Raw genomic sequence first — 72,089 nt, forward strand, 5'->3', positions numbered from 1 at the left:
GAATCTTCAAACATCTGATGGGTGATTTGTGCCTCACCTCCAGTGCCACTAGAGACCCTATTGTCTTTAATCTCCCATATTTCTCCAAGTCTAGTAGCTTAGCAAACACCAGAACAAGGGACCTAAAACTTCACCAGCAAATAAATGGAATGTGATCAAGAGAAACATTTATTGCATACTGCCCCTCCCTTCTCTGCAATACTCGGCTTCTGCAGGTTAAGCACTAAACTGAATTATCATCATTCAAATAGAACCTGGATGGCTGGATGGGTGCCTTCAGATTTACTCTGGGTCTAACTGACCTACCCTTCCTTGATAAAGGGGATACACCCTTACACTGTGCCTCCTCTCTTTTTCAGGGTTAGGCCAGTCAAACCCAAGATGAAGTTGTGAACACACATCCAATCATCCAGGTCCATTTGAAGGAAGATAATGTATCACACTGATTAATTTGTATGGGGAGTCTATTCCAGAGGTGGTGGAGGTACAGTATAAAGAACCTATTTCTTTACCATGTTTTGTTTATTTGCTTAAGCAGATTTAGGTCGGAGGTTCTATTTGTGAGACTATTTGATTTACGGAGATACAAGGGATCCATGTCCACTCGGACCCTAATGGCATAGAATGAAAGATATAGATGTACCTCAGGGGCCAGCCAAATACTGAATAAAGGCACAGTACATCAAGTCTTTTCTGTTAGCTTATCTTTTTGATTCACAAACAAACAAGTCAGTAACAAGAAAAAGAAAACTCCACGAATTGACCAAAACGAAAAGGAGAATCATGCAGCAAACTAGCAACACCGGTATATTAACGTAAACCAAGTTTATTTAAAACAAGACACGTTTTCATCCCTCTTAATAGAAAGACTTCATCAGAAAAACAAATAAAAAAGCCAGTTAGGGCTTTTTAAAAGTTCCGCTCCTGTACAGTCAAACCTTTGAGCCAATCAATTAGTCACATTTAATAAAGTAAGGCTGAAAATTTAAAGAGCCAACAACGTACAAATCATAATAAAATATCCATGTAAATATACACCAATTAAGTAAAAACTAATAAGTAAGTAAGTCCATAAAAAATAAAAAAATAACGCAGCTCTAAACAGATAAACACTAATCCAGTAGTTTAAATCGCACACAAGTATTAAGCCCTACTACGGGCATGCTTAAACACACATTGTATTATAAAATAAGCCAGTAAAGCTAATTTGTATAAACAAACTAATTTATATAAAAGCTATAGAAGAGACAGGTGGTAAAGATGGAAAACAACTGTCTATCAAGTCATATAATATAAATGTATAAACCCTTAGTGGTACCATTTAATAAGCTTTAACTCTTATTGTCTTAAACAACTCTTTAATTTCAAAAGACAAGTAATATTACAATTGTCATTAAGACCAGGATAACAAAAAGCGTTTAACAATTGCCATTCAAGTTCACAACATTCTAATAATATAGAAGTAGGTCCTCCTCTAATGTCAAACATCAGTTGGTCAATGGCTAAAAAGTGACAGGAGTTATCAGGGTTAATATTAATATGCTTAGCTAGAGCATTATCGCTCTTATTTTTAGTGACCGCATAAATATGTTCATAAATCCTATTGTGGAATTTGCGGTTAGTTTTCCCCACATGGAACACATTTCAGGTTTTACACTTAGCTAAGTAGATAATGCCCTTAGAATTACAGTCTAATTTGTGCATAATATGAAGTTTTCTACTTCCAATTGCAAAAAAACTACTATTTTTAACATATTTACACATTCTACAGGATCCACAGGCAAAAGACCCACAAATTCTATTGTTCAGTCTAGGTTTTTTACATTCAAGAAGACTTTTTAAATTTGCACCCCTCCTATAAACTATTATTGGTGACGGTCCAATTCTCTCCATCAATAAGTTGTCTTTGTGCATTAAGCACCAGTTCTTGAATAAAGACCGTTTAATTTGGTCACTGTCATTATTGAAGGTTGTAATAAAACAAGACCTATAATGTTGATTTGTTTGACCAAAGTTAACCAGTGGTTCTTTAATGTCCATCAGAACGGTGTTAGTTAGACCATTAGTAAGATGTGTAACGTCAAGCGTGCCAACTGTAGGGTTTAACACCTCGTTATTAGTGGAAGAAAAAAGTAGAATAGGATTGAATAAACCTAACTTACGTTTATTTGTAACCTCAACAATAAGCTCTTGAACAAGTTGAGTAGGGTAACCTCTATTCAAAAACATATTCTCTAACAGTTGGCATTCAGCCAGGAAGTCTGTTTCAACAGAACACATCCTGGCTGCTCTGACAAGTTGTCCCTTGACAATAGAACGTTTCTGTTTAAAATGGTGTGCACTAGAGAAATGTAAAAAAGAGTTGCAGTAAGTTGGTTTCCTGTAAATAGTGGAACACAACTTGTTGCAAGCAGGCACTTTAAATAGTTTTACATCCAAGTAATCAATACTAAATGAATCAAATTTGTGTGTAAACCGAAGAAATGAAGTTATAGCATTAAAGTATTCTAAGATCCTGTCAGCCACAAGTCTGTCACCCTTAAGGATGATAAAAATGTCATCCAAAAATCTTGTGTAAAACACAAGAAGATTGGAAATATCAGGTCTATCAAAAATAAATTGTTTTTCCCAATAGGCGACAAACAAGTTAGCTAAACTGGCCCCACATGGGGAGCCCATGGCTACCCCATGTTGCTGCAAAAAATGTTGGCCATTAAATGTAAAAAAATTATTAGTCAAAATGATGTTGATAAGTTCAGAGACCACATCTATATCATTAGTTGAAGCTTTTAAATTTCTCAACATTAAAGACACCTATTCTACTGCTTCAGTATGTGGAATAGAAGTATAGAGGTCGACTACATCAATAGTCAAAAAATTAAAGTCGTGGTCAATGGACAAATTATTGAGACTATCCAAGAAAGACCAAGAGTCTTTGCAAACTTGTGGAATTTTTCTTATATATTTTTGGAGTATAAAGTCAACCACTTTGGCACAAGGGTATGTTAAAGACGCACGACCATCTATGAGAGGTCTCATAGGGGGATTCAGGGTGTCTTTATGAATTTTCGGAATGCCGAACATGATAGATAACTTTGGAAAAGGAATATTAATAAAATTATAAGTGTCTAAATCAATTTTGGCTTCAATAAATAAGTTTCTGAAGTAGTTTTTGACTCTGGACAAAGCTATATTGTATTCATTCAATGATACCTCAGAATAAGCTGAGTTGTTTAACACTACTTCCATCCTACTGTTGTAGTCTGTAGTGTCAAAAATAACTAAACCACCTCCTTTATTTGGTTTAATACACCATACCATAGAAGATCTAATCAAGTTTAAAGCTTGAGTTTGTTCAGGAGAAATATTGCATGATCCAGAATAACTCATAAACTTACGAGTATATGCAATACGTCTAAAATCAAGTTCACAAACCCCTTCAAACACACGCAATAAAGGGTGTAACGGGGGGTTAAAGGTACTTAATGGTTTAAATGTAACATGAGGTGGATCATGGTTACCTAAAAGGAAAGAAAGGTTTAGTTTCCTCACAAAGCATTTCAAGTCCATCAATGTTTTAGCAATGTTCATATTTCTGCTAGGTACAAAGGTGTTACCCTTTGCCAATAGTTCCACCAGGTCAGGTTCTATAGTGATGGATGAAAAGTTGTAAATGTTAAAATCACCACTAGTGTTTCTCAATACAGTTAATTTTATGGGGGCACAATCCAAGGAAGAAGATGAAACGTCACTCATCTCTTCCTCCTGTTGTTCCAGCCTCTGTTCCTCTGATTCCGGGAACGTTGTGGTTTTGATGGGTTCTTGGAAGAAGCCCCTTGGTAAAAAACCTGTTCTTGTGGATGGTTATTAGTAACTTTGGTGGAATGGTGCATGTTAGCATTGTTGTTACTATTATTGTTGATGGATTGTAGTCTTTCGCTACGTCTTAATGATTCAGGTTCTTGAACAATATTAGCATCCGAACCTGTATTAACATCCCCCGTGCAGTCTGAAGTGTTAGTTGGATTCAGATAGTTAGACCCATTTATGTAGTTTTTGTTGTGCCAAACTTGAGCTACATGGGGTTTGGGGTAAGCTACCCCATTAGAATAGGCTACAAGGTCTCTATTTAATTTCTTTATTTTGTTTGATTTTAATTTCTCTAAAAGCAGATCAATACTAGTGAAAACTCTTTCATAATCAAATTTGTATCTAGCAAAATCAACATTGGACTTGATGTCCTTGTCAAGTTCATTTACTTCAACAATGATGTTATCTATCTGGATGGAATAATGTTTTATCATCAGTTCCATCAACAAGAAGCCAGAATGATTAAACAAGTCTACCAATTCTTTATGAAATAAAGAGTCAGAGAGTAACCCTGTCGGGTATTGATAGTAACGTAGACCCTTCGGTACCAACTTCTCAGTTAAACATTGCTTGAAGTAAACCACTTCAAGCTGAAGTTTTTTCAGTTTAAGCAATTTAAAGTCAAAAAGCTTTAGTTTATCTGTAATACCTTGTGTACTCACAGATGTAGGTGTAGACACTGAAACCGGTCATTCCCCATTCAAGCTGAAACCTGTGGCTAGATTACTTGTGTTATTCAACCATGTCGACAATGGAGGAATGCCAATAAGTCCAGTGCCATTCAAATGACTATCCGAGTCAATAACAACAATTCTGGATTCAGGCTCACAGTGATTTTGTCCTGGGGGAACAGATGGAAAACTAGAACACGGTCCCATCTGTTCACACCCCACCAAGTTAAGGTTGTGTCCATTCTGTAAGTTCTGTAAATTAAGATTAGTGGGACGTACACTGCCAAGAGTTGCTTCAATTAATCTCTTATCAACCGTGTCTAAACGGTTGGTTAAAGTATCCATACGTTGAGTTAAAAGACCCAGGTCAGTCAAAGTAGAAGAGTCCGGTTGTCTACCCAAACCAAAAAGGTTCGGGCTCGCTGGGCTGCTAGGAACTCCCGTCACCATGATTCACAAACAAACAAGTCAGTAACAAGAAAAAGAAAACTCCACGAATTGACCAAAACGAAAAGGAGAATCAAGCAGCAAACTAGCAACACCGGTATATTAACGTAAACCAAGTTTATTTAAAACAAGACACGTTTTTATCCCTCTTAATAGAAAGACTTCATCAGAAAAACAAATAAAAAAGATAGTTAGGGCTTTTTAAAAGTTCTGCTCCTGTACAGTCAAACCTATGAGCCAATCAACTAGTCACATTTAATAAAGTAAGGCTCAAAATATAATATTAACCCTGATCACTCCTTTCACTTTTTAGCCATTAACAAACTGATGTTTGACATTAGAGGAGGACCTACTTCTATATTATTAGAATGTCGTGAACTTGAATGGCAATTGTTGTTAAACGCTTTTTGTTATCCTGGGCTTAACAACAATTGTAATATTACTTGTCTTTTGAAATTAAAGAGTTGTTTAAGACAAAAAGAGTTAAAGCTTATTAAATGGTACCACTAAGGGTTTATAAATTTATATTATATGACTTGATCGACAGTTGTTTTCCATCTTTACCACCTGTCTCTTCTATAGCTTTTATATAAATTAGTTTGTTTATACAAATTAGCTTTATTGGCTTATTTTATAATACAATGTGTGTTTAAGCATGCCCGTAGTAGGGCTTAATACTTGTGTGCGATTTAAACTACTGGATTAGTGTTTATCTGTTTAGAGTTGCGTTATTTTTTATTTTTTATTTTTTATGGACTTACTTATTAGTTTTTACTTAATTGGTGTATATTTACATGGATATTTTATTATGATTTGCACGTTGTTGGCTCTTTAAATTTTGAGCCTTACTTTATTAAATGTGACTAGTTGATTGGCTCAAAGGTTTGACTGTACAGGAGTGGAACTTTTAAAAAGCCCTAACTGGCTTTTTTATTTGTTTTTCTGATGAAGTCTTTCTATTAAGGGGGACGAAAACGTGTCTTGTTTTAAATAAACTTGGTTTACGTTAATATACCGGTGTTGCTAGTTTGCTGCTTGATTCTCCTTTTCGTTTTGGTCAATTTGTGGAGCTTATCTTTTTGTTAAGACAGTGATCTTTTTAGTTGGGAAACTCATTTTTTGTTTTGTTTCATTTTTTTTTTTTTGTTCTTGTTTTTTTTTCAAATGTTTAACAAGTCTAGTGAGGTACATTCCAAATGGGGCATTGTATTCAATAGTTGACCTAACCAACATTGAGTATAAGGGGACAATGACTTCCTTAGTTCTGGGTGACATTCATTTGTTGATTAATCATACTTCACTGCATCCCTACCCTCCTCTATCCTACTTGTTATCCAACATTAATCTCCACTATTTCTATCCACCTTTTTTTCTCTTTTTACTCTCTTATTTAAAGGTGATAAGACCTTCCCCCCCTTAAGGTTGCGATCTTAATTATTTACCTAATTTCTGTCTTATGAAGCTATACTCCTGTCATACATTTATTATTGTCGCATACTGTTATTTTTCATGCCCTAAGACTACTGTGTTAGGACACTTCTCTCAAAAGTTACTACTATCCACTTTGTGGTTCCTTTGCCTTTCATTCTCAAAAATGTACAAATTTTCAAACTGCTCAACTTTTTTTATTTGAAATCTATGTATAATTGACATACTATTGATTTATTGTAAAAACTGTATTTGGATATACTGTTGATTTCATTGTAAAACTGTATTAAGAGCTTTTCTCCCTGGACCTCTATTCAAAATGGGTTCATTTTTGGCCCAATGGACTTTCCTGGAAAACAAACGGCAAATACAATAAAATAAAAAATACTTGGTAGAAGAACTTCTTGACTACTGCCATTACATGATGCTTAAAGGAGATGGAATGATCAACCCGAGTTCCAAGTTATTTAACCACATTCTCATTTTAAAATGGAGTATTGCCTCTGTTGTATGCTGGGGGAGGGGTTGTCTAGCAAATGAGACAGTATTGCACTTTTAGCATTTAGCCTGTGCCTATTTTAAATGCAACAAGTGTTTATTTATTTAATTTTTTTCATTTTATTTTACATTTTTTGACTGGGCTAGTCTAACTGGATATATGCCCATTTTCAGTAGAGGCCCGGGGAGAAAAGCTCCAAATTTTTAATACATAGTAAAAAAAAATAAGTCTACATAAAAGTTAAGACAGTCAAATCAGTAAACAGAAAAAAACTAAAAAAGATAAAATATATACTTTTTTTTTTTTTTGATGAGCAGAAGAACGATATTTTAAAGGTAGCTTAGAATAAAAGAAGGATAAAGCAAGAAAGAGGTGGAGTAAAGATAGGAAAGGTATCAGAGATATAATAGGATGAGTAGAGGATTAGATTATTTTCATAGGGCTAAAAAAGTTACTTTTATGAAGGGGAGGCAAAGCATACACATAAGAAGTGAGGAAAGAAAAGAAGCTTTTGAGTACTTGTTCAAAGGGTAAGTTCCCTGTCTTAAAGAGTAGCTGTGGAACTTTAGAAAACATTTATTGGGTTATTGGGTAGAGAAAGGGGAGAGGGAAAGGGTGATAGGAGACAGAAGAGCAAGCTAGTCAGGGTTAATACAGGGGCAGAGCCATTTTATATTAAGGTACAATTTGAGATTCTTCTTGAAAATAGGAAGAGAAGTCAGGGATGTGATATCAGCGGGTAATTTGTTCCAGTGTTTCCCAACTGAGTTGGAGAATAAGCCATCTCCTGCAGAGTTATTAGATGTAGTAATGTTGATCAGAAATTTGTTAGAGGAGCGTAGATGTTTCAGGTTATAATAAGGGGTAATGAGGCTGGTGAGTATTGGAGTTTTGGTGGGTTGGTACAGGGTTTTGTGAGCTATTAGCAGTTGTTGAAGTTTAATCTGATTAGGAAGTTTGAGCCAGCCAAGTTGTCTTAGATTAATGCAGTGGTGGGTTCTAAAAGGAGATCCGGTAGCAAATCTAGCAATGTTGTTGTAGGATATAACTAGTTTATTAAGTTTTTTTTTGATAGGTTGTTATAAATAGGACATGCATAGTGTAAAGTAGAGATTAGATGGGTCTTAGCTAGGGTAATTCTAGTAGCTGGGGTAAGAAATGGTTTAATTCTATACAGGGTTCCTTTTTTTTTTGTTCACACTTTTTATAGTAGAGTTAATGTGATTCTCAAAACTGAGTTTATTATCTATTGTAATTCCTAGTAGTTTTGTGGTGGTTTCAGGGGAAATACTAGTATTGTTGTTTGAAGTGATCGAGAAATGTAGGGGGATTTGGTTATGTGTTGGGGAGCAGAGTAGAAGTTTTGTTTTCTTAGGGTTGAGTAGGAGGCAGCATCAGGAAAACCAATGTTCAACTGTGTTAAAGGCTTTTTGTGTAAGAGACTGAAGTTCAGCATGAGAGGTAGCTGTGCAGATAATAGTGGAGTCATCTGCATATTGAATACAGTTAGAAAAAGGGATAGCTGATTGAAGGTCATTGATAAAGATGGAAAAAAGAAGTGGACCTAAGATGGAGCCTTGTGGAACACCTAGGGAAATAGGAAGGTGGTCAGATATTGAGTTTTTCCAGACTACTGCTTGTTGACGGTTTTCAAGGTAAGATTGAAACCAAGTTAAGCTGTTAGGATCCAGTGATAGAGAATTGAGAATGTGGAGGAGCATTTTGTGATTTACCATGTCAAAGGCTTTAGATAGGTCAATGAATAGTGCAGAAGAAAGATTGTTAATGTTAATGGTGTTTGTGAAGGAGAGCAGAGCAGTGGTGGTGCTGTGGGAAGGTCTGAAGCCATGTTGACAGCTAGCAAGTAGGTTGTTTTGGAGAAGATGATTTAGGAGTTGTTTATGGATACATTTTTCTAAGATTTTGGCAATAGGGGATAATAAAGCAATGGGACGATAGTTAGATAGATCAATAGAATTTCCCCCTTTGTGTAGTGGGATGATGTGGAATATTTTCCAGATATCAGGGACAGTTCCTTCATTGATGGATCTATTTATCAAAATAGAGATCAGATAAGCTACAGCTTTGGCTCCTATTTGTAGAAACTCAGCAGGGAGTTTGTCTTCAGAGGGTGAGGAGGGTTTTAGTTTTTGAAGTAGTGAAGAAATATATGATGTAGGGATGGGATGGAAGTGAAATGAGGGTGGTGTATTAACAGAGAAGGAATGTAGATTTGAGGTGTCAGGAGATTGGTGGCTAGCCAGGTTTTGTATAGTATTTGTGAAGTAGGAGTTAAATGTATTAGCTATTTGTATAGGGTTATCAGCGTTAGAGTCCTGTGGGTTGGGTGTGATTGATTGGCCTAGGGATAATAGATTATTAATGGTGGTCCAAAATTTTTTAGGTTCCTTATTGGATATTTGTTGTAGACAAAGGTAGTAGTTCTGTTTATCAGATAGTATGGCTTTTTTTGTTGTGAATGAATTTATGAATGTAAGTTCTTGTTATAAAGCCTGGGCATTAGAGGATGACCTTAAAATTTCTCTCAGTTTGCAGTCATCTGGAAACTTAGCCAGATGTCTTGGTTCATGGTCTGAATATCAGAAAAGTAAATATTGAACAAAAAAAGTTCCTTGTTCTGAGCCCCAGGCAACACCACTGGTGACTTTCAGTTTCATACTCTGAAATAAGCCACCTGTTACCTGTTCTGTGTGATGTGAGTTGTTTTAGTCAGATGGCTATCTATATTGTCATATAGGGAGCCATTTGCAGTGCTTTAAGCTTACTAACTATGGTGGTATGGGGTATGGTGTCAAAAAAAAGAAAATAAGCCAGCAACTGGTGGAAATTACGGTATGGTAGTTTATTAAGCTACCAAAGATGCATATAACTCACAAACATACCGGTTTCGGCCCAAATTCAATATGGCCTTCTTCAGTGTGTAAATTTAGAGTTCACTATGCAGTTCTTTAAATACACATCAGAAAACTCTGATTGGTTGAATGTAAAAATAAAGTAACGAGCTCATAAATATTAATCAATTGCAAACATACATACAAAAATCAAATACAGAAATATGTTAATCAAATAAAGCATATCAAAATGTCATGTCAAAACAGAATAATTATATATGTAATGTATGCAATATGATATAATATAGTATGTTAGATCAGATATATTTATAAATATTCATTCAAACCTGGACTAAATAGTGCACCAAGTTTGGTAATCCATTTCTTTTCTTTCATGTCAAGTTTTCTATGCCAACCACATTTGTTGGTTCTATCACCAATAATTTTATCAATAACTGTGAAATGAAATTTGGCATTATTATGTACAAGTGTGTGTTTGTATAATGCGTTGGATGATTTTTTACATCTAATGTCACTCAAATGTTCGGACACCCTTAGTTTAACTGATCGAGAGGTTTGCCCAACATAAAATGAGTGACAGGTACAGCTGGCCATATAGATGGCCCAATCAGTATTGCAATTGGCAAAGAATTGAATATCAAAGACTTTGCTACTGTTTCTGCTTGTGAATTCTTTGGTTTTTATCATATGTTTACAATTCACACAGTGACCACAAGGAAAAGAGCCAATGAGTTTATCCCCCAAAATAGTTGTTTGATAAGCCTGTGTTAAGGAGGATTCAAAGTGATGCTTGTAATGATTAAAATACCCTGCCAAGTTCTTTCCTTTACGAAAGGAAAATGAACATTTGTTGGGAATGATAGTCTTAATTTTAGCATCTGCATCTAATATGTTCCAATTGTCCCTTATAATCTGAATAAAGTTCTTAGTGTTTCTCCCGTATGTGGTTGTAAAACGCACTGTGTTGGTCTTGACTGGTTTCTTTTTATATTTCAAAAGGTCTGATCTGTTTAAACCTGAGGCGTGCCTATATGCCATTGTAACATATCCTGATTCATAACCCCTATCCTGAAATCTATTACACAAATCCTGAGCATGGTGACCAAAACTCATATTGTCAGAACAATTACGTCTGATTCTAATAAATTGAGACTTGGGAATATTTCTGGCGATATGTTTTGGATGAAAGCTGGAGGCATGGAGTATAGTGTTGTATTGGGGGAATTTTCTAAATACTTCTGTTTTTAAAGTATTATCCATGTTTCTTGTGATCAAAACATCCAAAAATGTTATAGATTTTTGATCATGTGTAATGGTAAATTGTATCCCCCACTTATTATCATTCAAATAATCCATAAATTCTTGAAGAGATGAAACATCTGATCTCCATACCATCCAGCAATCATCCAAATATCTTCGCCAGATGTCAATGTCAGGTAAAAACCAATTATGAGTGTCATCATATATCATAATTTCTTCCATATAAGCCATGAATAGATCAGCATAAATAGGGGCAAATGAAGCCCCATTGCTGTTCCTCTGATCTGCAGGAAGCATTCATCATTATAGAAAAGACATTTTTGGTCAACACATGCTCAGTTAGGTTCAATAATAGAGTATTAAATCCTGGTTGGTACATGTTTGATCGTTGAAGCCAAAATTCAATTGCATCTAGTCCAGCCCAATGTGGAATGTTGGTGTATAAGGAACATACATCTAATGTGCAAAGTATCCAATCTGGATCTAACTGCATGTCATTGATAATGCCCAAGAATTCAGTAGTGTCCTGTATTCTTGACCTTACCAGTTTTAATAAAGGCTTCAAATGCATGGTTAGAAAATCAGATAATGGCTCAGTCAATGAACCGATTCCCGATACAATGGGCCTCCCAGGTGGATGCAAGAGGTCTTTGTGTATTTTTGGTAGAAAATAGATGTATGATTTAATGGGGTCAGAGATAGTTAAATGGTTTAATGTTTTCATTGATATAATATCATTATCATAAGCAAAATGTAAGAAATCATCTATTTCTTTTTTAAATACAGGAGTAGGGTCCAGTGGCATTTTTGTATAATATCGCACATCATCTAATTGTTTATGTGCTTCCATATCATACTGAATCCAATCTAACACCACCACTGCCCCTCCCTTGTCTGCATTGATAATGACCAGATCCTTATTCTTTACTAGTTGTTCCAAACAAGACCTTTCAGCATCAGTAATGTTATTAGCCATTGGTAAACAGTGATTGTACTGCAAATGTAATTCATGAAGTACACTATGTAAAAATAAGTTCACAGTTGGATGCATAGGTGGTGTAAACAGTGAAGCATGATATTTAAATGATTCTGTCTGTGACTGTTCAACATCTTTGCTATCCTGAAAAATAATTTCAAATTGATTAGTCTACAAAATGAAAATAAATCTTGTGTGAAATTGTCCTCAGACACAAAAGCCTGGAATGAAAGATAACCCTTTATTTAACAATGAAATTTGGCCATCTGTGAGTACAGTATTTGAAATATTGTATACATTATTTATTTGTTGGTCAGTATTTCCATCAGATTTTGTAAGCTTGTAATTTTTCTTGTGCTTCCTCCCTCCCTCCTCCCTCCATGTGCCCTAAAGGGGATATATAGTTTTCCTTTTGGGAGTGGGGAATCAATGGTGGACTGTGTCTCCGTGATCTGTGCCTGATGAGTTGTCATAGTCGGTTGATTCATTGTTACTTCCTCGCCCTTAAGTATGGAACGCGGATGTTTCCTTTTGGATTAGGTGTATATTTATTTTGTTTTGTCCCTCCTGAAATCTGACGTGTCTTACATTTTGAAAGGCTGGCCCTTCTCATAGTCAGAAGTGTCACGTAGAAATTTTTTGACCTTTCTTTCCTTCAAAATGTTATCAAAATTTAATAGTTCAATGCTAAGTTTTGATAGTAAATCTGGAAAGAAGGGTTCCTGTTGGTAACTATTGCATTCCTCAATACTTTTTAACACTTGACTGGTTTCTTTATCAATAATTCTAGTATAATAATCTGATAGTGAGCTTACAAACTTCATGGAGCATTCCTGCTGAATGGAAGACCATTCACTAGTGAGACTATCATCTGGGTCTGCCACCAGTGGTTGAATTTTGACCCTGAGACCCCTTGGGCAAATGCCTTTAGTCAAATAAGCTTTTAGTAGTTTATGATGCCAAACACAGGATCTTAGGTTTTTCATGTTTTTATTAAGATCAGCAAATTGTTTTTCACATTTTTGTTTTGGGTTTAAAGAGTTAGTATTGTCAGGGTTCACCAAATTCTTGCCAATACCAAATGGTGCAAGATCATCCTTATCTGCTGATAAATCTGAAAGTATTTTATTAAGATCCATAATAATTCCTCTGATTCAAGAATATATGTATATATATAACCACGTCCTGTATATATTTCTAGTGATGATATGACAATAATGGCAATATATTAATAGTGCTGATTGCACTTATAACCACGTCATATACAGAACAATAATGGTGTTTAAATTATAACATAAAAATGAAAGGAATTATATTAAATGTTTGGCACACAAATCCCAAGCTTGAAAAAATGTTTAAATTATTTGTTTAATGGTCACAAAGGTTAAGAAATTTGTTAAGCCCATATATGTGTCCTATAATATAATTGAATGTAAAAATATTATAGTTGTTCTGTTCTGGAATGCACATGAAAATACGTGTCAACCGAAAATGACAACTACTAGATTAGCAATTCAAAATATGTTTGGATGAAGCAATGTAATATATGACTTTAGTAATCTTAAGGAGCCACAATACATGAAAGTAGAAGGCCCTAATTTCAATTTTACCTGAACAAGTATTCCAAAATTATGTATGCTCCAAATAGATCTACAATAAGGGCATCCACTTCAGATGGAAATACATAGACCTAATATACAAGAAGGTTACTTATTGTTCGTTCAATATAGACAGTATTTATTTCAAAAATTATTGCCAATACTTTAAAGGATGTACCAATGCTGAATTATGATACTACAGTTATGTAAAAAATAACTAAATAATCTATACTAAATAAATTCCTGTTGTTTGTTAAATATAACAATCAAAAACATAAGTATGTCACTTGTCAGTATTGTGATACACTCATACCAACCTTTAACTTCAAAAGGTCCTTTATATGGCTGAATTCCAAAAGATTCAAGCCCATTTAATTGACCATGAATACACAGATTATATTAGAAAGAAACTATTCTGTGTTTAATGATATGGCACAATATGTTGTTTCATCTCAATACTGAGATAACAGGAATATAAGGATAGATTATAATAAATGCTTATTTTGTTTAAACATGAACCATAATTCCAAAAAAGGAAAAAAGTCCGTATCAACACCTAAATATTTTGAAACAATATACTCCTTTATATATTATGAGACTCCTTCCTGTATTAACTATTTCTTTTGATGTCACCCAAAGAGAAAAATATAATATGCTTAATAACTGTTATGAACTGTTCATGTTACAAACAATGTAATGTCTGTTAACAGTCCAAAATCCAAAATCTAATATAAATCACAATTCCCTAAAGTTTTGCATAGACATTCACTGTTGTATAAGACACAACTCGATCTATTAAGATTTATCCAGAGTAAACATGAACTGTTACACATATGTTAAGGACAAAAAACAGTCACAAAATAAGTCAAATCAACATTCGTCGCTTTATAGAAGTGAAAATGAATGTGCGTGAGATATTGAGAGTACTCGTCGCAATAAGTATCTTGCTGAGAACGTTACAGTCTCAATTCACAATGCGACCGTGACCCCAAGCAAAAACAGTCATGAATAAAAGATTTGAATCATTCATTTCTTTTATATAAACCAATTTCGCACCATAGATAGAATGTCTGATGCAAAAAAGTTCCGACTCAGCACTTGATGTGTGCAGGCCCCTTGATAAATGGCCAACAAGTAATAACACTCCGTATCACATCACAACACCCATCACTTTGAAAAAATAAAAATTAAATGTACTTGAACATATTGAAAGTATTTGTCATGGCTCCTCGTCGCAATTCTTTATCCTGCTAAGATGGTAACAGTCTCAATGTTGAGTGCGACAACTGCCCCAAACACTAAGGTTTATAAAAAAAGATATATCTGATACAAAAAAGTTCCGACTCAGCACATGATGTGTGCGGGCCCCTTGATAAATGGCCAACAAATGATAACACTCCGTATCACAGCACTACGTCCCTCACTTTGAAGAAAATAAAAATTAAATGTACTTGAACATGTTAAAAGTATTTGTAATGGCTCCTCGTCGCAATTCTTTATCCTACTAAGATGGTAACAGTCTCAATGTTGAGTGCGACAACTGCCCCAAACACTAATGTTTGTGAAAAGAGAATTATGTCGTTCTTTTTCTTTTCTTTATATATGCCAATTGCGCACCATAAATAGAGATGATTGATGAAAAAAAGTTTCGACTCACCATCTAATATATGCAAACCCCTCAGAGAATGGCCAACAAGAAATAATAAACCATATTACCATGTCGCATTTGGCAGTCTTTGTGGAATTAACTGCAAATTGTACATCACCAGCTTCATAGAGTTAGAATTGTTAGTTATTGTTGTCATCCGGATTCAGAAACCAGTATTCAAGCGTGTATGGCATAATGTATCCATAGATCTAACAATTAGAGCTTACAAGGTGGAGCGTTTAATATTTTGCACCAACCGAAAGACGAAATACGCTGACACAGTCCACCATCATTCCCCCAGCAGGAAATGAATATTCGTGTAGCAGAAAAAATGTCCCCTGCGCGTAAGGAGTTGCACGGCAACAGGAAGTATCAAATAAAGAAAATAAGCCAGCAACTGGTGGAAATTACGGTATGGTAGTTTATTAAGCTACCAAAGATGCATATAACTCACAAACATACCGGTTTCGGCCCAAATTCAATATGGCCTTCTTCAGTGTGTAAATTTAGAGTTCACTATGCAGTTCTTTAAATACACATCAGAAAACTCTGATTGGTTGAATGTAAAAATAAAGTAACGAGCTCATAAATATTAATCAATTGCAAACATACATACAAAAATCAAATACAGAAATATGTTAATCAAATAAAGCATATCAAAATGTCATGTCAAAACAGAATAATTATATATGTAATGTATGCAATATGATATAATATAGTATGTTAGATCAGATATATTTATAAATATTCATTCAAACCTGGACTAAATAGTGCACCAAGTTTGGTAATCCATTTCTTTTCTTTCATGTCAAGTTTTCTATGCCAAGCATTATTATGTACAAGTGTGTGTTTGTATAATGCGTTGGATGATTTTTTACATCTAATGTCACTCAAATGTTCGGACACCCTTAGTTTAACTGACTTTGCTACTGTATATTCAATTCTTTGCCAATTGCAATACTGATTGGGCCATCTATATGGCCAGCTGTACCTGTCACTCATTTTATGTTGGGCAAACCTCTCGATCAGTTAAACTAAGGGTGTCCGAACATTTGAGTGACATTAGATGTAAAAAATCATCCAACGCATTATACAAACACACACTTGTACATAATAATGCCAAATTTCATTTCACAGTTATTGATAAAATTATTGGTGATAGAACCAACAAATGTGGTTGGCATAGAAAACTTGACATGAAAGAAAAGAAATGGATTACCAAACTTGGTGCACTATTTAGTCCAGGTTTGAATGAATATTTATAAATATATCTGATCTAACATACTATATTATATCATATTGCATACATTACATATATAATTATTCTGTTTTGACATGACATTTTGATATGCTTTATTTGATTAACATATTTCTGTAATTGATTTTTGTATGTATGTTTGCAATTGATTAATATTTATGAGCTTGTTACTTTATTTTTACATTCAACCAATCAGAGTTTTCTGATGTGTATTTAAAGAACTGCATAGTGAACTCTAAATTTACACACTGAAGAAGGCCATATTGAATTTGGGCCGAAACCGGTATGTTTGTGAGTTATATGCATCTTTGGTAGCTTAATAAACTACCATACCGTAATTTCCACCAGTTGCTGGCTTATTTTCTTTATTTGATACTTCCTGTTGCCGTGCAACTCCTTACGCGCAGGGGACATTTTTTCTGCTACACGAATATTCACTTCCTGCTGGGGGAATGATGGTGGACTGTGTCGGCGTATTTCGTCTTTCGGTTGGTGCAAAATATTAAACGCTCCACCTTGTAAGCTCTAATTGTTAGATCTATGGATACATTATGCCATACAAGCTTGAATACTGGTTTCTGAATCCGGATGACAACAATAACTAACAATTCTAACTCTATGAAGCTGGTGATGTACAATTTGCAGTTAATTCCACAAAGACTGCCAAATGCGACATGGTAATATGGTTTATTATTTCTTGTTGGCCATTCTCTGAGGGGTTTGCATATATCAGATGGTGAGTCGAAACCTTTTTTTCATCAATCATCTCTATTTATGGTGCGCAATTGGCATATATAAAGAAAAGAAAAAGAACGACAGAATTCTCTTTTCACAAACATTAGTGTTTGGGGCAGTTGTCGCATTCAACATTGAGACTGTTACCATCTTAGTAGGATAAAGAATTGCGACGAGGAGCCATTACAAATACTTTCAATATGTTCAAGTACATTTAATTTTTATTTTTTTCAAAGTGATGGGTGTTGTGATGTGATACGGAGTGTTATTACTTGTTGGCCATTTATCAAGGGGCCTGCACACATCAAGTGCTGAGTCGGAACTTTTTTGCATCAGATATATCCTTTTTTTACAAACATTAGTGTTTGGGGCAGTTGTCGCACTCAACATTGAGACTGTTACCATCTTAGCAGGATAAAGAATTGCGACGAGGAGCTATGATAAATACTTTCAAAATGTTCAAGTACACAATTTTTTTCAAAGTGATGGGTGTTGTGATGTGATACGGAGTGTTATTACTTGTTGGCCATTTATCTAGGGGCCTGCACACATCAAGTGCTGAGTCGGAACTTTTTTGCATCAGACATTCTATCTATGGTGCGAAATTGGTTTATATAAAAGAAATGAATGATTCAAATCTTTTATTTATGACTGTTCTTGCTTGGGTCACGGTCGCATTGTGAATTGAGACTGTAACGTTCTCAGCAAGATACTTAATTGCGACGATTACTCCTAATATCTCATGCACATTCATTTTCACTTCTATAAAGCGATGAATGTTGATTTGACTGATTTTGTGACTGTTTTTTGTCCTTAACATATATGTAACAGTTCATGTTTACTTTGGATAATTCTTAATAGATTGGGTTGTGTCTTATACAACAGTGAATGTCTATGCAAAACTTTAGGGAATTGTCATTTATATTAGATTTTGGATTTTGGACTGTTAACAGACATTACATTGTTTGTAACATGAACAGTTCATAACAGTTATTAAGCATATTATAGTTTTCTCTTTGGGTGTCATCAAAAGAAATAGTTAGTACAGGAAGGAGTTTCATAATATATAAAGGAGTATATTGTTTCAAAATATTTAGATGTTGATACGGATTTTTTTCCTTTTTTGGAATTATGATTCATGTTTAAATAAATAAGCATTTATTATAATCTATCCTTATACTCCTGTCATCTCAGTATTGAGATGAAACAACATATTGTGCCATATCATTAAACACAGAATAGTTTCTTTCTAATATAATCTGTTTATTCATGGTCAATTAAATGGGCTTGAATCTTTTGGATTTCAGCCATATAAAGGACCGTCTGAAGTTTAGGTTGGTATGAGTGCATCACAATACTGACAATTGACATACTTATGTTTTTTGATTGTTATATTTAACAAACAACAGGAATCTATTTAGTATAGATTATTTAGTTATAATATTTTTTTACATAATTGTAGTATCATAATTCAGCATTGGTACATCCTTCAAAGTATTGGTAATAATTTTTGAAATAAATACTGCCTATATTGAATGAACAATAAGTAACCTTCTTGTATATTAGGTCTATGTATTTCCATCTGAAGTGGATGCCCTTATTGTAGATCCATTTGGAGCATACATAATTTTGGAATACTTGTCCAGATAAAATTGAAATTAGGGCTTTCTACTTTCATGTATTGTGGCTCCTTAAGATTACTAAAGTCATATATTACATTGCTTCATCCAAACATATTTTGAATTGCTAATCTAGTAGTTGTCATTTTCGGTTGACACGTATTTTCATGTGCATTCCAGAACAGAACAACTATAATATTTTTACATTTAGTTATATTATAGGACACATATATGGGCTTAACAAATTTCTTAACCTTTGTGACCATTAAACAAATAATTTAAACATTTTTTCAAGCTTGGGATTTGTGTGCCAAACATTTAATATAATTCCTTTCATTTTTATGTTATAATTTAAACACCATTATTGTTCTGTATATGACGTGGTTATAAGTGCAATCAGCACTATTAATATATTGCCATTATTGTCATATCATCACTAGAAATATATACAGGACGTGGTTATATATATACATATATTCTTGAATCAGAGGAATTATTATGGATCTTAATAAAATACTTTCAGATTTATCAGCAGATAAGGATGATCTTGCACCATTTGGTATTGGCAAGAATTTGGTGAACCCTGACAATACTAACTCTTTAAACCCAAAACAAAAATGTGAAAAACAATTTGCTGATCTTAATAAAAACATGAAAAACCTAAGATCCTGTGTTTGGCATCATAAACTACTAAAAGCTTATTTGACTAAAGGCATTTGCCCAAGGGGTCTCAGGGTCAAAATTCAACCACTGGTGGCAGACCCAGATGATAGTCTCACTAGTGAATGGTCTTCCATTCAGCAGGAATGCTCCATGAAGTTTGTAAGCTCACTATCAGATTATTATACTAGAATTATTGATAAAGAAACCAGTCAAGTGTTAAAAAGTATTGAGGAATGCAATAGTTACCAACAGGAACCCTTCTTTCCAGATTTACTATCAAAACTTAGCATTGAACTATTAAATTTTGATAACATTTTGAAGGAAAGAAAGGTCAAAAAATTTCTACGTGACACTTCTGACTATGAGAAGGGCCAACCTTTCAAAAATGTAAGACACGTCAGATTTCAGGAGGGACAAAACAAAAATAAATATACACCTAATCCAAAAAGGAAACGTCCACGTTCCATACTTAAGGGACGAGGAAGTAACAATGAATCAACCGACTATGACAACTCATCAGGCACAGATACGGAGACACAGTCCACCATTGATTCCCCCACTCCCAAAAGGAAAAACTATATATCCCCTTTAGGGCACATGGAGGGAGGAGGGGAGGGAGGAAGCACAAGAAAAATTACAAGCTTACAAAATCTGATGGAAATACTGACCAACAAATAAATAATGTATACAATATTTCAAATACTGTACTCACAGATGGCCAAATTTCATTGTTAAATAAAGGGTTATCTTTCATTCCAGGCTTTTTTGTGTCTGAGGACAATTTCACACAAGATTTATTTTCATTTTGTAGACTAATCAATTTGAAATTATTTTTTCAGGATAGCAAAGATGTTGAACAGTCACAGACAGAATCATTTAAATATCATGCTTCACTGTTTACACCACCTATGCATCCAACTGTGAACTTATTTTTACATAGTGTACTTCATGAATTACATTTGCAGTACAATCACTGTTTACCAATGGCTAATAACATTACTGATGCTGAAAGGTCTTGTTTGGAACAACTAGTAAAGAATAAGGATCTGGTCATTATCAATGCAGACAAGGGAGGGGCAGTGGTGGTGTTAGATTGGATTCAGTATGATATGGAAGCACATAAACAATTAGATGATGTGCGATATTATACAAAAATGCCACTGGACCCTACTCCTGTATTTAAAAAAGAAATAGATGATTTCTTACATTTTGCTTATGATAATGATATTATATCAATGAAAACATTAAACCATTTAACTATCTCTGACCCCATTAAATCATACATCTATTTTCTACCAAAAATACACAAAGACCTCTTGCATCCACCTGGGAGGCCCATTGTATCCCGAATCGGTTCATTGACTGAGCCATTATCTGATTTTCTAACCATGCATTTGAAGCCTTTATTAAAACTGGTAAGGTCAAGAATACAGGACACTACTGAATTCTTGGGCATTATCAATGACATGCAGTTAGATCCAGATTGGATACTTTGCACATTAGATGTATGTTCCTTATACACCAACATTCCACATTGGGCTGGACTAGATGCAATTGAATTTTGGCTTCAACGATCAAACATGTACCAACCAGGATTTAATACTCTATTATTGAACCTAACTGAGCATGTGTTGACCAAAAATGTCTTTTTCTATAATGATGAATGCTTCCTGCAGATCAGAGGAACAGCAATGGGGGCTTCATTTGCCCCTATTTATGCTGATCTATTCATGGCTTATATGGAAGAAATTATGATATATGATGACACTCATAACTGGTTTTTACCTGACATTGACATCTGGCGAAGATATTTGGATGATTGCTGGATGGTATGGAGATCAGATGTTTCATCTCTTCAAGAATTTATGGATTATTTGAATGATAATAAGTGGGGGATACAATTTACCATTACACATGATCAAAAATCTATAACATTTTTGGATGTTTTGATCACAAGAAACATGGATAATACTTTAAAAACAGAAGTATTTAGAAAATTCCCCCAATACAACACTATACTCCATGCCTCCAGCTTTCATCCAAAACATATCGCCAGAAATATTCCCAAGTCTCAATTTATTAGAATCAGACGTAATTGTTCTGACAATATGAGTTTTGGTCACCATGCTCAGGATTTGTGTAATAGATTTCAGGATAGGGGTTATGAATCAGGATATGTTACAATGGCATATAGGCACGCCTCAGGTTTAAACAGATCAGACCTTTTGAAATATTAAAAGAAACCAGTCAAGACCAACACAGTGCGTTTTACAACCACATACGGGAGAAACACTAAGAACTTTATTCAGATTATAAGGGACAATTGGAACATATTAGATGCAGATGCTAAAATTAAGACTATCATTCCCAACAAATGTTCATTTTCCTTTCAAAGGAAAGAACTTGGCAGGGTATTTTAATCATTACAAGCATCACTTTGAATCCTCCTTAACACAGGCTTATCAAACAACTATTTTGGGGGATAAACTCATTGGCTCTTTTCTTTGTGGTCACTGTGTGAATTGTAAACATATGATAAAAACCAAAGAATTCACAAGCAGAAACAGTAGCAAAGTCTTTGATATTCAATTCTTTGCCAATTGCAATACTGATTGGGCCATCTATATGGCCAGCTGTACCTGTCACTCATTTTATGTTGGGCAAACCTCTCGATCAGTTAAACTAAGGGTGTCCGAACATTTGAGTGACATTAGATGTAAAAAATCATCCAACGCATTATACAAACACACACTTGTACATAATAATGCCAAATTTCATTTCACAGTTATTGATAAAATTATTGGTGATAGAACCAACAAATGTGGTTGGCATAGAAAACTTGACATGAAAGAAAAGAAATGGATTACCAAACTTGGTGCACTATTTAGTCCAGGTTTGAATGAATATTTATAAATATATCTGATCTAACATACTATATTATATCATATTGCATACATTACATATATAATTATTCTGTTTTGACATGACATTTTGATATGCTTTATTTGATTAACATATTTCTGTATTTGATTTTTGTATGTATGTTTGCTATTGATTAATATTAATGAGCTTGTTACTTCATTTTTACATTCAACCAATCAGAGTTTTCTGATGTGTATTTAAAGAACTGCATAGTGAACTCTAAATTTACACACTGAAGAAGGCCATATTGAATTTGGGCCGAAACCGGTATGTTTGTGAGTTATATGCATCTTTGGTAGCTTAATAAACTACCATACCGTAATTTCCACCAGTTGCTGGCTTATTTTCTTTATTTGATACTTCCTGTTGCCGTGCAACTCCTTACGCGCAGGGGACATTTTTTCTGCTACACGTATGGTGTCAAAAGCCATGGCCAGGTCCAAGAACACCTTGTGGACAGCATGACTGTATCATGTACATGAAGTTAACCAGATTAATTAGCAGAATCTACCTGTGTCAAAGCCAAACTGTTATGGATTAAGATGATATTTTTAATATTACTATTCATTAGATCAGTTCCACAGCTTTGCACATCTGACTTGTCAGGCTGGCGGGCCTATAATTCCTGGGATCAATGGTGGGCTCTCCCTTATGGAGTAGCATTGCCACTACTTTTTGACATACCTCAGGAACAAAGCCTGTAGCTAAACTGAGGTTAAATAGTTTAAGGAGAGTCCTGCTGGGGGTGTGTAGTACTGTTTATTAAACAGATCGGTATATTATCAGCTCCCATTGTCAATTTTATTTTTGGTTTTGAATAACGCTTTCAATATGTGCTCTTTAGTGGTCATAGTAAGTATGAGAGTTTCAAGGATAAGCGGGCTTTGGATAATATCTCTGGGGTAAAATTTACAAAATGTACAATGAAATAGCTTCCTAGCATGCTGGCTATGGGTCATAGTAAGTGGTGCTATTTTGAATAAGTTCAGGGCAATGCTTGATGTTGTTTCTTAGTTTCCTAATGTAGCTAAAAAGGATTTGTAGTTGTCATTGGTGTCAGATCCTAACTTAAGTTCATGGGCTGCTGTCATACACTAAGTAGTATTTTTCAATGTTTTATTAAGATTTCTGTTACTATCCTTGATCTGTGGGTCTTTTTATCTTTTTCTTTCTTTTATTGCAGAGTTTATTTATGTTAATGGACCACCAGGGTGGCTTGTTTCTAAATTTTTCATTATGGAAATCTGAGTTCCATACTTTTAGAGAACTCCTTTGTTTAGCTGCCTGCCATGGGAACACCTGAAGTGGTGTGAACTTTGAAATATGATCATGGAATTCGATGAGGTTAGTACATTAGTTCTTGGACTCTGAGATATTTGCTTCAGTGGATTTACGGATTTTGAAGGCAAAATGTTTCTAGTTCGTGATATTACTTAACCAGAGACAGAGAAACCATGGGAAACATCTTAAGATGATGCTACATTTGTAAGGACCAGGACAATAATATTAAGCCTCTTAGTGGGGCTGTTAACAATGAAGTCCAGGGAGTTTTTGTTTATTAAAACTTCAAACTTTGGGACATATCCCACATTAGAGGTACAGGTACTATGAGATGATGGAGTTCTTGTTAATAAAGTGGTAATTAAGCACATTCAGGAACCTTACATCATTTTCTTGGGCCTTAGAGGGTGTCCTATAATAGGATGTAAACTGATAGTGTGTCTTCTGTAATGAGATTTAGAATTCAATGAGTTCAGTTTCTGGGTCTTTGGGAATCTGTCTGGAGGTGTTATGTTCCCTAACATATGGATACATCACCACAGTTAACATTAGGTCTGGAGGCATGATAGGCACAGAACATAGGTTTGGAGACTGTGCTTTCTATACATCAAGTTTCAGTAATTACACAGATAATGGATGTCTTCTAAATGCAGTAATTCCTCAAGGTCAGACAGTTTGTTGTTGAGACTTCTATCAAAGACCAGAGCCACGTTAATGTGATCCTGTTTAGTGCTTGATATACTAGTTATATCGGAAATGTTCCCTAGCTGGACTCTGCCTAAAAGCTCTGTTGGGGCAGTGAAGGCTTTAGCCAGTATGCATAAGCCTTTGAAAAAGAGATGAAAATCTTCTTTTGCAAAGCAAGTAAGATTGTCAAGCATATCATCCATGCTAACATATACCAGATCCCCCAGGAATGACACTAAATATTTATCCATTTTTTGAAGCCACTTAACTTTTCTTTATAGTGAGGCAGGTTGGGAGGGTGGCCTAATGGTTAAGTTGTTTGTCTTACAAACACAAGGTGCAGGGTTTGAGTCTCACAAGGGATAATTGGCTAGGCTTAAAATGGCTCGCAAGGGCAGTTAGCTTAGTACTAATCTATGAACCTATGAATATTTCTTGGAGAAGAAAGAGCTCCAGTCAAGACCAGATTTTCCCTGTTTTGTGACATGCATAGTGTTCTGAAACATCTTTTTGTGTATCCCTCAGGTTTTGCATTCCAGGTAGCTCCTCCCACTAGAACTATGGCAATGTCATATTCATACTCATTAGGGCCCTTGACATATCTAAGATCCTAGCACCTGTAAGACAACTCTCTATTATCTTGAGTTTCTCCAGTCTAGTGAATATAGAATCAGTGAGTCAGCTTTAATAACTGATTACTAAAACCTATTTGTGTATAGACCGCACCCAAGTACTAGGTTTGAGATGATTTAACTCTTGGTGATGCTTTATTGAAAGTAGGCAAAGTATAAAAAAGGTGCTGTTTTGTTGGATTTTTGCTGAGTGCAAATCCTTATGGGTCTAGGAGGGTTTTTCAATTATTTTTACTGCCTCATTGTAAAGACATTCTAACATGGATTGGTGAAGTGTGTGGTAGATGTATGTTCTGCTCACAGTCTTATGTTTTTTTCTTAAAAGTGAGGCCTCCATATATGCCAGTATATCTGCATCTGTGAGAAACACAGTTCATTGCGTTGAGCAGCAGTTCATGGTTTGTCAACACAAGCTGGCAATAAATGAAAAACAAGTAGGCTGATCTTTCATTTCAGTCCAGATACTTGAAGAAAGAACTGATTTTCACAAAGTTGCTGTAGTTAAATGAGATAGTTGTAGGGATATACTGTGGAGGAATATAATTGTGGATCTACATGAGGGTTATACAGAGTTACTATATGAGTGTGTTACAAAGATTAAAACATAGATCTCTTTAGCCTAGCATTGCAAAAATCTATGGAGGAGTTTTCAGATAGGCCATTTGGCACAGGGTCTATATCACTTCATTGAATGCTTGATTGAGTGAAATTGCTATTCGTCAAACCCTATTCAGTGAAAGCTCAATTAAGCGGACAATCATTTCATCGAAAAATTTCCCACGGAAAGGATGTGGTTGGCCATAGGTCCATAGGTTGGTACTAGGCTATCAGCCCTAGGGCCTATACAAGCCTAGCCATTACAATTCCCTGGCTATTTCTTCCCACATTATTTACTTTCCTGGACCCCTGTCTAGCAGGGCGACTGACGTGATCCCTGGGGTGAATTTCCTTTCTCCCATCCAATCATCAAGGTTCCTCTTGAAGAGGTCCAAAGAGGCACTCTGCTTGGCATGTATGGGCAATCTATTCCAGAGTCTGGGGAGTCTCTGGGTCAGGAACCTATCCCTCCAGCATGTTTTGTTTATTGTGATGACAAGGTTTAGATCCCTGGAGCATGTAGCTCTGAGGGATTTGGATTTCTTTAAGTGTAGCATGTCCAAGAGCTCTGGGTTTGACATGGCCTTGTATGTTAAGCAGAGATCGCCTCTGAGTAGCCGATATGCGACAGACTATAGCTGGAGTTTTTTAAGGCGGCCAGCGTAGGGCATCTGCTTTAGGCCTGTGATTCTTTTAGTGAGGTATTTCTGAGGCCTTTCCAGTTGTTGCAGATGTCTTGAGAGGTACATACCAAATGGGGTGTTGTATTCTATAATGGGTCTAATGAGGGATGAGTACAGTGGGACAATGACCTCCTTTTTTCTGGATGAAAAGCCCTTCGTGATGAGGTGTGCCACATAGAAGGATTTCCTGACTGTTGTGGCGATGTGGTTATCGAAGATGAGACCACTATCCACCTGTGTCCCTAAGTCTCTTATCACACTTTCTGTGTTTAGTGTACTGCCACCTATATGGTAATTCATGGATACATGGTTTTTCCCAAAGGGATAACAATACATTTCTTGGTATTGAGCTTGAGCCCATGGCTCTGGCACCAAGCATCTGTTTCTGTAAGGCCCTTTTGTAGAGTATCCACATCATTTGGGGATTCAATAATGGCTCCCAGTTTGCAGTCATCTGCAAACTTTGTTAGCCAGAGTCCCTTAGTGTTGACCTGTACTTCAGAGAAGTAGATGCCAAACAAGAGCGGCCCCAGGACTGAACCCTGAGGTACTCCACTTGTCACTTGTCTGGAGCTGGATTTGGAGTCAGCTACTTTTACCGTGTGGGTTCTATCAGTAAGCCATTTAGCAACCCATTGGGTGACATAGGGATTAATGCCCAACTTAGTAAGTTTATCTTTGATTCCAGAGTGGGGGATGGTGTCAAAGGCCTTGGCAAGGTCTAGATAGGCTGTGCGGACCACCTTACCCTTGTCCATGGCTCTGGAGACTGATTCAAAGAAGTCAATCAGGTTCAGGAGACAAGATCGGCCCTTCACAAACCCAAACTGGGTGGGGTCCAGTGTTTGAAGGTTGCCAATGTCTTTGTTTATAAGTTCCATGATAATACGCTCCATGGCCTTGCAGATAAGGCTTGTCAGACTGATGGGACTGTAGTTTCCGGGATCCAAGGTGGATCCCCCCTTGTGAATTGGGATAACTGTAGCTCTGCGCCACTCAGTGGGCACAAAACCTGAGGTGAGGCTATGATTAAACATGACACTTAGGTGAGGTGCCAGTTCATATTGTAGTTCATGTAGTACACAGCCCGGGATGTCATCTGGTCCCATGGATGCTGTATTCTTGGCTTTAGAGAGTGCGTTTTGTACCTGTGTGGCCGTTATTGCTGGAATTTGGCAATCTTCCGGTATTGAGATGGGCCATTTAGGGGGTGAGAGGGGGATGAAGTTGGCACTGAATCAATCTGCCAGGATATTGGCAATATCCTTCAGATCAGTATATTTAATGCCATTCTGTTTTAGCTCAGAGCAGATCTGAGCATTGCCATTTAGATTCTTGAAATAGTTATAGAATGCTTTGTGGTTGTCTTTGGAATCTTTGGCAATTTTATTTTCGTAACTAGCTTTGGAGGATTTTATGAGGCATCTCAGTTTCTTACTGAGGCTAGTAAGGGAGTTTTTTGCATCCTGGGATTTTCCTCTTTTCTGCAAAAGTTTCTTCCTTTTGTTGTAAAGTTTGTCTATGGCAGGGGACCACCAGATTGGCTTCTTTTTTTTGGATGAGAGCATTTTGGTTCTATTTGGGATGGCACGATTCATGCATGAGTGGATGTGCTCATACAGTGCCTTAGTGTGGGATTCAGCAGTTGAACTTTCAGTTCCCGTCTGCATGGGTGTCATGAAGTTTGTCACTTCTGACTTGAGTAGCATGAATTTGGCTTTGGAGAAGTTTTTATGGTGGTTTCTTTACTGGGGGGTGGGGGTGGGATGTGGATGTTAAGGGTGATTAGCTTATGGTCAGACCTGACTAACGAGGGGGTGACCATAGGTATGTAGCATGATTTCCCATGTTGGTAATGACCAGGTCTAGGATATTGGAGCCCCTGGTGGGACTATGGATTAGTTGATCCAGGGCATTGGAATTTATGAATTCCAAGAACCGTTTCGCAAAGGTGTTGGGACATGAGTAGTTTTCCCAGTTAATGGCAGAGCATACCAAACCATCATTGGGGATTTGCCCTTTTCTACATCTCAGAGTTGATATATATAGTTTGGGGGGTGTAGGGGCAAAGCCCTCCACATTGGGGGTGTGGAGGTGGAACCCCCCCCCACTTTACAGGGTTTTAAATTTTGTTATATTTGTTCCATTCTGTAGCTGGCCTATTAGTTTTTTTCCCTAAGAAATGTTTGGCTGAAACAGGCATTTATTTAATTGAGCTTTTGCTGATTTGAGTTCAATGATTAGCTTTTCGCTCAATTACGCTTTCAATGAAGTAATATATACCCTTGCACAGATACTATACGCCAAGTGTGGAATCATGTAGATTTAGTCAGAATCAGGAAAAAGCAAGCCTAGTAAGAATGGGTGGTTGAGAATGAATTAATTTGTTATCCTAACTAGGCAAAAAAAATGCACCTGTCGTGACACCAAATTTGCTCAGTTGGACTTAGTATGCATTGCAATCAGCAAGAGCTCAGTGCATTCAAGCTGTCAAAAACCTGATACCTGACGTGCTCCTGGGCAGTGTTAACAGCAAAATATGTATTCCAACCAACCGTGTGATCAACCCTAAAAATAATCCTAAGCTTTGCTGTAAGACTTCCAGTTTATTAAATTTACAAACCTGAAGTAAATTAAAGTAGTTATCTTAATTCTGCCAACATAATGTGTAGTTTACCTCAATAAATGTGTCAGTCTTACGCAGTTTAAGTTCTGCTTGGCTGGAGCAAATTAATACAAGGCAAGGTCTCTAAACTAAATGTAGACAGATTTTCAATGACAATTGCTTTTCTGCCTTAACAGCAGTATTAAATTTCCCAATTAGCTTCTTTTTTTTTCCTTAAGATTACTTATTTACTGCTCCTCTCCTTTCCAGGTGTTTTCAGTAGGCTATATTAGTGTCATCTGCTGTATTTCAAATTAATCTTAAAATAATTTCAAATGTCCTCATTAACATTGCACAGACATCTCACTCCTTACTATGTCATTTCTTTTGTATTACTAATGTTGTGCATTTTATGAGGAATTTACCTTAACCATTCCAAAACCTCTTTGCTTATCGCATGATTAAAACTTAACGCTTGTTACCTTAGGCTTTTGCCTCCTTTCATCGCTTCTTAAAACCTTTCCCTTCTTAGGTCATTCTCTTTTGACAACAAATTATATTTCTTTCAATGTCTCTGTATAAAACAGACTCTAAAGTTATAAAAAAACTTCCAGACAAATCTCTCTTTTTCTTGAGTCATTCTTGTTGAAAACTTTTCATATATTCTAAATGCAGGGAGCTTTGGCCTATGTCCTCCCTAACATCAATCTTACTCCTGACCTCTTACCACTTAGGGAAATATAATTACTTCCACAAAAATCCAAATGTTTAGTCTCATAATTTTTGCAAATAAGTGACTTTGTGAGTCTTGTTATGGTGAAAAGGGCCAATAAAATACAATCTCATTGTCTTTTGGAAGTATACACAGACTCCAAAACTAACAAAAGATAAGTTGATAGGAAACTGATACCTAGGCTTTACAGGTATGAATCAGAAGTTTATGAATTCAGTGTATTTGAAGACTGAGTAATCCCAAACTGCTCCTATGACTCCTGTGCTGGGCAGGATAACAGAAGATATGCTCATAGAAAACCTTCACATATATAAACAGAGCCACTGATAATGAAGTCACAGTTAGAGAGGACAGCGTGTTGAAATTCTAATAATTCTAAGTGGGATAAAAGCAGAAATGCAGTTGCAGATTTGGAGGAACATTTACTATGTTTGAAGATGCAGTAGCAGAGAACATTCTTCAGCATTTCTTATATGTGAAGTTGTGGTGTGAAGCAGTATTCTTAAAAATATTTAACGTCTGAAGCAGTGACACTTCAGAGTATAGTCCAACATACACTACGTCTGAGAATATTGTGTACTGGAGTATTCTCCCACATGTACGGTGAATGAGGCTGTAATATCTTGAAGCATTCTCCAACATATATAATGTCTGATATTGTGATGTCTTGGAGTATTCCTCAAGTATATACTATGTGTGAGGCTGTGGTGTCTTGAAGTATTTTCCAACATATCTTGTGTCTGAGGCTGTGGTATCTCAGAGTATTGTCCAACATATACTATGTCTGAGGCTGCAATGTGTCAAGAGTATTCTCCAAAATATACTGTGTCTGAGGTTGTGGTGTCTCAGTATTTTCTCCAACATATACTATATCTGAGGTAGAAATGTGTCAGAGTATTTTCCAAATATATTTGTTGTATGGTGCAGTGGTAGCATTGTCACCTCACAGCAAAAGGTTCTCTGGTTTGATTCTCAGCTGGGGTGCCTTCTGTGTAGAGTCCCCCTTGTATTTATGTGGGTTTCTTCCCATGTTACAAAGACATGCATCTGGAGTGTTTCTACCAGGATGCCTATTGAAAATTGGCTTTGTTCCAAGTTGGACTTTTCCGGTTAACAAATGTTAAATAAATAAAAATATTATGTCTAAGGCTGCAATGTGTCAGAGTAATTTTTGAAAATATGTAATGTCTGAAGCTGTGGTGTTTCAAAGTATTCTCCAGCATATACCATGTCTGATGCCATGGTATCTCAGCGTATTCTCCAAAATACTCTATGTCTGGAGCTGTAGTGTCTCAGAGTATTCTCCACCAAATACTATGACTGAGGCTTGGATATCTATCATAGTATTCTCTAACATATGTTCTGTATGAAGCTATTGCATTAGACAGCAGCATCCTGTCTCCTTCAAAGTACAGTGCTTTCAGAGTTAGTGAACAATAGGTGCAAGCGTGTAAGAGCATATGGTAATAAAGCTCTTTTGGTGCAAAAGTCTAAGGGTATACAGTAGTAAAGATCTATTGGCGCAGGAGTGTAAAAGTATATGGTAGTAAAGCTGTATTGCAAAGACACTTACTTAAGGGGTGTAAGACCAGTTTTCAAAATCTGCTGTCATTTACTTGAACTGTAGTTTATTTTTTGAAGTGCTGGGACAAAGTCTATCACTTCTGTTAGAGATTAATTAGAAAGCATTTCATAAACACATTGCTTCCTGATTGTCATTGTCCCTAATAAACATTGCAACTGTAGGCCTGAATCTGGTCCTACAGTGATCCATGAATCATCATTCTTTTATTTTATGATAATCAAAGTAAAACAAGACAAAAATCTAGTTGATGCACTTTGTAAGAAATGCCTTAGGTACAGGATTCTTCCATTCTTGTTTCTTAGTAGTCTACTCCCATTTTGTTATTTAAACATTAGCGGACACACACACACACACACACACACACACACACACATGCGCACACACACACACACACACACACACACAAACACACACACACACACACACACAGACATGCACACACATGCACACACACGCACACAAACACACACACACGCACGCACACACACAGACACACACACACAGACACAGACGCACACACACACACACACACACACACACACACACACACGCACACACACGTTTGTATGTACATGTCTATGGCATTACTACTTCACTTTGGAAAAATTGTTAAAATATTAAGGAAAAATTTCGCTTGACGTCTGTACCAAATTTAAGATGTTTGCTGTGTAACGTAGCACAACAAAATACATTCTTATCATTAGAGGAAATGGACGCTTAACTGGTGTCGTCTGTACTGAATTCATTAAAGCATATGACTCTGAAGGGTACAAATTCTTAAAGGCGGTAGAACTTTCTGGTTTTATTAATGTATGTATGTATTTATTTACTTGTTTATTTATTTCAGCTTGTTTACTGGGTAGTGGAATGGTCACCAGACCTTTTTACCCATGACCCTGGCCAATAGAGGCAATAGAAAACTACAGTTAATATGTACAGTTCAGAAGGCAAAAGAACTAACAGCTGATATCTACAGCACAGAGAAATGGTGATAGGTTTCAGCATATCATGTCTGGGTAGCCATGCAAATTAGTTATTAATTTTGATGGCAACATGTCTCCTCTACTATCCCTTATCCTGAAAGCAAAAACAAATTGCTTCACTCATGAGATGGTCTATTAGATTAGACCTAAATGTTTTCATTGACTGTTGTTCTTTTATTTCTGTAGTAGTTGATTCCAGGTAGAAGGGCTAAGCTCCCCCTCCTCCCACAGTAGTATTAAATTGGGGACTGGCAATGGCAAATATCACTTCCAGACTGTCCATGAAGGGGTAGTTTTGTTATCTAACTGGAGGTTTAGATCTTAATGATGGAAAGTGCCCCTGCCTGGGTATTTTTGAGTAAAAGTGAGCTAAACAGACATGTAGCTCTGTAATTCATAGATGGCCTACTCATATAGTCCAAAAATGTGCTAACTCTATCATTAAAGTCAGGGCAAAATATCAGAGTCATGATTATGTCCAGATAAGAGATTCTGAAAGAGCTGCAGTCAGATCATCCTTTTATGTCTTTTTTAGTTATACTAGAATGTTACCTCAGACATCTGTGCCCTGCCTGCCATGTCCAGTGCAGATTGCCTAGCGATCTTCTAATCCCTGTTTAGCCAAATTTCCTGACATGTGTAACTGGCTTGAAAAAAAAAATCAGTTGCCAAAACTATGACATTTGGTATGATAAGCAGTAAAATACATTCCTTTTGACTACTGCATAGTTTGTAGTAATGAGACAACAACTTAAAATGTTACCAATACCTGAGGATTTATATGATTTCCTTAGCACTTTCATGCACTGTATTGACCGATTGTGCAACAATAAAAGAAAAAATGGCATTTTTGTGTGATCATCCACTTCCAAGATGAAGAAACAAGAGTGTTTCTTGGGGAAATGTATTTTCACCAAGCTGTAGTACAAACATCCACATTGCTTTGGTTTCTGTGATGAATGCCTTCTCTGTATAGATTCTGTCTTACAAAATCTGCAGGTTTCTTGTCCTTGCCCAAAGGAAAGGAAAAGCACTATAGTAACTTTAGTAATCCAGGCTGACTCCCAATTTGTAAAAGAATGGATCTTACCATCTGTAATCTAGAGCTTAAAATACAGCACAATGGCAATCACCTATACTCTGCAGAGAGGTTGCGTAGACTCTGTGCTCACTTTGCTCTCACACTGATGACCCTTTCAATTTATCCAACCTAGAATTAACCTAAAAGCATATCCTTACACTTAGTTCACTTACAGTATCAGAAAATGAGCAGAAAGTCAGACGTTTCATCATCATTTAATACTGATAGCAAGATATAAATGTATAAGATAATCTTTCTCTATAAATGAGAGCCTAAATCTCTGTTGTCAGCTATTGAAGAATAAACTTTATGCAGCATTGCTAATGTCTTCTGTGTGAATTAGGGTATCCTTATTATGCTTGTCTGTTTCCATTTGTGCATACTGTCTAATCACAAATCTAATAATGTCTTATGCTTAATTCACATAAATGAATGTGTCATGTCTTATTTCTAATTATGTCTATCTGTTTGCATTTTGTTAAGAGTTTTGTATATTACTTCTGGTTTACACCTGTCTTAATGCATATGTTGCACACATTATTTCTTGTTTATGCTTGCTTGATTGGATGCTTTATATCAATTACTCGTTAATTACATACCCTTTGCCCATGGTTAATGTCATCTCTAAACATTTTTTGCATGGATTAGAGTTCCCACTCAATTAACCAATTAAAAATTAAAATACATAAATGAAATATGTTAATCGTTCCCTTTGAACTCCCACACAAAGTTGCTTTTACTGCATGTAATGCAATTTGTCACTTTAGAAATCAGAGCGGTAAAGAAGGGTGCCACTATGCAATAGTTTAGCATGAATGTCAAAGGTGCTTTGCAAAACTGACTGTATCATTAAACCCCCTCAAGCGAAGTGCACTAGATGAGGATACACACAACATGCACAAAATCATCCAACCTATCTTTGGAGCATATGCATTAATGTTTATGTCATTATCCTTAGATTAGATAGAAAGTGCATAGAAATATGTGAATTTAATATGCTACTTCATCAAAATAACAAAGTACTATAAAATCATAAAACACTTTTGATCACACTTGTATTGCATGGGTCGGGTGCTGTTGCTTGAATAGTCTTTGCTGCAGGAATGAGATATAGGGTTCCCAAGTTTTAGTCTATGACATGTTCTTTACACCTTTAATGTTTTTTTTTTTTTTTTGCAAGGGGTCATTACCTCCCTGCATCCTGTGAGATAGGGGTTATGCTCTCATACCATTACTATTTATATATACAAACTCTGAGCTCACTGTACTTCAGAGAAGAAGGAATATTCTGAGATTCCACAGGCTCAGACATATTACATAAATCTTTAGTTTAATATCTGCAGTTTCACCCTTGTGAGGATAACAATTATAGCCATCTCTTTCCTTGTGGGTTTTAATATAATTCTACATATTTTGAAATCATTTGGAAATGTTTTGCGAGTGTGAGGATAAATGTTTCATTTTTTCCCTTTTAGATACTCTCAAAAATATTTCTTTAGTACATCTGCAAATCTGTATTTTGTAAGTTTTGCGAATCTAGAAGGATATTGGTCATTGTGAACTGAGAAGGCATCTGTACTTCAGAAGTTTTAGTATTTCATTACTCCATACCCTACTAGATGAGCTCAACTTATGAAACTCGCATATTTTAGAAATCTAAAATGAATCTTACTTCAAATTAACTCAAATTAAAAAAAGATAGTTTAGTAATCTGAGTAAGCATTTACTTCCCCACCAACAGCTACCTTTTGAGGAAATTTCAAACAAAACATAAAAGACTACATTCACTGACACTGGAATGCTAATAGAAATTATTCCACCTCTATTTTTCACATACTGTACTTCAGAAAGCAAAAGCATTAGAACCAGTAATATCCCAAATACATCATGCACAAGTATGAACTAAAACCATTGGTCCACTTATTGCTGTTGTATTTTTCTGTCTTATATCCAACTAAAGAAACAAAACTTATCAAAATAAAGAAATGTTAACAGTTCATAGCTGTTTTAGTTATCTTGCAAGCTGAGAAGCAAAAATAGCAAATGCAGACATAACAAATTTCAGAAGTGAAGCTGCCACACGCAGCATGCCAAAGGAGTCATAACATGTAAGCCTGCCGTGGTAAGCCTGCCGTGGCTGGGTGTGCAGGAAAACAGTGATCCACCAGATAGATAAAATAGGATGTGAAGGGCAGCAGACATGGGTAACCTATGCTGAAAGGTTGTGTGTTTAATAGCATACTAAGAAGGTCTGCCAGCACCCTGTGTTGCTATTGGAAGGAAGGAAAGAAAGATTTTTGGATAGTATGACTGACTAAGATGTGCAGAAATGGTTGGAACTGAGGAAAACGAGATAACATGATTGAGTGAGTCACGTATTATATGTCAAGGACATTTTGCATCCTAGTATATTGGAAGATATTAACCAGATACAGGAACAGACAATCATGTTAAAACCAAGTCTTCTTAAACTAAGTTGGCAAGTGGAAAGTTGTTGTGAGAAGGGGAAGAACAGAAGTGGCATAAAAAAATTAACAATAGGCAATGCAACAAGGAAGGTGTTGAAAGTGTGAAGTGTTAGACTGAGTAGGGCCAACAGCTTGGGACCTAAGATGACATAGCTACTTACAATACTAATGGAAAGAGGTAACAAATGTGCAACAAAAATATGCACTAAGAATCCTGGGAGTGGTATGCAGTGTCTTGTTTATTCATTTATTCATGTATTAATTGGGTAGGAGAGCTCCTCATTGATGAAAATTTTCAACCCTGATTCAGTTCAGTGCAACATATACTGGTACAGTTAATGGATTACCTACAAGATTTAGGAATAAAGAGCTCTAAATGAATAATAGGTTACTGAATGTCAAGTAGATCATAACTGATTATAACAAGAGTAAGACCCATAATTGCTGGGCCTGCAGCTCTAAGAAATTAAACTATGACTTAGTAAGGGAATTCAAGTGAATGTCAAAACTCAATGTAACACATTTAAACTGTTATTTTGTATGGGGTTGCCCCCTTACACGCGTAATGTGAAGCACAGCCCCACAATTCTTCTATTTATGTATAATAACTCTGAAATCACTACACTGAAACTAGGGGAATAGTCAGATACAGCAGCCTTAGGTTTGGTCTATATTCTCCCATTAACATTTACAGTGTCATACTTTTGCAGTTATGGTCTGCACAAATTGAAGCTGACAGTCAAAATATGTATAGTAAATTAATATAAACTGAGTGAAAGAAAGAAAGGCAGAGCAAGATAGACAGTTATCACTCAATGTATAATAACAGCTTACTGGGCAATCTAAGAATGAAGTATGGCAGTTGCTGTCTTGGAAGAACCATAGCTACAAATACATGGTGTAGATGTAAATCTTTGGGTTGCATTAAAAGTAAAGGATGAAAACATCCAAAAATATGTTAGATTTCTCATACAAGACTGAAAGAACAGATTTGATGAATATGCTTCACCTCAAAAATCTAGATCCTCAGAGCCACAAAGGCGGGAGACTTAAACAGGGATAGATTGCCTTGTTCAAGAGAAATCTTGACCAATGGATGGGAGATTGCAGATATACCCCAGGGATTACCTCAGTGTCACTGCTCAACAGGAACCTATGAACCTATGAACCTAAGTCCTTCTTTGCTAAGTGAAGCTGGTTATAGTGGCAGGGATAATGTGTTAGCAGGATGGGGAGATACAGGAATGTGCATAGTGAGGGGGAATTTTGTTTCAATAAGTTGGTGGTGGGAATGGAAAGGACCTAGTGGGAGAACTCCTCACTGAGTACAAAGGTGAACTGAGGACTGGAAGGAGAAGCTGTAGATATAATCCTCAAATGATGGGTAGAGTTTAGAAGTAAAATGGAAAGGATGGAGAAAAACAGGGGAATGTTAATTAAGGAGGAGTCAGAATGCAATACAGCAGACTTCAACAGGAAACTTTTATTAGGTGAAAAGCAATATAAAAATCAATATTTTTGTAAGCAGTGTTGAAGACACACACACACACACACTTCCTGGAGAGAGGTTTGCTCCTGGAGCAGGAATTCAGGGTATAGCACTGCAGGCAGATTCTGGAAATCTTTCTAAGTCAAGAAAATCAGAAGAAAAACAGTTTCTGAGAAACTTAGAGAGACTTGCCGAGAGACTGAATCCCTGCTGTATGAGACTATGCTTATTTATAATTCAGGCTGTTTTGTCATTCCAGATGATTATTTTCAAAGAACCTGTAATTTTTGTTTGTGTTGCATGCAGCTACAATGCATTTTAGACTAGCAGTCTCTGCTGCATTTAATATTCCACATAGGTTTAGAATGTGGCCATATTTGGACATATTTGTTTATCTTAGAAGTCATGAGTTCATACATTTTGCTGTCTGTAAAAAGTCCATGTATTGAGCATATTTTCTCAGCCTTAAAATACAGCATTCCCATGGTGTGCTTTGACCAGAGCTAAATTTATTCCATCTAAATGTAAATCAGTTCTGTGATGCGTGCTGGGAGATTTTGTGTTGAATGCACCTGTCATTGTACTTAATATGATGACAGTGGGTAAACTGCTGCAGACCATTATTGCTACAGCCAAGGGAATGTTGGCAGTTGCCGAATCCATGACCATGCCAAACACAGTTCCACAACTGAACTAACTAGGGAAGAGTTTTTTTTCTAGTTCTGCTTCTACTTCATTTTTTCTGACTTACATCAATGCCCTGTCCATTGATGGGACTCTACCAGCCTTCCTACAGACCCAACCAATCTGTTATAAGGCTGGGCATGGCACAGATCCTAAGGGCATCTTGGGAGGTCATACCACTGACATGCTTCCATAGGGGATTATTTTCATGTATGACCTACCCCTTGATACCCCCTTGTGTTATTCTGTTTTACATTTGAGGGCTACTCTCCTCTAGTGCCTATGCCTCTCCAGAGGGAATGCCTAGATAAATACCCCCACCAGGATGGGCACACACATCCCTCCCTGCCAGGTTCTCAATTGCCCCAGCCAGTAATCAAACCTGGGTTGCCTGGGCTGTACTTTGGGCTTTGTCCCTCTGTACCACAGTATTGGCCAAGCAGGAAAGAAGTATTTTAGGTATACTTGATAGCCTTTGAATGATATGCTTAATGGGAGGAATAGAAATGTACTGTCTGTTCTTAAATGATTTCAGTACAGTTAACTGGGTAAGCTTTAAAGGTCTTCACAGAAAAGAAAGGGACTGAATATCAGGACTGAGAAAACATACTGGTTTTACATTTGAAGCACACATTCATAAATTTCATAGAAAGACATTTTCTTATAACAAAACAGTACGCTTTCAGTCATGTGGTTTAAAATATACACCTATGTTATGGCTGGAGCTTGATGGTCAACATACTGAGATTAAAAATGATGGAAATGTAAGGCACTGAAAAGTTTAAAAGGGCTTTGACCAGCTTACTTAATAAGGCACTGAAAAGTTTAAAAGGGCTTTGACCAGCTTACTTAATAAAGTAGGTATTTTAAACTCATCCTAAAGATGCTGAAAATGTTGTTGCAGCAGTAGTGAGATCACTATACAATGAATCCGTATTAAATACAGAACAGTCTGGACCTATGGCAAACTCTTTGTCAAATTCCGGTAACAAACAGAAGGTACCAGCTGTAGACATACTCTGTTTTAAAGTATGAAAATGGGGTCATGTACAGTTTGTGCTAGCAAAAGTAACCCTGTTATATCTGTGAAAACTTTAACCACTGAACTGAAGTTGTGCTTATGGAATGAGCTAATCTATCTGTTGTAGCAGCTGAGTCGGGCTTCTGCTATTGTATGACTGAAAGTTAATTAAGTGTGTGATGTCCCCACTCTGGGCCTTAAATCAAGGAGCCTGATTTCTCGCCACTGACACTGGAGATGGACATTCACTTAGAATACAAATGGATACACTCAGTATTTCCAGATGCAGACCTCTCTGCATCAAGCACAAGTTCCCTTAAGAGCACACAGGGAACACACTCAGCTCAGGGTCTGGGTTTCTCTCACTGTCTGTCCCCAGGTCACCAGTAAGGCTCTCCATTGTCACAGCTGTAGGGTTAAGTCCACTGCCAAGTGCCCAAGCCAATTCCTCCAGCATCCTCTCTGTGAAACTAGTGCTTCTTCTCCTTGCTGCAAGTAGCACACACACACACACACACACACACACACACACACACACACACACACACACACATGCACGCACATACACACACACACACACACACACACACACACACACACACACACACACACACACACACACACACACACACACGCACACACACACTTTGAGATTTAATTTTCACACACACACATACATACACCTTGGAAAGGCTGGTACAGATTACCCAGTCAGTCATTATAAGGCTCTTAAAAGGGTATCCAATTACTGAATGAAATTAATATTAATACAAATGGTAATGTTGACTAAACAGAGAAGCTTTCAGGAGTGGCCAGAATTATCACCAAATAAATATATGCAAAAACTCTCAAAGCTTAAATATTTTCTAAAAGGAGCAGCTACAATGAAACGTTTAAATCTATTTGATAATAAATAAGAAAAGAGCATGAAAATACTAAATATCAATTTACAGTAAACACCAGAGTTTCATACACAGGAAATATTAAAAATAACACAGCTGAAAAGATTCACACAGTTACAGAAAAATAGCACTTAACTAATCTCTCTATATTTTAATGGCTAATCCAAAGAGTTACTATTCCTTGGTTCGGGTATTACAGCAAGGGAAGATGAAGTAGGTGAGAGATCCTTCTATGTCAGGTTCCAAGAAACAGACTGCCATGAGACTTTAGTCTAACCTAGTATTCTTCTTCTTCTTCTTTTGGTTTTTCCCGGTTAGGGGTCGCCACAGTAGATCATCTGTCTGCTCATGATTGGCAGTGGAGTTTTACAGTGTCCAGTTGCCAGCCCGGCACCCAACCTTCCACAGAAGGCACACACATGCACACACTCACAACTAGGGCCAATTTAGAGTGTCCAATTCACCTACATCATGTCTTTGGGATGTGGAAGGAAACCGGAGCACCCAGAAAAAACCCACGCGACCACAAGGAGGACATGCAGACTCCACATAGAAGCCACCCCAGCCAAGGATCGAACCAGAGAGCCTCTTGCTGTGATAGTCTAACCTAGTATTAAAATATCATTTTTGTCCTAGATTACACAATGACATCACATACATCTAGTCATCTGACTTCTCCCCCTTGGCTAGAAGCTGTCAGGATTTAGCACATAGGTGTCAATAATATGCACACAGATAGCCTTGCTTAGATCTGCTGCAGCTCCTTGAAGTTATACAGCCATAAAGCACTTCCACTCTTCCTGCAGGAGCTAATAAACTATACTTCTTGCAGACATTGCGTCTCTGCCTTCATTCAAAACTGGGAGATAACATATGTATGGCTTAAGCTCAGAAATTTAATTTCTTACTAATTTCAAAGCTTGAGATTAATCTCTTCTCTTCCAGTATCCTTTGTTAAAACATATGCATTTAAATAGTTAAAATAATACATGTATATATTTTTTGTCTAGCAGGGCACATGTTGGTACATTTTAAACACAAGCGACTTTACAAATATATTTTTCAACACAAGCATCTGTACAAATTTGTTTGATATACAAATGACATATAATTCTTTCTAATATTCCAGCTAGCTGTGCTGGCATACATTACACATTCACTGCCCTACTTCTCCTAGAATAGGTGGCAATACCTCACATCATCCCAAAGTGCAATACTTAATTTGGTGGCAGGAAGTTCTTAAGATTAGTAGATTCAGGTAATATGATTACATTTATAAAGACATACCATGTGTGTAAAAAGAAGACCCTTACTTCAAAACTGCTAAAGGACCCTACATTCATTGAGATAGGAAATACCATTCCTTTATTCAAGTAGAAAAACAAAGTATTTGGAATGATAATTCCTCCGGCTGCTGTAGTTTGTAACTTAACAAATCATATAATAATAGGAAATGTTTCTTCCACTTTAAAGATTTGCTCAGACAACCTTATCATTGTGAGGAGGGGCAAGCAAGTGAATCAGCCTACTAAAACACTTCCAACTAACCTTGAAAATGGGAGTAGGAGCTACTAGGCAGACAAGTGAGAGTATATGAGGCTAACAAAGATCATGGAATAGTGTTAAAACGTTTCAAAAGTGGTATAATGTTGCTAAGACTACAGGGAGAAGACGAACATACTACATTGTTTGAAATATACCAGCACATACCAGTGACAGAGTAGCATGCAACAATGGAGTGAACATTAAGAGCTATATCAGCACATACCAGTGACAGAATAGCATGCAACTTTAGAATGAACAGTAAGAGATATATCAGCACATACCAGTGTCAGAGTATGATGCAACACTAGAATGAACAGTAAGATATATATCAGCACATACCAGTGACAGAGTAGCATGCTGCATTAGAATGAACAGTAAGATATATATCAACACATCCCAGTGACAGAGTAGCAGGTAACATTAGAATGAAAAGTAAGAGAAATATCAGCACATTACAGTGACAGAGTAGCATGCAGCATTGGAATGAATGGTAAGAGAGATATATCAGCACATACCAGTAGAGTTGCATGCAACATTAGAAAGCACAGTAAGAGATATACTAGCATATCCCAGTGACTGAATGGCACGTAACATTAGAATGAACAGTAAGAGATATATCAGTAAATACCAGTGATAGAGTAGGAAGCATCATTGGAATGAACAATAAGAGATATATCAGCACATCCCAGTGACAGAGTAGCATGTTGCATTAGAATGAATAGTATGAGATATATCAGCACATACCAGTCACAGAGTAGCATGCAACATTAGACTGAACAGTAAGAGATATATCAGCACATACTAGTGACAGAGTAGCATGCAGCATTGGAATTAATGGTAAGAGATATATTAGCATATCCCACTGACAGAATACCATGTAACATTGGAATGAACACTAAGCGATATATCAGCACATCACAGTGACAGAGTAACATGCAACATTGGAATGAACAATAACATATATATTAGCACATACCAGTGACAGAGCTGCATGCAACATTAGAATGAACAGTAAGAGATATATATGCATATCTCAGTCACAGAATAGCATGTAATATCAGAATGAACATTAAGAGATATAGCAGCACATCCCAGTGAAAAGTAGCATGCAACATTGGAATGAACAGTAAGAGATATATCAGCAAATACCAGTGACATAGTAGCAAGCATCATTAGAATGAACAATAAGAGATATATCAGCACATACCCATGACAGAGTAACATGCAGCGTTAGAATGAACAGTAAGAAATATATCAGCATAATACCAGTGACAGAGCAGCATGCAGTGTTGGAATGAACAGTAAGAGATATATCAGTGCATACCAGTGACAGAGTACCATGCAACATTGAAATATGCAGTGAGAGATGTATCTGCACATACCAGTGATAAAGCAGCAGGCAACATTATAATGAACAGTAAGAGATATATCAGCATATCCAAGTGACAGAATAGCATGGAACATTGGAATGAACAGTAAGATATATATCAGCAAATACCAGTGACAGAGTAGCATGGAACATTGGAATGAACAGTTTGAGATGGCACAGTGGTGCAGCAGTACTGTTGTCGCCTGACAGCAAGAGATTCTCCGGTTCAATTCTCAGCTGGGGTGCATTCTGTGTGGAGTCTGCATGTCCTCCCTGCATTCATGCGGATTTCCTCCAGGTGCTCCAGTTACCTCCCACGTTACAAAGACATGTGTCTGGAGCATTTCTCCCTGGGCCTCTGCTGAAAATTGTCTCTTTCCAAATTGGACTTTCCTGGTTAACAAATGTAAAATAAATAAATAATAAAATAAATAAGAGATATATCAGCACATACCAGTGACTAAATAGCATAGACTACTGGATTAAACAGTAAGAGATATATCAGCACATACCAGTGACTGAGTAGCATGGAACTTTGGAATGGACAGTGAGAGACATAGCAGCACATATCAGTGACAGAGTAGCATGCAACATTGGAACGAACAGTGAGTGATATATCAGCACATATCCAGCGACTGAGTAGCATTCAGCATTAGAATGAACTGTAAAAGATAATATCAGCAAATACCAATGACAGAGTAGCATGCAGCATTAAGCGATATTCAGGACATACCCGTAACAGAGTTGCATGCAACATTAGAATGAACAGTAAGAGATATATTAGCATATCCCAGTGACAGAATAGCATGTAACATTGGAATGAACAGTAAGAGATATAGCAGCACATCCCAGTGCATGCAATATTAGAATGAACAGTAAGAGCTATATTAGCATATCCCAGTTACAGAATCGCATGTAACATTAGAATGAACAGCAAGAGATATATTAGCATATCCCAGTGACAGAAAAGCATTTAACATTGGAATGAACAATAAGAGATATATCAGCAAATACCAGTGACAGAATAGCATGTAACATTGGAATGAACAGTAAGAGATATATCAGCATATCCCAGTGACAGAATAGCATGGAACATTGGAATGAACAGTAAGAGATATATCAGCAAATACCAGTGACAGAGTAGCATGGGACATTGGAATGAACAGTTTGAGATGGCACAGTGGTGCAGCAGTACTGTTGTCGCCTGACAGCAAGATGTTCTCTGGTTCAATTCTCAGCTGGTGTGCCTTCTGTGTGGAATCTGCATTCATGCGGATTTCCTTCCTGCATTCGTGCGGATTTCCCCCAGGTGCTCTAGTTACCACCCATGTTACAAAGACATGCATCTGGAGCATTACTCCCCAGGCCTCTGCTGAAAAGTGTCTCGTTCCAAGTCGGACTTTCCCGGTTAACAAATGTAAAATAAATAAATAATAAAATAAATAAGAGATATATCAGCACATACCAGTGACTGAGTAGCATGGAATATTGGAATGAACAGTAAGAGATATATCAGCACATACCCAGCAACTGAGTAGCATTCAGCATTAGAATGAACAGTAAGAGATAATATAAGCAAATACCAATGACTGAGTAGCATGCAGCATTAAGCGATATATCAGCACATACCCGTAACAGAGTTGTATGCAACATTAAAATGAACAGTAAGACATATATTAGCATATCCCAGTGACAGAATAGCATGTAACATTGGAATGAACAGTAAGAGATATATCAGCACATACCAGTGACTGAGTAGCATGGAACATTGGAATGAACAGTAAGAGATATATCAGCACATACCAGTGACTGAGTAGCATGCAACAGTGGAATGAACAGTAAGAGATGTATCAGCACATACCAGTGACTGAGTACATACAACAGTGGAATGAACAGTGAGAGATATATCAGTAGAGATCAGTGACAGAGTAGCAGGCAACACTGGAATGAACAGTAAGACTAGAGTGAGACAGAAAAATTGAGTGAGAGAAGACTTTAGAAAATGGTTACCTGCAACCAAGGAAAAAGTAAAACTGTAGACAGTTGTTCTGAGAAACTCTTTGCAGAGAGACAGCAACTTGAAGGAGAAAAAGAAAATGTAAATGTGTTGATCACTCATACAGAGATAAAGGAGAAATGAAAACGAAGACAGTAATGTATAGTGAGGGACAAGGTAAGCCTGAACAGAGTCCTTATGATATTCCTATTGAGTTAAAATGTAGAAACTTTAAAGAGAAGAAACAAGGTTGTGGGCAGCAGGTTCATAATGGAGAGGAGCCGCAAATAAGGTAGAAATATCAACTGACAGGAAAAAATGTCTATAACAGTTGCCTTTATTATGAGAAGAACTAGACATTGCGGCAGTTTCAGTGCCCGTATTGGTAGAAACAGTCAATGTCTTCTACCTCATGATAGTCTAACTTTTTGGAAACTCAAAAGATGACTTATATACAGGTAAGTGAAATAAACTTTAAAAAGACACAATGCATGGATAACACTTTGAGCATATCCTATAGTTAGCACTTTATTACAAGTTTTTTTTTGACCAGAAATAATGAAACAGTGAAGACTTTTGTACTGATTGTCTTGACTGTCAGAAGACAGCACCTCCCCTAGGCTTTTAAAAACACTTTTGAGTCCGACTGTCTAAGAGGTGCAGTTTTCTTCTATTACTGTGGACATTTTTGAGCCAGTGGTAAAATCCATGAATGTTTCTTCAGTACATTTTATTTATTCTGTACTATTTAACTAAGTACCCTGCAATTATCCCCAAGTAAGGTTAATATTCAATTTATGGAATTAGTCTTACTATTTTAAAAAGTAGGTATTCCTAAAGAAATACTCACCAACCAGGGGACTCAGTTTACTTGCAGAATAATGCAACGGCTCTGCAAGTCTTTTAAGATCAAGCAATTGAAAACATCATTCTACCACCCCAGAAAGATGGGTTTATGGAAAACTTTAACCTCACTATGCTTGGGCCCAATCAGCTCCACTACCGTACCCGTAATTCCCAACCACCACCAAATCATCTTAACTGTTCTATCTCCGCCAATCAATCCATGCACTACAGTGTTCCAGCACATATTATTCCAGTATTCAGTCTTCTCACATAGCCTTTCCATACAAGCCAATCACCCAGTGTACACTGTCATGCATCTCTTCACTTTTCACTCCAACAGAAAGTATCATACTCAATTTACCACCCTGTCCACCCCATTGTGAGTCATCTGATATATCTCTCTTACTGTTGTGCACCCTCTCCTCTTACAGATACAGATTTTCCCATACTGGCACATATCCTCACTGCATATCTCAAATAACTTAGCCAACTTCAACATTATGATATTACCACACACACTCTTACTCTTTTCCCTCACTTCCCTAACCTATACTACATCTTACTATCACCCCCACTAATGTTTCCGTCAGCTCAGCTACAATTTTTATGCCCATAACTACAACTCTAACATAAATAATGTCACTATATCTTCTAACTTCTATAATATCCAGTTCATCCGCTACTTTAAAATCAAATATCTAAGTCAAAATGTATCACACCTACAACTGTCCCCAAACCAAAATGGGCTAATACAAGTCATCAAAACACCAACGAGATTCAATAAATCATCCATCTGGCAATCCTTCATTGACTGGAGCCTCACCTCCTTTCCATAACACATAATAGATGCAAGTGCACTATCAGATCCATTCAGTAATCATTTTCCCACCTTTGTTATTAGAAATAGTTAAAACTTACAAAAACAGCACTACTATAACCAAAATAACAAACTAGATGTACTTTTACCCAGATGCACTTAATAAGTACCTAATGTCATGCAACTGGAACCCCACAAAGTTGTATCCAATTTCAATAGAATATTTCTCAATGTCCTAAATGAACTAGCCCCATTTAGAAATAAAATAATTGAAAGTACCCCTGCACTCTGGCTCACTAAAGAAACTAAACAAACCATTTCTCAAAGAGACAAGGCCAACTTTAAATCCCAAGTAAATCTACCAAATTTTAGACACCTCATAAATACATTAAAAAAAATGGCCAAAGCTACTCAGGCTCCCAAAAAGTGCTTCATACCAATCCCAAAGCTTTCTGGACATCCTTTAATAAACTCATTAATCTAGTCCGCATTCAACAACCAGCACCGTCCAGTGACACCAGCTCTGGAAGTGTATCTGAACAATTCAATGTCCATTTTATTCACTCAGTCACCTCCTTAATCAACCAAAATCCACCCAGTGACCTACTTCTCTCCTCACACTCCTACAATATCTCTAAGTCTTTTACACTCAGATCAGTTTCACTATCTCATATCAACAGACACCTTCTTAAATTAAAATTAAACATTACAGTCCCAGGCAGAATGCCTGGAGAATATATTAAACTCACTGTGGCTGCTATAGCCTATTCTGTTTCCTCATTAAACAGCAGGTCCATCACCAAATCCTATGTTCCTATTTTGTGAAAAAAAATCCTCTTCTATTCTATTTATATAAGGAAGATTCATCGAAAGACATTAGTAATTATAGGCCTATCACTATTTTTTCACCCCTATCAAACATCCATAAAAGATGCATACAGTCCCAACTACTCCAGCATATTACAGAAAACAAATTATTATCCATCTGTCAGTACAACTTTAGACCTCACTGCAGCATCACTATCGCAGTTCTTAACTTTCTACATGCTGTAAGTACAGAGTATTCTAGGAACCCTGTAGCTGCCCTTTTCTCAGACTTCTCAAAAGCTTTCCTAAAATCTCAGCCCCATCACTCAAATAGTTCTAAAATTACATGTCAAATAGCTTTCAGACAGTTATATGCCAAGATACCATCGCAACGTTTTTTTCTTGTATCCAGTAGTTTACTTCAAGGGTCTATCAAAGGTCCCTTACTCTAATATGTTTATAAATTACCTCAACAAGGCAGGTAAGAACACATCCATTGTCCAGTATGCAGACAGCTCAATTCCAAAACTCTGAGCTGTTCTATCAAAACCCTTGAACAGCCTCAAGGAATTGCCAAATAGTCTTTCAAATCCATAGAAGAATGGCTCACAAATTCTCAATTAGTTATAAATCCCTCAAAACTAAATTAATTATATTCACACATAAATAAAGGGCAACACAAAAGACCCTTTGCCATACAACTTCGTAGGTGATTACTAGGTTAATGACCCCAGAGGACCTTTGTAAACTTAGCCATGCTTCCCAAGGTAAGAATCAAACCCTGTACCATTTGTTTGTGAGGGAAACACCTTAACCCTTATACCACCCCCAACCCTGACACTACCTATTAACCCAAACCACAAGCAGAGGCCTTGATGAGACTTGAACTCATGACCCCTGGTTTGTGAGACAAGTGCTCTAATCCCTAAATGACAAGGCCACTTTTTCATTACTAGACTAATGATCTCACAGGGGCCTTGTTTAATCCTAGTCATACTTCCCAAAGCTGGGAATTAAGCCCTGTACCCTGTGTCTGAGAAGTAAGCACCTTAGCCATTGTGCCAACCACTATGGGGTTAGCTTCATGTAACAATACTCAAAACAACAAGTTAAGCACACCAAACTACTACGTATAACTATAGATGAACATCAAGTCTGATCAGCATAAAAAAACAGATAATTAAAAAACTCAACAAAAATGGGCTTCCTATATAGGATTAAATCAAATCTAACAGTACCAGAAAGCATGTAGCCCTGACTTATCTTCTCCATACACTAGTATAAGCTACACAGATTTTCACCAACTTACAATACATGCAGTTAGCAATGGTATAATAAAGTGGATAAATTCACTATCAACATGCCAAATAAGTTCCACCACTACCTTTCACTCAAACTACAATGAATGGAACTTCTGTACTGCTTGACCAACTCTGAACTAACTATGACCCACTCACTCATTTCTAAATCTGATAACTGCCCATATTTAATTGGCATTATCTCTGACTATACCACCAATAAACTACTTGCTCCACAAACTTCAGCTCATTGTTAATAAATCTAACAATACAGCTGGTGATTCATCTTATTCTAATAAGGTCATAAAAATGGAATTCCCTACCCATTTCTATAAAACAATCTGTCAATACAAACTCCTTAAAAACACAGCTAAATGAATGCTTATTCATCTCCTGGCTGTGCTCTTGTACCTCCCTAGGTTAACATCATAACACAACACAACTTAGTAATTCTTCTCATTTGTCTCATAACTATTCTTGTCTAGCAGTCCAACTGTTCTACAGACTAGCCAGCCTTTCCTATGTTCTCTCCCTCCTATACAGATCAACTGATCATGTTTCATCAGATTTCTCCATAATGCTACCTGCAGATCCTAGCCTGACCTCAGGCAAACCCAAGGTTCAGTTTCCTTTGCTGACCTCCCAATTCACTCGTCTCGTTCACTCTCTTGTTGTTCTACTCTGTTCAGATATGCTTCACACAGTAGTCTACCTACCTCAGAGATTACCTATTTCAATTAAACCTATGCGTATTACCTCAACCACAATTATAGCTGAAATGCACTTAAAAGTTGTTATCAAATGCTCGATAACATACTTCGCTAATACTATTGGACTCTGACATATTGTTAAAAACTTGAATCTGTTTGTGGTCTTGGTCTTCTTACAATTGCTATGTAAATAATATTGCTTGATAGTATAATGGCTAAGGATCTCCCCTTACTGTACTGTTCTGTGATTGTGCAAAATAGCCCTTGCCCCAGAAGTGACCATTAACCACTTTGAAAATACAACACAATCCCCCACTTAACAGCAATTCTGATTCTAAAAAGCACCATAGCATTGCAACTACAATCAATTGCATTATCTTAAAAAAAACTCAAATGAAACAGCAACCCAGCACAATTTGGCAATTACCATTACATTCAATTAAGCTGTCACTCAACAAGGCAATGTAACACATATATTGAACAGCAGCACTTAAAGGAAAAAATCAGGAAATTTTAAGTGCTCAAAATATTGTTGTCATTTATTAAGCACTTATTTTTTATAAGCATGCAAGATCCTTCCAATACTACAGATGATTATGTTACTAAACTGAAGAATAGAGGCAAACAATAAGAATTTAATGAGTTGTATTTTTATGATTCATGAATAAATAACAGAAAAAAATGTGATTAAAGAAATTATGAAAGAAAGGGCAGGCTTTCAAAATAAACAGACCTGATATTATCAAAAGATGTGTTTGTTTTCAGGGTAAGCTAAATTACTACTGCACAAAACAGGGTACTGAGAATATGTGTATAAATTAGAATGTGTCAAATAAATATTCAAAAAATGGTCAAGATACATTGCAAAAATAACAGATCTGAAAAAAACTATAAGCAATTAGTGTACTTTAACAGAGAGAGAGGATCAAGGGTGTAGGATAGAAGAATGCCTGCATAATTTTAATTCAAGATTGCAGTAGTCAGTAGAGTAGCTACTTGGTGTGAGAGACGTAACTGCCTTGGGCACAAAGTGTTGGGGGACGTGATCATCTGATTCTGATCTCTCTTTCATGCAATACTGGCTTTTAAAAGATGGTAATGCATTTGTGGTAAAACCTGAGCACTGTAACATTGTGTGTGTTGTCTAAATTGTAGCAAACTGCTTGTCACGTTGTACAAAACAGTTTGCTACAGTTTAAAAGTAAAAAAAAAATTATTATTTTTTTTAACTAAAACCTGAGTGCTGTAGCTGTGCATGCAGGCTGGGTATAAGCTGTAGCAACTGATCCTACATTTGCATCAAATAGTTTCTTTCAGTTTAAAAGAAGAATTTTTTCAAATAAAATATGTTGAAGGAGGATTGAGGCAAGGAAGATAAATGGGATCTGAATGCAGGATGGTAAGTCATGCACCTGATCTCCCAGTTGGTATATGAGTAGAAAGAATGACCACTTTTTTTCTGGTCACTTGAAGTGCTGGGGGGATACAGTGCTGGTTCATAGTACCTGCCCAGGGTGCTGGTTGAACCAGCTATACTTCTGGCAGTAGGCATTGTTATAAGAACAAAAGGAAGCACTAGCCATCATTTAATCAATCCTATAGAATCTGTGGTAGGAAGGGGCATTTTGCAAAGGGTTATGGCATGACACATTGAGTACCAGTCAAAGGATTATTTTTCTTAATCAAAAAATAATTTAACATTTTAGCAAAGAGGACCCTCACACTTCCTTGCAGAAAACTCTTGCAATGAAGATCACTTGAGAAGTTTGAGAAATTTGTTGAAATGGTCCATTGACTGATGTATACTTGACAGATGGCACAAACTCCTTTATAAAAATATGTAAACACAAAAACAAGTATGTTCAAAAGAATTCAGATTTATTGAAAAAATGCCTTGACATGAAATATTTATTGGTCTTATTGAAATGAAAGCAATGGATAGTGTGAAGTCTGAAACCACAATTGAATAACTGAGGCATGAGTAAATGGCAAACTAGTAGTACGAAATAATGAGAATTAATGGGAAGAATGCAAAATTTAAACTATATAGATGCAAGGTAGCATATCTTGTCAGAAAATACATAAGCACAGCTAAAATTGGAAAGTTCTGTTGAGAAAACTGTGTGCACATTTTGTACTATTCTGGCCTCTGATTACCTTCACAAGGACAGACATTGCTGCAAATAAATGTAAAAATATAAAGCAAAATATTTTTGCTGAGAATTATACTTGAATGAATGTTGCTAATAGTCTGGATTGTGTGGCTTAGAAGAATGTAGTAGTTGTAAAGAAAATTCACAATCTTAAATTAAATAATAAATCTGAGTGTTCACAGTGCTACAGTAATACTTTAAATAAAATCCCACATGACAATGCTGATTTGTTTACAGGCTATGGAAGCATGCAGGGTGAATATCACATGTAAATAAATCATCCTATTATGCTAGTGATCCAAGTTCCTAGAAAAGTGCTAATAGCTCTCATAGCTAATGTTTATCAGAAACAGAAATAATGAAACTACTAGATGTTCATAAGCAGCAATTAGTGCCAGCAGAATATGTGAGCATTATGGTTATTGTAGTAAAGACAGCAGTGATGTTTGCATTAACCTACAGACTTCAAAATAAAGTTATTAAAAGAGATAATTACCCTTTAGTTATTGTTGCAAATGTAGTGTCAAGAATATCAAATGTTGCACACAAAAGTTGTTGACAGATACAACTAGAAAGCTGCAAAATCTGTACATTTGACACATGAGTATTCACTCATTTGACTCATATGTGTCATTTCATCAGTATTAGAAGTATTCCAAAGAGATATTGCCTAAGTAATTGAAAACTGGGAAAGTGTGATAAATATTATTGATGATCTCTTAGTATTTGATCAGTAAGAAGAATAGCTTTATAGGAGAAAGCTACAACATCTAAACAGATTGGGATGGCATAATTTCTAACTCAAGAGAAAATCTTAAACAACATTGCCTGATCTTAAATACATGGATCATATTCTGACAGCTGATGTTATAAACCCTGATCCAGAAAACATATGAGCACTTGTACAAATGTTAGGGAGAGAATACTGAGAGGAGTCAAAACTTTTCTAGAAATTATGGTGTCAACATGCAAAGTCTGTATCCAATCTGTATGAGATTACTCCGTAACAAAAAACTTTGACACCAAAATGTAGCTTAAGAAAGGAGTTATCAATGAGAAAATGGCTTGCTCAAGAAATCAGTTACATTTGTTCCAACATTAAAATACTATGATTCGCATAAGCTGGTTGTGTAACAATTAGATGGCAAACAGATTTGTGTAGGAGAACAGACTAGCTGCCTATTTATCACAAGCCTTTTTAGAGGTGCATGCACAGACAACCACAGAACTCAGAATCAGACAGACAAAAAATTGAAAGGACATTGGCTGGATACAGAGGGTGGACAAATGGTATGGGGATGGAGGAGACAATGAAAAAAAGGAATGTGTGATGATATATAGAGGGAAAATATAAGATAGGGATAGTATGGGATCATAGCATTGCTGAATGCCTGGACAGCCTAAAAGGCAACAAACTCAGTCATCACACAAATTGATGACAAGTGTTATATGTCAATTGCTTACTTGATGGCCTAGTGGATAGTGTCACACTACCCCACAAATTGTACCAGTAGATGGTCCACATTTTCACTGCATGTATTTAGTTGCCAGTGCATTTCATCAGCTATCAACTTCTACAACTGACATTGAAAGATTAGTGAAGGCCCTTCTAACTACTATCAGAAGAGGAGTCTTTGCATCATTCCTGAGAAACAGATATGGTAAGAAAAAATGCCTCCCCAAGTGAACTTTAACAGAGAGACCATCATCCTCCTGTTATGAACCAGATGTGATCTTCACTGGAAGTATGACACACTGGGATGAAGCTGCTGTTGCTCATCAAAGTTCCTGTGTGGCTACAACAGAAAAATCCAGATCCCCTAGTTACACTACACTGGAGCCCTGCATTCCACGGTACTAAAAGTAGACATGGTCACTAACTCAGGTCCATTCAGGGAGTAAAATAGAAGATCTCTGTTCTCAGATGCACATCTTTGAATCATGGTTCTTGCAACATACCACTGCACATTGATGCTGACATTACTATAGCACTGTAGGTATGCATATGCCATATGCACACATAAGTACTGGTCACATTCTTTATTATACAAGTTATGTGCATTCCTAGCATTTACTTGCTTGTAACTCACATTGTGCACCAGCAGCAATTCACAGACAGTGGCACTAACTTGGCTACATTAAGATAAGGATAGTGATGTAGCTCACTGGTAGAGTGCAGCCTTTGCATGCATGTATGAGGCCCTGGGTTCAGTTCCCAACATCTCCATAGTAATTTAGGACTGACAGCACAGATAACTAAAGTTATGAAAGTTAGCACTTTGCTTCATGTAATCCAGGGCTTGTTTCTCTCAACCTTCATTTACCTACTGTGTGACTGTGTCCAAGTCACTTAACCAGACTGTGATCTAGGGAAGTTGAGAGATTGTACTTGGCTCGGCAATAGACTTCTGGATCACATGCCTAGTAACTATCTATGAACCTATTACTGTTACACTAACACATTGTGAAAGAAGAATTTAGGTAAAGATTCAGTAGCTTTCAAACATCAGCAATAAATGCAGCACAATTGGTCAATATCAGAGACAGTGTGACAGATAACACGGTATAAGTGCAACTGGAAACCCATGACACTGGCATGGCATGATATTGCTTGTCTCTGGCTGGGGGTGCAAACCATATAAAATGGAAACCTTGAGAAGGACATGCTACAAGGGATATGGGGTTTTGGGTCCTGTGATAAGGTGTGGCCACATTATGTAAATTGGGGAGAAGGCTGTGTACAGGATTAACTGCAGCTGATAGGAGACTAAAGGAGGTTGACGTAGCCTTGGGTATGTCTATTCCATAATGTACCATACACACCCAGTGAGTGACATGTTTCAACAAATATGTGCAGATTCAGATGTGCAGGCTGCATATGCAAGATTGGTAGTTCTACACCTTATCTACCACAGACCTCATCAAGCCCTGACACTGCACACAGTGTAAACCACCAATGGCCACATCATGACAGCTTATCTCCACCAGTGGAAAATGCGATCCCTGACATCTCACAATCTTTCAGAATTAATGGTGTCGGTGTTTACCTGTTCACCTCCCATAACCCCTACCCTATATCACATTGTTAAACTCACCTGTCACTGCACCCCCTTACTTGTGTAAGTGATAATGAAAATACCTAGTCAGTCTAAGCAGCTGCAGCTGTCTGAATTTTATTGCAGAAATCCTCCTGAGGAGTTTAAACATGAGAAGCATTACTTTAGTAGTACAAACACATGCTGCAGTAAATTTAGTGTTTCTGGATATACTACATTATAGGTCATCTCCTGCTTGTTCTTGGAGAAGTATACAAGAGTCATCATCTAGGGTTCTAAGGAATATCTGGCATTGTCTGCAATATACCACAAGCAACATATTATATGTGGTCTACTCCCTCGATGCATGGTATGTGTGTATATAGACCTGCCTATCTAGCATATGTGCGTACACCTACTATCCTGTGGGATATTCACTTGCAGGAACCTTTGGTGCCAAATGTGTGAACAATGTGAGCTATCTGGATGACACATGGAAACATTACAAATAATGACCTGGGCGTTACAGGCTACTTGGTAGTTCAGGGAATGGAAGCACTTCATGTTGATGCATCAAAGGCTGTCTGGGTCAGGTGAAGGCTGTCTGGATTAGGCGTGGCCTTGTTCTCAACATGTGAATAGTTTATAGCCCCCTGGACCCCAGGAAAATGGGCTATGTTGAAAAATCTGGCTATGTTGAAAAATGCCTACATGGTGATGGTTCTCTCCTGTGCTAGTCTAAGGACACAGATATGTTCCTTCACATATTATAGCATTTTTTTGTTCTTTCCCTCCTTGCTTCCTTCTTTCTGGAATTCTAGCCAGGTTCCACCATCAGATCTTCCCGCCTTTCCTCATTTCATCCCCTGGACTAATACTGAATTTCTAGATGGGACCAGCATGTAATCTAAGGGCATCATGTGAGGGTTTCCTGACAGCTGCCTCTTGGAGGGATTTTTTTTTACATTATATTGTACCATATTGTTCCTCCCCCTTACACTCATCGTGGAACCATCCAAAGGCTTCTCTCCACTTTATGGACCATTCCTTCCCTCAGGAAGTGCTGAAATGAATGTCCTCCCCCTGGATAGGTACATCTATCCTTCTTTGCCAGGAGATTAAACAACGCAGCTGGTAGCAAACACTGGTCACCTGCACCATAATTAGGGCTTTATCCCTCTATATCACTACACTGGCTACTGTAGCATGATGTTGACAAACTGATATAAGGTTTGTGAGGCTGACTCCCTTGATAATCACTAATGTGTCCTGCCGTAGGTCAAAGGATCATGGAAGTTGCAAGGCAACTGAGCTATGACACTATTATTACCTTGCCAGCACCTACCCATAGGTCTTGCCTTTCTTCTCCAATGGGATCCAGGCCAGTCATACCAGGGTTGAATTCATGAATATGCATCTAGTTGTCCAACTCTTTTTTTAAAGGCAGACAGTGTGTTACACTGCTTAACTTGTGGAAGGTGTTTGTCCCAAGTAGGCACAGCATGCCAAATCTATCCCTCCACCTTGACATATTTAATTGTTGAAGGAGATTTAGATCTCTGGACCTATGATTACAGACCAAATAAGTGTGAATAAGAAAGAGCATGCGAATGAAGAAGGTGAGGCTAATTTTGACCAAGAAAGTGATATAAATTTAAGCTTACAGAAAGTTAAACTGAGACATGTAACATGTTTGGGCAACTATTAAATGAACAATCAGATTAGGAAGAAGTGGTAGTGGATGAGTTGGTTCAACCAGACAGGAAAATGTTATTCTGCAAAGTGTAAGAGTAAGGAAATGAAAGTTTGGAAATATTACTCCAAAAGTTAAAAAAAGGGAAATGAATACTGTTACAGTTGTGTAAGTTAATGTCAAAAGTCTTGCAAATAAGTCCAAAAGATTATCAATATTAGAAAGGCGTTTACATTTATATGCTAATACTATCTGTTTAAAAGACACAAATTTTATACCTCTCAAAGACAGAATGCAAGCTGAAAAATTATTGAGTTACAAAATTATATGGAATTTAGGAAATGAATGATACTTATAGAGGAAGAACTGCTGAAGGTAATAACAAGCCCCAGGATTCACGAGTAAAAATTTTCCATGGAAGAACAGTGTAGCCGCTCCTGTATGGAAAATGGCCGCCTCACGATCCAGGTACATGCCGTTTTGACATGCACAATCGGTCCTACATTGTTCCTGCATGGAAAGCCATGCAAGATGCTAATCAGCTTATTTGCTGGTAAAAACCATGCAAATGAGCTGATTGAGTGATCCTGCAAGGAGGCTGGTCTCCATGCAGGAAAAGTGATATTTGCAGAAATGTATTCAGTTACTAATCGAATACATTTCTGCAAATAAACAAATGGAGCCCTGACAGCACCCTAAAAAGCATATATTAAATACATTGGGCATGCCAGTTGACAAATATATGACCATTGGCATTTAAAAAAGCCCAATATTGTAAAAAATAAAGTTTTTTTTGGCCGATCTCAGCCATTTAAGTATGGGGAAGCGCCACGCAAATGGGATGGTGGGAAAAATAAAAAAAAAGGGAAAAAGACAAGTGTAGGGGAAATCTGCATTTTGCCATGATAGTCAATGGCATTCAAAAGGTAAACAATGGCAGGGAACAGTGGTTGCTAAGGAGGAAGGCTCGTGTGTAGTCCAGTAACTAGGGATTAAGGCAGTGGGGTATGTTAATGAGGGGGCTTATACTGAATCACAAATTTCTTCTAAGTGTCATACTGCACCTAACCGTGTATGTGCTCTAACACCACCGCCTAAACAGGAGGAGCAACTAACATAAAAAGGAGTTATGTCATGCTTGCTGTAAGCACATTGGACCTCTGTTGGCCGGGTTTGTGCTTAGGTAAGCACAGCTAAGCGAGGGGGGTGTGTCTGAGGCTGCATAGTCTTATTCCATGAACTGAGGAGTGTGTTCACAGCCAGGGGTGGGCCATGTCTTGCTGTTTACACTAGCTAAATGGGTCTGGGCAGTGCGCCGGGGATTAAACTGAAAGGACATAGGAAAAGTAAAAGGAAATAACAGAACAAGGGAAATGCAGTACAAACAGCAATATGGGATACTGCAACACAAAATGGGCCATTGAAAGCACTCATTAATACAGCTGGCAGGTGACTGCATATCTGAAAATGGGAGGAGATGCAAAAAAAAATAAATAAAAGGCAGCAGCACACTAAAGGAGAAATGAAGTTGGAATCACTAATACTGGACTCTTGAAACTCACAATGGGCCAGGTAAAGCACACAATAATACAGCTGGCAGGTGGATGCATAGCTGAAAATGGGAGGAGATGTAAGTAAAAAATAATTAAAAAAAAAGGCAACAGCAAAATAAAGGCAATCATGCACAAATTACCAGTAATGCCTCTAACACTCACTGTGGCCAAATCAAGCCATGAGTAATATAGGTGGTGGCTGGAATGTATCACAGTCAGCCATCATAATGGGAACATCTGTAGCACCACAGTCTAAAGGATAGAAGCACCTTACAGTCTGGTTTGTCTCACAAACTCTGGACCATTGGTGTATACATGCGGGGGAATTTTAACTAGAAAAATGTTAAGGGGTGGAGAGGAGGATAATGCTGGCAACTGCCGCAGACTAAAGGAGGAGGAGAAGAGTGTTCAGACCCAGGGTAACCTACCATGGGCTACATGACCTGGAGATAGTAGAGTGATACAGGGTGGAGAGGGACATACTTCAGCAAACTGCGGAGCTGTGCCGGCCTCGCCTCACATCCAAAATGAACAGAGGGGAACCCAGTGGATACTAAGGTATGTGTAGCCTTAATAGGTTCATAGTTTCATAGATTAGTACTAAGCTAACTGCCATTGCGAGCCATTTTAAGCCTAGCCAGTTATCCCTTGTGAATGCTAGCTACAGGTACTTTCCAAAGACCTACTGGGGATATTATGGGGGGTGTCACAGGCATCTGCATCTAGAGTATTCCACCAGTTCCTGGATGCCATGCTACTAAATGCCCATGATCACATATACTTCACCAACACCCATGAGGAATTGACCAGCAATATGCGCCTCTTCCACCATGTAGCTGAATACCCAGAGGTAGTGGGTTCCATAGACTGCATGCACATCCATATCATAGCACCACCCGGTGAGCAGGGTAGGGTCTACATAAACCGCAAGGGCTTCGCTCCATCAACTGCCAGGTCATGTGCAATGCCTAGGGCATTATCATGAATGTGTGTGCTGGCAGCCCTGGAAGCTATCACGACTCCCACAACTGGCATTCCTCAAAGCTGTATCAGGGATTTTCCAGGGGGGACATCCCATATGGCCATCTGGTGGAGGATGCTGCCTATGCACTGGAGCCGTGGATGATGACACCCATCAGAAATACACACACACACATGCAAGAATGCCATAATGAGGCACACGCACAAACCAGTATCATTATAGACCATGAACATTTGATGCATCTCTGATGTTTGTTAATGCTAGGAGCATTAATAATAAAGTTTTTTTATTAGAAAATTTGCTATGTTCCCACAAGATTGATGTTATTATAGTTTGTGAAACGTGGTTAAAGAACAATGACTGGAAACCAGTTCTATCAGGGTATACATGTTTTTACTGTAACAGACATTCTAACAAAAAATCAGGTGGAGGTTTTATGATAGGGATTAAAGATAGTTATGAGACTTTGATTATTACATGTTCAGTGATAACACCAATACTATAGACTGTGTAACTGTGACAATAAAGACAACCCTGGAACATATAACAATTGTTGCAGTGTACAGACCACCAAAGTCAAGTGCAGATGACCTAGAGGAATTCATACATTTCTTACATAAAACACAGGAGGGAAGAATAATATTAGCTGGGGAGTTAAATTTACCAGAAACGGACTGGAATAATATTGATTCAACAACATTAGTAAAGAAATTATTCACAGAGCATATTCAGGAACAACAAATGCTTTGGATTGTAAAATAATCTACCTGGGGATGGGATATACTAGATATTGTTTGTGTTCCCAAAGAAATTACTGTAACTTCAAGTCAAGTTTTACCACCACTGATGTGCAGTGATCATGGGGTCATAAAGGTTAGTTTGTTGCTAGATAATTCTGCCAAACTGAAATCTAAGCCAATGCACCGAAGGTTAATTACAGATTATAGGGAAGCAAAACAGTTACTATATAAACCTAACTGGAGTGAAGTGTTCAGTGAAAAAACTGCAGCTGGAATGTAGAAAAATTTTTGAAAGAGAAATTGTTTGAGTGCAAAAAGACAAAAAAAAATGTTTAACATCAGGATCTAGGCACACAACATCACGGGGTATATTTCCATAAGAACAAGATACCTGATTAAGGTGAGAGACAAAAAATATAAGAAATGGAAGAGAGGTCAAACTACAACTTTGAAAACTGAAAAAAACAAGCTGGACAAACAGATTAAGCGTAGTGTTAGACAAGATCAAGAAAAAATTGAAGAAAATTTATATAAAGATATTGAGCATAATAGGAAACCTTTTTATAGATACAGAAGATGTGGAAGGAGTAAAGATACACAAATTGATAAACTGTGTGCAGATTCTAAAATGTATTCTCAGACACAACAGATTATAGATATATTTATAAAATCTTATGCAAAACAGTTTGGCTCTACAAAAAAGGTGGAAAGTTACCCTAGTGACATCCAGGTAATCCCAGATACTGGAAACAAATTAGATTATATTGAAAAAGAACTGTGCAAACTGGATCCAAACAAAGCACAGGGAGGAGACGGAATAAGTAACAATGACCTGAGAACACTTAAGCAAGACCTTACACTGCCATTACATCTATTATTCACTAGGTCATATAAATATGGGGAGATTCCTCAAGATTGGAGACATGCACTTATTTAACCTATCTTTAAGGGAAAGGGGAGTAGAACAAACCCAGAATCATATAGACCCTTAAGTCTACTTTCATGTTGTGGAAAAATAATGGAAAAAGGTAATACTGGATAAGCTATTTTCAGAACTGGATATGTTGGGACTTGAAACCATATATCAGCATGCATATGTTGAAAATAGATCTATCACCACCTGTAACATGATGTTCTATAACAATATAGTCACAGATATGAATGAAAAATTGTGCTGTGATGTGATTTATATAGATTTAACTTCAGCATTTGACAGGGTCATGCGCAAAACACTGATCAATAAATTAGTGCAACTAGGTATTGATGTACTGTTGATAAGATGGATACCTGCATGGCTTACAAAGAGGACATGACAAGTATCACACACCAACTGGACAGGTGAAATCCTTGGTTACAGTCAAGGTGTCCCACAGGGCTCTGTCCTAGGCCCTTACTTGTTTAGATTGTATTTTTCAGACCTTACTTTTTCACCTGAGGTTTTCTACAGTCTATATGCTGATGACCTGAAATTGGGTAAACTGATTACAAGTGTTACAGATAAGGCATGTCTGCAAAATAATTTGAATAAGTTGACCATTTGGGCACAGGATAATAATATGTTGATAACTACATCATAAACTAAGCATATGAGATTTGAGAGACATAAACTGAAATGTGTTTATTTAATACAGCACACAGTGATTGAAACTGTACTCTCATTTAAGGACCTGGGTATATAGGTAGATTCAGCTATGAGTTTTTCTAATCATCATCATCATCATCATCCCCTTTTTACCCATTTACATGGGGTCGGGGTATCGTATTAACTGTCGCCAACTCTCTCGATTCAGTGCCACTATCCTGCCTTCTTCAACACTCATGCCTGACTGTCACAGATCTTCTTTCACACAGTCCATCCACCTCTTTGCTGGATGCCCTCGCTTCCTCTTACCTTCTTCCTGTCTGTCCCAAATCTCCCTCACCAGATTGTCTTCTGCTTTTCTACACATGTGCCCATACCATCGTAATCTGTTTTCTTTGATCTTTTCTGCAATTGGAGCTACTTTGGCTTCTGCTCTTATGTCCTCATTTCTTCACCTGTCCCGCAGTGTGCATCCTACCACCTTTCTCAGGCACTTCATTTCCATCACCTCTAGCTTCTTCAACTGTTCTGCCTTTACTGCCCAGGTTTCTGTACCATACAGTAGTACTGGTCACACCACTGTCTTGTACACCTTACTTTTCAGCTTCTTTGACATTCTTCTGTCATATATTACACCTGATACTCTATGCCAGTTGGCTGCAGCCCCTCTGATACTAGCTTTGACCTCTTCATTCAGACTACCCTTCTCCTCAACCACCCCTCCCAGATACTTGAAGCTGTTTACCTGTTCCACTATCTTCCCATCTATCTCTATTCTCAGCTTCTTCTGATTTCCCCAATCTGCTAAAATTACCACTGTCTTATCTGTGCTTAGTTTCATCCTATGAAACTAAGCACATGAGTTTTTCTAATCATATCAACAAATTGGCTAATGATAGTTATAGAACTATAGGTTGTATAAAAAGATTTATAAAGTCTAGGAAATCAAATATAATGAAGTCATTATTTGTTAGTTACATTAGACCCAAACTTGAGTATGGAATAACAATATGGAAACCCTATAGGAAAACAAGCATAAATAAACTGGGAAGAGTACAGCAGAAATATACTAAAGGCATCCATGGATGTGAAAATCTAAGTTATTATGAAATACTAAAATATCTGAACTTGTACAGTGTCTCTTACAGATATTTAAGAGGAGATCTTATTCAGGTATATAGGGCATTTAGGGACAACTACCTCTGGGAATGTTTGGGGTTATCAAAAATTACTAGAGAATCGTCAGATAACCTATGTAGAAGATTATATAGGAATGAGAAGTGTACTAATTGGTTCTCTAACAGAGTAGCTGATGCTTGGAACAGACTACCAAATTGCATTAAAACAAGTACTAATTTATATATTTTTAAGAACAGTCTGGACATTTATTATGGGAGCAAGTGTTTTGACATATTGGCAAGCTAGAAGGGCTTTAATGCCCATGCTTGAAACATTTGTATGTATATGTGTGTATGTATTTGTTTGGGATGCTCAAGTCATGGTTCCACTGCCTGGACATAACTGGTGGAGCCTTGCAGTACTCTCCAGTCACACGTGCACACATGTTCATAGTATGTGCCATGCTACACAATATGATCCTGTGGAAACAGCTGCAGCAGGAACAGGATGGGGAAGGGCCATAAACCCCCCCACCATTGCCAAGGTCCCCGCAGGCACAGAGGGACTCAGAGGAGTAACCCCCTGAGCCAGTATCTGTAGGCAGATGGAGGCATGCCCAGTATGGCCTGGCCTCGGCAAAGACGCAATGCATAGCACACACACTGACACTGTAGGCACCCAGGGACTGACATCTCTCTCTACACACACACAGTAAAAAGGGATGACACAGACATCACACTACCTGTAACATATCATGTATAGACAGTGTACTGTGCGCATTCAACATAGGCAGCCCTCAAGCTTCATACACACAACTGCCACAGGCACAAGGTAAGTCAGTTGCCTTAATAGTAAATTAATGTATCAGTATGTTCTGCTAGCATATGTATGGTATTGTTGCATGCATGGGGTGGACTACTGGAATAGCAGTAGACAACTGACAGCTATGTGCGACACCAGGAAATGTCTGCCCAGTACTGGCCTCCCAACACTATGCAGTAGCATCCAAGGTGGCAAATCCTACTGCATTATATGTGTGGAGCCAACTAACTGGGGGGGGGAGGGTCATAGCTCAAAGCTATGGATGTCAGTGTGGGGTCCCATACCCACTCCTCAGACCCACAGAGCAAGTCATCTGTAGAAAACTAGAGAAAAATGTCTGTAAAAGTTCCACAAATGGCAGAAATGTTAAATCACCCCCTCTACAGACCCACACAGTCATAGCACAGCAGGTCTCGCATTTGCAGTAAAGCTCTGAAGGATAACTAGTCTGACATAAAAATGTATGCAATTACAATCTCACCTGTGTTTTTTGCTGATATGCCTGTAGTCCCCAAGACAGGACACAATAGTATGGTAAATGGAATCAAAATGTAAAGCAAATATCAGCACAGTCTCTGTAAAGGTCTACAGTTGACAGGTGTGCCCCCCATATACCCACAGAAATGCAGTAACATGTATGTTTGCAGGGAAATAGCAGCATAACAAAGACAGGCAGGGCTGTTCCACTACACATGAAAACATGTTGCATGTGCTCAATATGCAGGGGTCAGTGAGCTATGTCCATGTGTGGTCAATACTGTCAGGATCTGGCCAGCATGTTCACCTGGCTGTCATCTTGTACTGCCCTAGGGCCATGTGCAGATTACTGCAATGCCAACGATTATGCTGTCTGTCACAGGGCCATGTGCAGATTACTGCAATGCCAATGATTATGCATGACAGCGACACTTGTTGCTCTGCCACTAACATACCTGAAAATCACAGTGCTATGTGGAATATATTACACATATAATGGACTTCTTGAGGGCTGTGTAGCCGAGGTGCTAGGGTTTTTGTGAATAATCATGCTTCTTGGTACTGTTGCCAGTGGTCATGGACAATATGGCATTTTTCCTTGTTTTATGTCTGCTTTTGTATATAATGGACATGCCTGCACAGTACAATGCAGTCTGTACCCACACCCATAACACCAAACCTCTGACAGGAGCATGTCTGAACAAGGGCAGAAGTAAATGTGGAACAAAGACACAATGATAGGCATGTGTGATAAATATTGCCCTGACATATTAAGAAAATTAGTAGGGTTAGGGCTTTGCAGTAGCTGGAATTGTCTGAAGGTTATGTAGGCTGACACAGTAATGTCTGTCAATATTTTGTAACATCACTCTTCAATTATACTGAAATAACTTGCCATAAAAACACATGTTTATGCAGACTGGACAAAACCTCTAGCCAAACACCAGGATAATCTGCCAAAAAATGTACCGCAAACAGGTATGGGCACACCAGGATATCACATCCCAGGTTACACAGATACCACAGAAGCAGAAGATCCCCAGCCAGTATATCAACAAGTTGCTGGACTATCACTCAACTTGCTGTAACCACACCTCACAACTAGCCTTGTTGGGCAAGAATGTACATAGCTGCCATTATAATATGACTAGTATTCCTCTGGTAAAGCACTGTGATGATTTGAGGATGTCTGACACTAGGTAATGACACAAGACATTGCACTGTCAGAATACAGATATGTCAGAAAATGTCTGCCAAAACAAACCATTACCCCAAGGAAAGTCCTCTGTACTTCTGAGAGGTGTGTCTGTAGCACGCAACACCCTGGACCAGGGTAAACTTATCTCTGGAATGGAGTCCCACTCTAACTATACAAGGTCATACTGGGCATGCTCCTACATTTAGAGAAACGCAGGACATGTTGGAATGGAGTCCCACTCTAACTATACAACTTCACACTGGGCATGCTACTACTCTTGGAGAATCACAGGACATGTTGGAACCTACATTGGTCTATATTACTATATTGTGTAGATATATCTGTGCATACAGACAGCTATGTACACCTTAACTGTCCCTACACAAACACATCAGAGAGGATTATCCCCAGCTAGCTGTAGGTGGCCCATATGTGATATATCCACATCTGTTGTGTGTGACACACATGCAGACATATATGGCCAACAGATAACTATATATGTCAAGCATACATACATAGATGTGGGGAAGTGAGAGACAGACACTGATAGACAGAGAGACACAGGGGGACAGACACAGCAGCGTGGGTCACATACATGGGTACCCTGAATGGCATACAGCGATGTCCTGCTATGGACAGTGGCATATTGGTTTTAAACAGTGGCACATGCAAGCATAAAAGGTGAGCCCCATTGTGTTATAGTACTGAGGTTGGGGTGTTAATATCACATCACCTGCCTGTGTGTGTGTGTGTGTGTGTGTGTGTGTGTGTGTGTGTGTGTGTGTGTGTGTGTGTGCGTGTGTGTGTGTGTGTGTGTGTGTGTGTGTGTGTGTGTGTGTGTGTGTGTGTGTGTGTGTGTGTGTGTGTGTGTGTGTGTGTGTGTGTGTGTGTGTGTGTGTGTGTGTGTGTGTGTGTGTGTGTGTGTGTGTGTGTGTGTGTGTGTGTGTGTGTAGGTCTAACTATTAGCAGACTGTTCCCACTCAGTACATTTCACATTGCCCAACTGCACAAGCTCTGCTGCTGTCATTCACCTTAGAAGTACCATTGGACATCTACTACCTCTATAAACTCTGTAGCATGTGCAATAACTGCGTAACACTATAGTACAAGTAATTAGATAGGTAGGAGTTCTAAACCCAATGCTGGCAACTGTGTGTGTGAGACAGTTGTGTGTACAAGATTGAGGGAGTTGTGTGTTCATTTGAAAGTGAAACAGTTTTATGCTATTCCCACCCATAACACTTCCCACTGCCCCACTTTATCAGTCCAGATGATGTCATTCCCTTTATCAGCAACTTTGGCCAGCTGTCACCCCAGTAAGCTCAGTAGTGTATACGATAAATGCCTAGCACAGTAGTAGAAAGAATTAGTTAGGTAGGGGTACTACGCTCGTATCTGGCAAGTGTGTGTGTGTGTGTGTGTGTGTGTGTGTGTGTGTGTGTGTGTGTGTGTGTGTGTGTGTGTGTGTGTGTGTGTGTGTGTGTGTGGTGTAAGTGTATATGTTTGCAAGCAGAAGTATTTTGACGTGTTTCCCACCCAGTGCCCTACTTTATCATTCCTGCTGATGTTATTCCCCATATCAGTATCTTTGGTCAGTTGTTAGGTCAGTAAGTTCTGCAGCATGTGTGATAACTGTGCAACACTATGGTACAAATAACTAGCTAGGGAGAGGTTCTACTCTCACATCTGGAAAATATGTGTGTCTGTATATAGGACAAAGTATTTTGATACATTTATCACCCATTGCCCTACTTTATCAGTCCTGCTGATGTAATTTCCCATACTCTTCCATCTGGCAAATGTGTGTGTGTGTGTGTGTGTGTGTGTGTGTGTGTGTGTGTGTGTGTGTGTGTGTGAGTGTGTCTGTTTGTAGGAAAAAGTATTTTGATAAGTTTAACAACCACTGCCCTACTTTATCAGTCCTGCTGATGTCATTCCCCATAACAGTACCTTTGGTCAGCTGTTAGCCCCCTGTCAGCCCAGTAAGGTCTGTAGCTCATGCGATAACTGCCTAACACTCTAGTACAAATAACTACTTAGGCAGGAATTTTACTCTTGTACCCGGCAAATGTGGGTGTGTATGTTTTTAGGCAAAAGTATTTTGATATGTTTCCCACCCACTGCCCTACTTTATCAGTCCTGTTGATGTCATTCCTCTTATAGGTTTATAAGTATGTAGTAGGCTAATGGCCCATGAGCCTTTATAAGCCTAGCCCATAGAAGGGCCCTGCCATTTTTCCACCCGATGTTACTTCCCAGTGCCTGTATCAAGTAGAGCCACTGCAGTGATCCTTGGGGTGAACCGTCTATTACCCATCTACTCATCAAGATTTACAGGGTCAGCTAGGTGCTCTGCAAGACATGTATAGGAAGTGTATTCCAAGGCATGTGCAGTCTCTTGGTGAAGGACCTGTCCCACCAGCATGTTGTATCAATTGTGGTAATGAGGTAGAAGTCTCTGCAATGTGTGGTGTGGAGGGATTGGGATGTCTTCATATGTAACATTTCTAAAAGAGCTGTGTCAGACATACTTTGTAAGTCAAGCACAAATAACCTCTAACTAGGTAATATGACACAGAGAATAGATGGAGTCTTTTTGATGTGTTTAATGCCTAGGAACGTCTTTGTGAGGTACTTCTGTGGCCTCACCAGCTGTTGCAGGTGTCTAGTGAGGTACATGCCAAATGGGCCATTATACTTGATGAGTGGTCTAATGAGAGAAGAGTAGGCAGAGATGATTACCTCTGTCTTCGTGGATACAAAACCTTTAGCAATGCAATGTACCACATAGAAGGACTTACTTACCACAGTGGCACTGTGGTGGTTGAAGGAAAAGTTGCTGTCAACCTGTGTCTTCAGATCTTTTATAATGGCTACAGTGTTCCTTGGGCTCCCATTGATGTGGTTCTTACTGGGAACTGAGTGTTTTACCAAAAGGGATGATGATGATGATGTATTTTGTGGTGTTAAGCTTCTGGCCATGGTTTCCACACCACTCATTGGTCTCAATGATGCTTTTCTGTAGGATGTTTGCATCACTTGTGGAGTTAATGGTGCCTCCCAGCTTGCAGTCCTCTGTGAACTTGGTCAGCCAGAATTCCTCTATGTTGGACTGGACTCCTGAGAAGTAGATGCTGGACAGGAGGCTACCCAGTACTGATCCCTGAGGGACTCCACTCGTGACTGCTTGCCAGTCTGACTTGGAGCTTGCCACTGTCACACAATATGTTCTGTGAACCAATTTGCAACCCACCTACTGATATAGGGGTTGATGCATAGTTTGCTAGGTTTACCAATAATTCCTCACTGAAGAATGGTATCAAACACCTTGGCAAGATCAAGGTAGGCTGTTTGCAGTACATTGCTGTCATACACAGCTCTGTTGACTCACTCAAAGAAGTCAACCAGGTTGAACAGGCATGATCTGCAATTCACAAAGCCAAACTCTGTGGGGTCCAGAGTTAGAAGATTACCTATATCTTTATCAATCAGGTCCCTGATGATGCAGTCCATACCTGTGCATAGTAGACTCATCAGGCTAATGGGACAATAATCCCCAGGGCCTGTAGTTGCTACCCCTTTATGGAGATGGATGACTGTAGCAGTGTGCCATTTTGGAGGGACAAAGCCTTAGGCGAGGCTGTGACTGAACAGGGCACACAGATATGGTGCCAGGTCTCTTTGTACATCATGTAGAACACAGCCATGGAAACAGTTGGGTCCCATAGAAGCTGTATTCTTGCCTGTGGACAATGCAGTTCTATCCTAGGCTGCAGTAATGGTGGGTGCCTTGCATTCATCTGTCATTGTGATTGTTGCCTTAGGGGGGAGTGAGAGGTAAACTGGCACTGAATGTGTTGGCAAGATGGTTGCCAATATCTGTTGGCTCAGGATAGGAGCTAGCATTGTGCAGTAACTCACATCACTTGTGGGTATTGCTGTGGAGGTTGTTGGTATAACTATCAAAGGTTTTTGTGATTGTTGTCAGTGTCTGCTGCAATTCTGCCTTCATAGCTGGCTTGTAGATGATTCCATGAGGGATATCAAGTTGTTGAGGCTAATAAGGGGGTTTACCAGTCTTGGGATACCACCTTTTTCTGCAACAGTGTCTTCCTTCTGTTGTACACTTTAGTAATGGCAGGGGACCATCACATTGGCTTCCAGTGTTTGGAGGACAGCGTCTTGGTTCTGTTGGCTATGGTTAGTACCATGCATTTATGTACATGTTTGTACAGTGCATTTGTGTATACGTTGACAGTCATGCAGCTATTTTCCATTGGTATGGGTGCAGTGAGGTCATCCATCCCTGTTTTTATGACTCCGAAGTCAGCTTTGGAGAGGTTTTTCAAGGTGTTTACCTTTGTGGGGGTTGTGGATGAGATGTGGATTGCTATGATGATTACATCATGTTTGGATATGACCAGGTATGACTTGACTACTGTTGTCGCGCAACGGTCCCATATGTAAGTAATCAACACAGGTCAAGGTTGTTGCATCCTCTACTGGGGGTCAGTATGAGCTGGTCCAGGGCATTGGAACTGATGAATTTCAGGAAGCGTTGGGCCAGTCTATTGGTGCTTGACTACTTTCCCTAGTGGACAGACGGATAGTTGAAGTCTTCTACTATGTCAGTGTTGGGTTGGACCTTGATAGATGCCATGGTGTTGAGGAATGTGGATTGATAGTCTAGGGACATGGATGTGGACCCATAGCAGGCTATGACCTGGATTGCACTATTACCCAAAGTCAGTTGTACCTGAAGTATCTCAGATGCATCATACTGGGATACTAGTCTGGAGGTGTGCATATCTGTCATGAATATGGAGACACCCCCAACAGTGGAGCTGTGGTCCATGTTTTAGGGCTGACAGCTGTGGAATGTGTCATAGCCTGTTAGTGCAGGGCTGCTGTCTGCTGCTGTAAACCAGGTCTATGTTACAGCACAACTGTCAGTGTTCTCCATTTTGAGGAGTGCTTTGAGTGACTGCATCTTGAGAGTTAGATGTCTACTGTTGAGCAGCATGACCCTCAGATTGCATTCATGTCAAGCTGTTACAGTGGTAATGTGATTTGGAGCAACTGCCTAAAAAGGCACTATAGGGGTGACAAAAGACTTAGCCAGTACCTGGAAACACAGGGGTGACAGATGCAGGCCAGCTCTGGCAAGGCATTGAGGTCTGTCAATCATGTTATCATAAGCAGAGAGAGACTGGATCCCCTGAGAATGACAAACAATGCATAAGCCAATGTTGAAGTCAATCATTTGTTGATAGTACTGCAGCATCATTCTGGGTGACGGTAGTACACTGCTCAGGGCTACTGGCATACCTGTCTGGACCACATAATCTGAGAGCTCAACCGTGTCTCTTGTCATGTAGTCCAGGGAGGTGTGTCTCATGTCATTCACACCCACATGGATGATGACAGAGTGATACTTGTAGTTGTTGTGGAGTGACCTGACTGGCTATGTCATGTGTTGGATGCTGGCATGTGATAGACAGGTGGCTGTTACCTTCTCAATAATCAACCTAGTGAGTCAGACATCTGTGTGCCTCAGTATTCAGTCCCCCATGATTACTGTATTGGGCAAGGTGGTGCTTAGCTTGAGGGGCACACTCTGTAGGTGACATATATCTCCTTTGGTATGTGCTGTATTGTGATGGCTGAGTGGGTGTCTGACTTGCTGGTGTATGCTGTTGGGGTAAATGTCCATTGAGTGCCTCTGTGAAGGTGGGTGTGTGGTTTGTGAGTGTATGTCAGGGCTGTGATAATGGGTGTTGTGGCAAGCTATGTGTTCCACATGGTGTGGTGCAGGAGTTGACTATATCCTATTCACCAGTTAGCCCAGTCTTCACTGGAGAGTGCATATTTCCAAATTTGGTGATATAGGGATAACTCTCACAAGTCTGAGTGCTTGGAGTTTAGAGGAGAGGGGTGTCTGTGTACATGAGGCAGTTGCAACTGTGCCTCAAAATGGCCAAGTGCACTAGGTTAATGGGCAAAAGCACAGAAAATATACTTTGTGGGGTGTACCAATTTTAGTTGTTTACCACCATTTCCACTTCCAGTCTCCCTAATTGACAAGTCCCTTTGATGTCATTCACCTTAGAAGTACCTTTGGAGTAGTTGAAACTGTATAAGCTCTGCAGCATGTCAGATAACTGTGTAACACTGTAGTAGAAGGCACTAGATAGGCAGGAGTTCTAACCCCAGTACTGCCAACTGTGTGTGTGTGTGCGTGTGTGTGCGTGTGTGTGTGTGTGTGTGTGTGTGTGTGTGTGTGTGTGTGTGTGTGTGTGTGTGTGTGTGTATGTGTGAGAATCATATACTGTGTGTGTTATACCATTTTGTGTTGTGTCCGATCATTTACACTTCCCATCACCCTAATTTACAAGTCCTGTTGATGCCGTTCACCTTAGAAGTACCTTTGGAGGAAGTGAAATTGTATAAGCTCCTTGGTGCCTCTGGTAACTGGGTAACACTATAGTAAAAAATAACTAGATAGGCAGGAGCTCCAATCTCAATACTAGCAACTGTGTGTGTGTGTGTGTGTGTGTGTGTGTGTGTGTGTGTGTGTGTGTGTGTGTGTGTGTGTGTGTGTGTGTGTGTGTGAGAGAGAATCTTATATTGTGTGGGTTATACCATTTTGATTTGTGTACCACCCTGTAAACAACACTATAGTAGAAATAGCTAGATAGATAAGGGGTCTAATCTCACTACTGACAACTTTGTGTGTTTGTCTTTGGTTAAAGATCATATCCTGTTTGGCTGATACTATTTTGATTGGTGTACCATCCACGCCTGTTTACCACCTCCCAATGGCATTACATTATGTAGCATGGTAACAGCATCTGCCTCACATGCAGCATGTTAAACCATTGTGCAGGCCATACCAGTCCTCTGTACAGATGTCTATGAAATATCTAGATGTTTAGGTTCATAGGTTCGTAGGTGTGCACTAGGCTAATGGCCCTGGAGCCTTTACAAGCCTAGCTCAAAGGATTATCCTGGCATCGTGCCACCCGACATTAGTTTCCAGTGCCTCTGTTGAGCAGAGCTATGGGAATGATCCTGGGGGTGAATTTTCTATTTCCCATCCATTCATCAAGATTTCTCTTGAAGAGGGCCTGTGAGGTGCTCTGTTTCACATGTATGGGACGTATATTCCATACCATGGGCAGTCTGTGGGTTATGAATCTGTCCCTCCAGCATGTTCTGTTGATTGTGGTAATAAGGTTGAGGTCTCTGGAGCTTGTGGTGTGGAGGGATTGGGATTTCATTAGATGTAGCATTTCTAACAGAGCTGGTTCAGACATGGCTTTGTAAGTCAAGCAGACATCATCTCTAAGTAGGTGATATGAGACAAAGAATAGTTGGAGTTGTTTGAGTCTGTCCATATAGGACAACTGATTAAGGCCTAGGATCATTTTTGTGCTTTTGTGGCCTCTC

Source organism: Protopterus annectens, chromosome 8.part0, assembly GCF_019279795.1.
Source record: "Protopterus annectens isolate FY-2018-M chromosome 8.part0, PAN1.0, whole genome shotgun sequence".
In the NCBI taxonomy this organism is placed as follows: domain Eukaryota; kingdom Metazoa; phylum Chordata; order Ceratodontiformes; family Protopteridae; genus Protopterus; species Protopterus annectens.